Source organism: Dromiciops gliroides, chromosome 3 (genome assembly GCF_019393635.1).
Source record: "Dromiciops gliroides isolate mDroGli1 chromosome 3, mDroGli1.pri, whole genome shotgun sequence".
Classification (NCBI taxonomy): domain Eukaryota; kingdom Metazoa; phylum Chordata; class Mammalia; order Microbiotheria; family Microbiotheriidae; genus Dromiciops; species Dromiciops gliroides.
This window is the reverse complement of record NC_057863.1, coordinates 12562007-12634095: the sequence shown is the minus strand read 5'-3', so window position 1 is coordinate 12634095 and position 72089 is coordinate 12562007. Positions and strand designations below refer to the sequence as shown.

The following is a 72089-nucleotide window of genomic DNA, read 5'->3' as shown; positions in this document are numbered from 1 at the left end:
TTCTTAGATCCTCACCACATGGGGGCAGCTAGGTGGCGCATTGGATAAAGCACTGGGCCTGGATTCAGGAGAAGCTGAGTTCAAATCTAGCCTCAGACACTTGACATTTACTAGCTGTGTGACCCTGGGCAAGTCACTTAACCCTCATTGCCCTGCAAAAAAAAGAAGATCTTCACCACAACTCTGAGGATAGGCACCATTATTGCCCCTGAAAATAGTCCTTTTTAGATATATATTTGTAAATTTGGCTTTTGAACAATGCGGCCAGCCTATCAGAGTTTCACTCTCTGCAGTTGGGTTTGAATGTTTGGCAGTTCAGCTTGAGAAAGGACTTCAGTGCCCATATCTTATCTTGCCAGGTGATCTTCCGAATCTTCCTAAGATGATTCAAATGAAAGCCATTCAATTCAATTTCCTGGCATGGCACTGCTGGACTCTCCAGTATTCACAGGCATACCAACCATGAGATCAGCCCAATGGCTAGACAAATGTTCACATGGGGGTCAGAAGGAGTGATATGAGAACAATCAAGGTCTCTCTGAAGAATTTTGGAATCAATTGTGAGACATGGAGGACACTGGCCCAGGACCACTCAATGTGGCATGTCAGCATCAAAGAAGGAATGGTGCTCTTTGAGCAAAGCAGGATTGTGATAGCTCAAAAAAAAAAATGCAAGATGCACAAATGGAGAGACATCTCCACTGCAAATGTTCATATGGACTATTTGTGCCCGACCTGTGCTAGAGCTTCCTGAGCTCCCATTGATCTGATCATTCACAGTCACTGCGCATTGACCTCTACATAGTCATTTCAATCCTCTTCAATTACTAATGACAACAATCAATCCATTATTGCCTCCAATCTACATTTGAGGAAACTGAGGTTGAGAGCAGTACAATGACTTGCCCAGGGTCATTCAGCTAGAAAGTGCATATGGCAGGATTCAAACTCATCTTCCTCACTCTTTGCACTATGCCACCTAGATGCTTACTAGGAAGCTCTGTTTCTAATACCTAATAACTATGGAAAACCCTCAACAAAAGGAGTGCTAGATTGATTCAACAATTTCCTCCTCAAACACATGAACAAATAAATTATTCAACCAAACTCCAGTTGCCAACAAAATCCTGCTTGGTTAGCTATCAAAAGCCCTACCATATATGGGAGCAGCTAGGTGGCCCAGTGGATAAAGCACTGACCCTGGATTCAAGAGGACCTGAGTTCAAATCCAGCCTCAGACACTTGACACTTACTAGCTATGTGACCCTGGGCAAGTCACTTAACCCTTGTTGCCCCACAAAAAAAAAAAAAGTAGCCTGAAAAGAGTGGGGAAAAAAATCCCTTGTATACTAATTGATTAGCTATCAAAAGCCCTACTATACTAATGCAAGGCCTGGATCATTGCCCAAGAATACACTTAACTTAAGCTTACAGTAAATACCAAGTTGTTACATTATTCAGAGGAAAACATCTTGATTTATAATAGGGCAGGAATGAGCCCCTAAATCAATATTTAGATATAGTTTAAGGACTATTTTCCAAGCAAAGCTCAAGACAGTAGGAGTGGAATTTTTACAGGATTCAGTGGAAAGTCCTACTCACCATGGCAGGGGGCTGACCATGGGCTCTCAAAGGCAAGGCCTGCAAAGAGTAACCTCTGGAAAATTTACCAGGCTGGAAAAAACTTTGAATATGGGCCTGGTGACAGATACTTTGCAATCTCAGACCAGCTTAGCTAAATTATAAGAGGCCACAGAAAGATGGATCATTGGAAACTCTCAAACAAGACCATGGAATGAGTACTGACTCTGCAGTGACAGGCCCAACCTCAATTCCTCAAAATACATGTCTCTGCTACTTACTAACTTTGACCTTGGGTGAGTCACTTAATTTCTCTCAACCTCAGTTTCCCTGATAACTCCCACTACTACCCCCACAGACACGTAATGAGAAAAGCTCTCTGTCACCTCTAGCGTACAATATCAATTTGACCTGTATGAGCAGTCTGTTAATAAGCACCTGTCCAGATTACTGATCCCCTCAAGCAAGAAAAATGGCTTCAAATATAACAGCCAGTCAATACATGCTTGAAATATTTGCTCATTCAACAAAGCCCTGTGATCACTGTGACTGTGTGTACCCACGGAGGCAATTGTTCAGCTATTAATTAGAGGTTATACCAGTTTCATCACAAGGAATTTCCAACATGTCAAGCATCAATTGAAAACCAAAGAGAAATCTTCATTTAGCTCAGCTATAGCCCAGCACCGGTAACCAAGGACAACAAAGACAAAGGTGCTGAAGAGAGAGCAAATACATAAATATCCATGTGTTGTGCATACTGAGCTAGGAGCATGGAGAGGTAAAGTCTACAATTTAAGATGACATAAAAAAGACTAAACTTGGAATCTTGGACCCCATCCCTATATCCCTGAGCTCACATGGGTGAGTTTTCACTTGATCTTGCTGGGACCATGCTGTATCTTCACCATGCATGTCCATACCCCCTTCCCCAACTCTAGTATCCTTGTTATATGCAGTCTTCCTCCATTAAATTATGAACACCCTGGGGGCAGCTAGGTGGTGCAGTGGATTCAGGAGGAACTGAGTTCAAATCCGACCTCCGACACTTGATACTTACTAGCTGTGTGACCCTGAACAAGTCACTTAACCCTCATTGCTCTGCCCCCAAAATAAATATTTTAAAAAATTATAAACTCCATAAGGGTAGTGACTTGTGTCCCTAGAGCTTATTATAGCACCCAGTACACAGTAAATGCTTAATAAATGCATTAACTATCATCTTTTTATTCTCTCTCTCTCTCTCTCTCTCTCTCTCTCTCTCTCTCTCTCTCTCTCTCTCTCTCTCTCTCATTGTTCATATCCTATAACTCAGTGTGATCATGGGTGAAGCATCTATACATCCCAAGGAAGTCAAGAACACAGAAGAAGTTCCCATGTATACTAAAATATTCATAGCATCAATTTTTATTGTCACAGCAAAAATCTAGAAAGAAAGTGTGTTCTTGGGCAGCTAGGTGGATAAAACACCTGTTCTGGATTCAGGAGGACCTGAGTTCAAATCCAGCCACAGATGCTTGACACTTACTAGATGTGTGACCACAGGCAAGTCACTTAACCCTCATTGCCCCATTAAAAAAGTGTGTTCCCACTGATTGAAGAATAACCAACCAAATTGCAGCATATGCATGTTATGGATTATATTCAGGGAACCACAGGAAAACTTGCATGCGCTGATGCAGGGTGAAGAAACCAAAACCAAGAGAAAAATATGCATGACTTCAATAATGGAAATGAAAAGAAACACATGAGCAGACATTCCTGTTCAGAGAAGGGCTGTGAACAATCTTGATTCCAAAGTACTGATAATAAAACAACTTCTCTTCCTCCTTGGGAAGGTGGTATTCTAAGTATGGTGATCGTTTTGTATGGTGCTAGAGATGATTGATGCGTTGTTTTGTTTTGCTTAACTGTTTCTATTTCCTTTGAGGGAGAATTCTATGGGTAAATCCAGAAGGATACTGGACAGTGACGATGATGACCAAAAATGGAAGGCATCAATAAAATAGCCCTATGAAGTTCTTTCTATGAAGACAGCCACTAATGTGGCCCTCCCTTTATCCAAGGCTCCAGATACAGTGATGGTCTGTTCTATTTTTGTATAACAGTGGTAAAGGGCAATGCTATGTCTGTGAAGGCCGTGACTTAGTCACTTAGACAAAACAACATGTTAAATTGACAAATTACATGTCTCTGAAATACCAGAGGTTACATATCTCCAGATGCCAGAGATAGAGCAATTTTGATAAGAGTTATGACTGCATGTAGAAAAAGCTTCTTTCATACAAGCTTACTCCTTAGAAACTCAGTGGTCTGTACAAATCTGGTTGGAATTTCATAATGTTGCTCTCTACACATAAAGGGTTCAGACCTGCTTCAAGTTCAACAGCTTGGGTCCCCAAGATGCCTTTTTTCCATTACAGGTGATGCATTCAATTCGCTATTCATAAAGCATGAATCAAAGTGCTCAGTACTGAGGAGGGGTACAAAAAGAGGGAACATACGGTGCCTCCCTTCAAGAAAGTAAAGCATTTGTTGTTGTTGTTTAGTCACTTTCAGTTTTGTCTGACTGTTCATGACACCATTTGGGTTTTTCTGGGCAAAGATACTGGAGCAGTTTGCCATTTCCTTCTGTAGCTCATTTTACAGATGAGGAAACAGGCAAATAGGGTGAAGTCACTTGCCTAGGGTCACACAGCTAGGAAATGTCTAAAGCTGCATTTGAACTCAGGAAAATAAGTCTTCCTAACTCCAGCGCCGATACTCTATCCACAGCAGCACCTAGCCACCCAAGAAAAATCAATCAGCCTAAAAATATTTATTAAATTCTTAAGTGCCAAGTGTTGGGCTAAACTCTGGTGAGACAAGGAGAGCAAAAAACATGGTGTGAAAATGGAATAACAGAGCAAGATCAGTAATGTCAGAGATGTTAAAAATGAATCGACACTGGGCAGCTAGATGGCGCAGTGGATAAAGCACTGGCTCTGGATTCAGGAGTACCTGAGTTCAAATCCGACTTCAGACACTTAACACTTGCTAGCTGTGTGACCCTGGGCAAGTCACTTAACCCCAATTGCCTCACTAAAAAAAAAAAAAAAAAATGAATCGACACTGACTGACATGGTATAATTAATTGTCAAATGAGGAACAGGGAACATGGTGAGAGTCGAGGCAGGAAAGGATATTTGGGGACGGAACAGTTTGAAAAGGCTTCCTGGAAGGGGCTTTCCATAATCGAGGTTCTCAGGTTCATGTGCAATCTCCTTCGGGTCTTTAAGGTATATGGAAACACTCATTTAAGTGGGTGTTAGGTCCAGAATAAAAAAGAGAAATATTGAAATTTTTTGAAAGCCTTCAAGAATAGAGAGGCACTTTAGCTGAGTCCTGGAAAACAGAGAGAAGTTGGATTCAGTAAAGAGGTACAAAGAAATTGTTAGAGACAAGAAGATATGTGCAAGTTGTATTCGGGGAAACAAAAAGACACAATTTGGGGGACAGTGTGTTGGAGAGTTTGTTCAGGGGTGAGTGGAAGATGAGGTTTGAGAAAATCAAGACCAGATCATGTAGAATTTGAATGCCAGGGTAAAGACTCTGGATTTTGATCCTGTATAAAAGTGAGCCATTATTGTTTTCCCTGAGGGGATGTCACCAATAGGAAAAGCAGCATTTTAAGAAAACAAGAGCTGCAGGACCTTTAGAGGGAAAGCCTGGAGGAAGTGAAACCCATTAGGAAGTTAGTGCAATGAAGTGATAAAGGCCCAGACTAAGGTGGTGGTAGGGAAAAAAAAAAAAAGGAAGGGCCAGGCCTGATAGAGACACTGGAAAAATAGACACACGTTCCCAAATGGGGGAGATTGAGGGAAGAGTCAGAAATGTCCATGTAATTTTAAACTTGAGTGTCTGCTACATTTGTAGTACCATGAACAGAAACAGGGAAATCAGAAGGAGGAACTGGCTTGAAATGGAAAATGCCAAACTGGATCATAGACATGTTGGGTTTGAAGTCATGGTGAGACATCCAGGAGGGAATGTCCAGTCAGCAATTCCTTTGAAGAGGCACTGGGGCTCAAGAGGAAGCTCAGAGTGTGGGGGACCGTGGAGAGCTTGCCACAGAGTCAGGGAGACCTAGGTCCAAATTCCACCTCTGACACTCACTGGTTCTGTGACCCTAGACAGGGTCCAGGCAATGCTCTGAGACAGCCAGTTGTCCAGAAGGCACTTCCCAGAATCAGTAGCAGTAGCCAGAGTTGTCCTCAAGGTCCAGCCCCAATTCTGCTCATTGAGGTGCAGTATAAAGTTGTTCAAATGAACAAGATTAATGAGACTTGTCCTGCTTACTCCCAGAGAGAGTAACAAGGAGTAATGTAGGAAATACACAAAAAAGTGAATTTAGGCTTGGTCTTCCCAATGAGTGCTATCCATAAGTGCAACAGGCTCCGCCAGAAGACATTGGGACTTTTAGACAATGCTATATGAACTGTCCATGGACTTATCACAGAGAAGGTCTTCCAAGCCCAGGCTCTGTTCACAGCAGCAGCAGCAGCAACCACTGAGATATTGATGCTAAGAAGAACTGAACCGAACTGTTATTTACAAATGTCTTTTTAAAGAGAGAGTAATGATACCACTCTAAGCTGGCAGACCAGACTGTACCCGGCCTCCAGGCTAGGAAGAAGTTTCAGGGCTATACTAAGGATCAGTTGTCATGGAGACTCTTCTGCTGGTCCCTTAACAAAGAGCGCATTGAGTAGCTCTGGGATGATCTTCACCCATGCCCTTAAGATTGTGCCTAGAAGTCATTCTGAAACAGGCAGATCAAGGCCTAAATGGCTGGAGGGTGAATGGCCTGGCCCACTTATGCAGGAATAGAACTGACAGATACATTCAAAATAAGGGGTGCTAGGGAAGCTAGGTGGTGCAGTGGATAAAGCATGGGCCCTGGATTCAGGAGGACCTAAGTTCAAATTTGATCTCAGACACTTGACACTTACTAGCTGTGTGACCCTGGGCAAGTCACTTAACCCTCATGGCCTTGCAAAACAAAACAAAATGAAAATAAAAACAAAAAAAAGTAAGGAATGCTGACCCCTTCCCCTTTTTCAAAGAATAAGGCTGAGGCTGGTACTGGGTCAGCAACAGTATTTCAGTATAGGAGTGGTCTTAGTCATGGATGGGGCAGCTAGGTGACACAGTGGATAGAGTGCCAATCCTAGAGTCAGGAAGACCTGAGTTCAAATCCAGCTTCAGATACTTACTAGCTGTGTGACCCTGAGAAAGTCACTTAACCCCAATTGCCTCACCAAAAAAAAAAAAATCTGTTTCAATAGGATTAAAAAGATGAGAATAAATATGGGGGGTGGGGTAGAGTCTTGAAAGAACATCTAGTCCCACCCTTTCATTTTATAGATGAGGAACCTGAAGTCCAGAGAAGTTACAGTGTTGGGTTAAACAGCTGTTAACTGGTAGAACTGGGATTAAAATCTAGCTCCTCTGAATCCAAACCTTGTGCACTTTCCCTGCTTATGCCATATCGCCTCATCTTCTCAACTAATTCACCTTAATATTTCTTGTGAGAATGGATAGCGTGAATAGCTTCTGTCCTCTTCCAGACTGTGTAAAATGTTTTGTTATATTTTATATGACGTATGTTTGTTTATTACATTTATATTATGCATGTACGCACACACACATATATGTGTGTATTTGTGTATTCCTTTTGAGGAAATCCTCCTGTTTCCTCAATTCTTTTTTTTTTTTTTGCAGGGCAATGAGGGTTAAGTGACTTGCCCAGGGTCACACAGCTAGTAAGCGTCAAGTGTCTGAGGCCAAATTTGAACTCAGGTCTTCCTGAATCCAGGGCCGGTGCTTTATCCACTGCACCACCTAGCTGCTCCCCCTCAATTCTTTTTTTTTAGTGAGGCAATTGAGGTTGTGACTTGCCCAGGGTCACATAGCTAGTAAGTGTGAAGGGTCTGAGGCCGGATTTGAACTCAGGTCCTCCTGAATCCAGGACCGGTGCTCTATCCACTGCACCATCTAGCTGCCCCCTCCCCATTCTTAAAGTGCTCAAATTTGCATCCTGTGAGTCAGAAGTTAGGCTTATATATTCATTCATTTACATACTCCATTCATTCCATAAATATTTGTCACAGTACCCATTATAGGCGAGCCACTGCCCTACATACTGAGAAAAACCCAAAGATAACACAGTCACTCTCCAGGAACTTAAAATCTGGCAGAGGACAGAACCCATCCATGCTATCCCTTCTCACAAGAAACACTATGGTGAATTAGAATTATTGAAAAAATATGAAGTATTAGGAACGTTAGTGGAGGGAGAAATAATTCCGAATGGGGAAAATTGCGGGAGACTTCACCAAGAAAAGATTGTTTGAACAGTTTCTTTGAAAAGATTTCTTTGCCCTGTGAAGATGAGTAGTAAAGCTTTCCAGGTCAAATCAATGTTGGAACAAAGACAAAAGAATGAAAAAGCAAAATCCATGTTCTCAAAAACAGTAATTAAGTTAGTTTGGCTAGGATGTAAAAATGAAGGAATAGTGTAAAATCATGCTGGAAAAATAGGTTGGTAGGCCTTGCTTATAAAGCTAGGGGATTAGACATTATTTGATAGGTAATAGGGAGACACTGGTGTTGTTTGAATGGGAGGAATGACGCAATCAGTTTCATCAGAATTGGAAAGAAATAATAGTGGAAGACTTTTTTAAAAGTCATAAGATGGATTGGTGAGGGTGTTGGAGAGGAGGTGGGATTGAAACAAAGCATGGCTGGGACTTTCCTGAAATCATGTTATAGGTGAGGTAATCACATTGCTAAAGGACAATAATAAGGTTAATACCAGTTGGGTTCCTCAGGACTTTCTTGAAAAATCATTAGACTTCAAGAGACTTGGGTTCTGATATGAACTCTCCAGGTTATCTTGGGTAATAGGAATTCTATTGATACTTAAGAGGACAGGGATTTTAAAGAAGGTGACTCCTTTTGAGTAGTGAATAATCTGAGTTGGAAGAGATCTGTTTCATTAGATTGTGAACAAACTCCTTGAGGGCAGTGACTGGGGTTTTTTTGCCACTTTTTGTAGCTGGCACTTATCAAATTGACTGGATCATAGTAGATACTTAATAAATGTTTATTTATTGATAGATTGGTCAAAATCATACAAGCATGATTGAAGAAGAATTCCTTCTGTGCCATTTTCAATGAGTCCACATCAAGAGACGGAATAGCTGCCTGAAGAGGATGGAGACCACCCAGCTCCCACATACCTACTCCAGCAAAATTCTGAATTTCCCCCAATATGGAAAACCAATGAGAAACTGCAGAATGTAACTTTTCCTCCCAAGAACTAAACAAAAAAGTCTTCCAGAAGTCCATGAGCAATAGAAAAAGGGCCCCCCCCCAACAAAGACAGAGCCAGCTTTTCTTGGCACAACCAGAGACAGGACATGTGTTGCCTGAGGCTACAAAACAACAAAAGTGAATGGTTCCACTGAAAAAAGCCTCAGGGTGAAAACCTTGGAAGTGCCAAAGCACAGAAGCAGCAAGAACCTGCCACACTAACACCAGACACTCTGTCCAGAAACACCAGAGAGGACATTGATCCAGCACTCTAAACCTCTAGGGCCACCTAACCCTGGAAAGTGGAGCTCAATGAAAGAACCAAGGAGATCCAGGGCAAGATGAAGAAAAGCCCACTGCTCCACCCAGAAGTCCATGGGGAAACCTGCCTTTCTCTAGCATAAAGTCTTCATTCAGGAAGAAAAGCACAAGAGATGGGTAAATCAAAAAAAAAAAAAACAACACATTATCACCAATATAGAGATTCCCCTAAAAGGAAAGTAAGTAGCTCTAAAAACTAAAAATAGAAGTTTTGAGGAAGAAATGAGTTTTCCATTACCTGAATACTTATGAAAAATGAAACAAGAAATTTTTTTAATTGGGAAAAGGGGACTAGAGGAAAGAACTGGAAAGAGAAGAAATAGATGAGAAGAAAAAATGGTAAAACTTGTCTAAGAAATGGACTCTAGGGGGCAGCTAGGTGGCACAGCGGATAGAGCACCGGCCCTGGAATCAGAAGTACCTGAGTTCAAATCTGGCCACAGACACTTAACACTTACTAGCTTTGTGACCCTGGGCAAGTCACTTAACCCCAATTGCCTCACTAAAAAAAAAAAGAAGAAGAAGAAGAAATGGACTCTAAAAACTAGAATAGACCAATCTAAGTCAATGACTGTATTAGAGAGAAAGAAACATTAGAACAAAATGAAAAGTTTGAAAAAATCAACAAAAATGTAAGATATCTGATAAGAAAAACAACTGGCAGAAAATTGGTCAAGGAGAAATAATTTAAGAATCATTGTGCTCCTTAAAAACCTTGTTGTTGTTTTTAAAGACTGGACACTACATTTAAAAAAATCATAATTAAAAACGGCTCAGATTTATTAGAACCATAGGTCATAATAAATATAGAAAGAATCCACAAATAACTTTCTGAAGATCCCCAAAAGGAAGTGCCAAAAATGTCAGAGCCAAAATCCAGAGCTCCCACATCAAAGGACAAATATTGCAATCCAAAAAAAAAAAGCAGTTCAAGTGTCAAGCCTCTATAATCAGGCTCACAGAAGACTTGAGTCAATTCTACTTAAATGAGAGCTCTTGGAGTGCAATATTCCAAAAGGAAAAAGATAAACTTGCAACCAAGAATAACTTACCTTGAAAGTTGGAGTATAACTGAATGTGTGTGTGTGTGTGGTAAGGTGGGGGGGAGGAGGGACAGAAAAGAAATTTAATGGAATAGAAGAATTTTAAGTATTCTTAATGGTAACAGCAGAGCTGAGTAGGAACTATGAAATACAAACACAAGTCCAAAGAAACCTAGAAAGGAAATGATGAAAGAGATGATTTCAAAGAACCTTGAGTAGTATTAAGCAGAACCAGAAGAATAAATTATACCAGTAACAAAGTAGAACAACTTTGGAAACCTTGAAAACTCTGAACATTGCAATGACCAACTATGTCTCTAAAGGACCTATGATGAAGGACTTCCCACCAGGAAATTAAAATATATAGCTTTGAATACATTAAGGCAAAAAGGCTTTAAACAAACAAAATCAATGCCTTTAGAATGAAAAGGGAAGCAGCTAATGGGGTAGGGAAGGGAATCTTCACAGTAAATTTATCTGATAAAGATCCAATATCTAAGATACATGAAATTGATGCAAATATATAAGAAAAAGAGTCCTTCCCCAAAAACAAATAACTAAGGAAGATGAACATACGTTTTCCAAAAGAAGAGATGTTAGCTACCAAACACCGAGGCATGAATTATGAAAAGCATGGTCTATGGTATTGATGGATGAATTTGGAATTCATTTCCCAAGACTTTCTTCAACATAGCCTAAGAAAGAATAGCCTGGGGCAGCTAGGTGGTGCAGTGGATAAAGCACAGGCCCTGGAGTCAGGAGGACCTGAGTTCAAATCCGGCCACAGACACTTAACACTTACTAGCTGTGTGACCCTGGGCAAGTCACTTAACCCCAATTGCCTCCCCCCCCCCAAAAAAAAAAAGAAAGAAAGAAAGGAAGAAAAAGAAAGAAAGAAAGGAAGGAAGGAAAGAAAGGAAGGAAGGAAAGAAAGAAAGAAAGAAAGAAAGAAAGAAAGAAAGAAAGAAAGAAAGAAAGAAAGAAAGAAAGAAAGAAAGAAAGAAAGAAAGAAAGAAAGAAAGAAAGAAATAGCCCACTAGTTTCAGTAAACATAAAATCACATATTAAGGCCACTTTCCTGACTTTCACAAATGACTCTTTGCTCAGACTTAGTATGTCTAAGGTAAAATAGAATTTTTAGAAGAGAATTCCCCAAGATCATAAGGAGGATCATAAAAATGCATTCTAAATACAGAAAATATCTTCAGGATCTTAGTGTTTGGACAGGATGTTGGCCATGAGACCTCTTGGTTACTTTACCTTCTAATAGACAGATGTTTATCTATGTTCTATATGAACTAAGAAACTATTTCTTCTGGGTAAGGAAATTAAGGATAAAACTGTCTGTAGTTTCAGTTAGACCACAAGAAACCTGAAGCCCCTAGTTAAAAGCAGTACAGAGTTTTTACTTCCCTTCTTTCAAAAACCCAATCTGGATCATATGTTTTTCTGGATGTTTATTAGGCTTAATATAAGGAAAAACTTCCTAACATTTAGAACCATCCAAAAGGGGTCCATGGGACCTAGTGAGTTTCCCTTTACCAGAAATATGCAAGCAAGTACTCAATGACCACATGTCAGGCCTACTATATCTTGCTACAGGACCCATGGCTCTGGAGGACAGAGTGAGGCTGGTGACCTTGAATAGACCTCCTTCACTTCAATCCAATTCACTGAAAGTCATGACATCACCCCAGTGTCATGGTCCTCTTTGAGAATGAAAGACAAGCAACAATAACAACAACAACAAGAAGGTTCTGTGAGTTTATTTTTAAAATTATTAAACATGTTCTAAGTAATCCAACCATTGAGAATTTTCTCCATGTTTGTTTTCCCCTGATTATTTTGGGGGCTTCACTTGAATGAGGAGGGTTGGTCTAAATGGTTTCTGGGGTCCCTTTGGACATGGGAAGGCATTCTACAATTTCACAATTGCAGAAAAACTAGGTGAGCAGGGGTTGTAAAGCAGATCATGCTATCTAGGTGGAAAGGTGTTCAACAAGGGTGTGGCAGCAGCTGCTCAAACTGAAACCAGGAGTGGGAGGTGTGGTCTTCTGGGGTTCCTGAAGTGGAATCCCCTTAAGGCTATGGTGCTGGACAGGCCAAGGAGAGCAAGGGGAGATGACTCAGGCTTCCCCACAGGAGAAATCTTGGATCTCAGGAGATCCATCACCTTGGGGGGAACAGTTACAGTATCTCAGAAGAGCCACCTCTAGTTCTGTGCATATGATACCTACACTAATCCTTACTTCTAGACATGTTGCTGGGCTAACAAATATTTCAAACAATAATTACCATAGTCTAATAGTAATGACAGAATATTTACATTCAGCTTTAATATTTGTAAAGTACTGATATGCCTTATCTCATTTGACCCTCACGACAACCCCTTGAGGGTAGTATTGTGCTCATTTTGCAAATGGGGAAACTGAGGCTCAGGGAGGTTACTTGCCCCGTGTCACATAGCTCGTTAATGCCAGAGACAGGATTCCCACTCATGTCAGCCTGCCATCGAATCTAGCACTTTTTTTCCACTACTGCATTCTCAGTCTCAGACAAGAAAAGGATCATGGCTCAATGGCTGAAGGACCAGCCTGCAGATCAGAAGAACTTGCCTCCAAACCCTGCTTCTGACATTTGTTGACTGCATGACCACGGGGCAGCCATTTAACTTCTGGGCAACTTTCTGCTGATGCTAAGTTATAAAGGGAATTTCCACAAGGGGATTCTCCCCTCCAGAGAAATGTGAAGTCTAGACCAAAAAGTGTCCATATCTTGCATTGTCTCTGTGCCCTGGGAGAGCAAGCTTTCCTTATTCTCATGGGAGCTTTAAATCTGTGCTAATGCATATATACTTTATATGTGTGTGTGAGTACATATTTACACACAATGTCTATATATGCATATACATGTGTGTTAGTTGTAATAACAAAACTACCCAAAGACTTCTGGGACTTTGTAAGTGGGTACATGCACATACATAGACATATACACATTACACGAGTGCATGTATGTTCTACATGTACATTGCTACACATACACGCACAGTACATGTATTTTGTGTATAGACGTAAATGTGTATAATATCCTGTATATCTGGTTTTTGTATGCAATACATATACAAATGCATATAGGTATATATACACACATGTATATATGCATGTATATAGATGTCTGTATATAAATAAAACAAGAGACCTTACAGTTCCAGAATCCTCATTGGGTAGATGAGAAAACTGAATGCAAAAGAGGTGATATGACAAGGTCCCATGGGTGATAAGTGGCAGAGTCAAAACTCAAAGCTTAATCTCACAAGACCAAATCAAGCCCTCTTTCCACTATACCATGTGCCCTGAGTCTATTCTGCATATACATATACATATTTATGGAGCTGATGTCTTTCCTGATAGAATATAAACCTCTTGAGGGTAGGGACAATTTCATTGTTGTCTTTGTATACACAGTAACCAGTACAATAACTGACACATGCTAGGTACTTAATACATGCTTGTTGAATGATCAAGATAGAGACAAACTGTTTACATACAAAATAAATACATGCATATACATACTGATATGTGTGTGTTTCTAGACACACATATATACCTCACAGCACCCACTCAAATAATAACACCATGTTCACCTTTCCTTTGGGGTTATGATCATTTAAAAGACAATCCCAAAGGACTATTCATGAAACATACTATCCACCTCCAAAGAAAGAACTGGTATTGATGGAACAGACTGAAACATGCTATTTCTCACTTTCTTCCATTTTTTTCTTTTAATCAAGTTTTCTTGTACAAAATGACAAATATGGTAATGTTTTACATAATCGAACATGTATAACCCATATCTGATTGTTTTCCACCTCAGGGAGAGGGGAGGGGAGGGAGGGAAAGAGGGATAAAATTGGAACCTAAAACTATAAATAAAAATGCTTATTAAAATTTCCTGGGGCAGCTAGGTGGCGCAGTGGATAAAGCACTGGTCCTGGATTCAGGAGTACCTGAGTTCAAATCTGGCCTCAGACACTTCACACTTACTAACTGTGTGACCCTGGGCAAGTCACTTAACCCCCATTGCCCCGCAAAAAAAAAAAACAAAAACCCAAAAAACAAAACAAAAAACAAAAAAATTTCCTCATAGTTATACTTCCCAGAGGGCAACTGTAGGACCATTAGAAAGAGACTTATATGAGAGAATGTATCTACAGCCTGATCTTTACAGACTTACACTTTACAGATTTCACACCAAGGTTATCAGGATCATTGGTGTTAGTCAGGGTATTATTTACTCCATTAGTGACCTCTTTGCTGGTGAGAGCTACATTTACTTGGAAACCTTTTCATTTATTGTTTTGTGCTACTGATGGCCAGAACACTGTGCCCATGCTAGAATGTCTCTCACCTTCCCAAACCACCCTTTTCCTCAGAAGGGTTCTGTGACTCCTCCCATGCTTTCTGTGAGCTATCAAGAAAAATGCCCTCCAGGCTACCACTTTTCTTTCACAATGTTATTTCAACTCTGTTTTAGAGGCCAGATGTTCTACAACCTCAGGTGCTGCTGTGAGCTATTGAATTGTTTATAGGAGCTGGCCAGGCTTTGCACAGTGTCTGCACACCCAATAAAGACTAAAGAAAATCAGCCATTCATTTATTTTGCAGTTAATCACTGTCCTCTGCTGGCAGCTCTGGGTAAAGTTGTAGAAAAATCATAGACTCAGGTTGTTAGGGCTAGAAGATAGCCTGGAATGTCTCTTGTCTAGCTTCCTCATTTTATAAATGTTGTTCAGTCATGTCTGACTCTGTGATACCATTTGAGGTTTTCTTAGCGAAGACACTGGAGCAGTTTGCCATTTCCTTCTCCAGTTCATTTTACAGATGAGGAAACTTAAGCAAACAGGGTTAAGTGACTTACCCAGGGTCACACAGCTGGTAAGTGCCTGAGGCTGGATTTGAACTCAGGTACTCCTGATTCTAGGTCTGGCACTCTATCCATTGCACCATTTAGCTGCCCCAAGTTACAAATAGGAAAAACTAAGTCCAAGAGAGGCTCAAGGACTTGTCTAAGGTCACATGGCTAGTTAATGGCAGAGCAAACCCTAAAAGGTCAGTCCTTTTACTAGACCTGGCCCACCTCCCTTCTGGCTTTTCACTGACAGTGTTGAGCATTAATTGGACTTTTTCTGAATTTTCCCTTTTTTGGTGAGGAGGAGACATTGAAAATGAGTCAATTAGAAATGTGCATAAAGATTTATCTCTTTGGGATTGTGTGGAGTAAACAGGTTTTATATCATCATGGGCCAAAGGTTTAGAACTGAGAGGGATCTGGGTGAGCATTCATCCAAATCCTTCATTTTACACATGAGAAAACTAATGTTTGGCAGGTAAAAGGGTTTGTAATTAGCAGCCACAGGCAGAGACACAAACCACTGAACTCTGAGGAGAAAAGCCCCAGGTCACAGGAAACACATAATTGCAATAGGTAAGGCATACATTGCAGCACATGCATTTATAGACACAGACAACCACATAGTTTGCAGCACGCATGTGTAACATATGTACATTATACACAAGTGCCAAAGGCAACCCGACTATTCATGTGCACATGCATACACACAGATATACATGTGTGTGCCCACACACGCAGACACAAGCACATCCTTACATGTACCTATTAAACAGTGATATGCATTTATAACACAGCAGCAAGGGAAATGCTGAATGCAAACCAGTGTTCCAACCTTGCCATACTATATAAATATCCGGATTTTTCTATGGACACATGCACAATGTATACATTAACACGTATACAGGAGTGGGTTAAGAGCCACCCAGGCTCTGGTGAGGGATGCTAGGAAGTCTAGATCTAGGAGGAATGTTCTTGCAGTGCACATGCCCACTATCATCTTGTTGGGATCCTTTAATCCTTGATGGAGCCAGCCTTTGCTTTTAACTGGCATCTCTAGCTCTCGAAGCCAGCCACGCAGCTTTTTCAGGGGAGGTCATGGCTCTCCCAGTGGCTCTCCAATAAGCAGCCCCAGCTAGAGATTTTTCAGGAGCTGGACAGCACCCTCTGGTGTTGCCTCACTGGTGAGGCAGAACTCCCTGATCTATGTCATGTTGGAAGAATCAATGGACACTAAAGCTCTAAGGAGCTCGAAGGCACATCAGGAAGGTTGTACTTTCTGGTACAAGCCACTCATCTTATGGATGAGGAAATTGAACTCAGGTAGATGAAGTGATTTGGGAAGGTCACAGTGTCCTCAAAGGCACAATTTGAACTCGAGTCCCTGATTCTAGAGCTGGGGCTTTCCCCCACTCTACCACACTATCTTCTTATAGTAACAATAATAGCCGACATTTGCGTAGGACATTATTGCTTCCAAAATACTTTACACACATTTTCTCATTTGATTTTCCCAGCACCCTTATGATATGGATATTACAATCAGTCAGTCGAGTAATTCCTAGACACATAACAGTACACTAAATGGTTGACTGTTGTACAAATACTTTCAGTAACAAGCATTTATTAGTCACCTACTATGTGTCAGGCACTGTCCTGACACTTGAGATACAGAGAAAGACAAAAAGAGTTCAGCAGTCTAATGGGAGAGGCAACATGAAAACAACTGTGTATAGAAAGCTATAGATAGGAGAAATTGGAGACAACCTGCAGAGGGATGGCACTAGCATTAAGGGTTATCAGGAACGGCTTCTGGTGGAAAACAATCTTTTGGCTGGGACTTGAAGAAATCAGTAAATCCAGGAGGCAGAGATGAAGAGGGAGAGGATTCTACACATGGAGAATGGACAGTAAAAATGCCCAGGGTCTGGACGTGGAGTATCTTATTCAAGCAAGGAGCCCTATGTTACTGGATCAAAGGATATGCAAGGAGAAGTAAGGCATAGGAAGACTGGAGTGTGCCAGATTGTGAGGGACTCTGAATGCCAAAGAGAAAGTTTTATATTTGATCTGAGAGGTGAAAGGAAGCCACTGAATTTTACTGAATATGGGAGAATAACATGGTGAGATCTTTGCTTTAGGAAGATCAGTGACAGCTGAGTGGGTGAAGGACTGCAGTAGAGTAAGTTGAATCAAAGAAACCAACTGGTAGTGCTTTTTCAATTAAAAATTAGAGGCAAAGTTCTCAGCTGTGGGGCAAGAGGGAGCCATGGGATGTTCTGGGAGGGATAAAAAGATTTGGAAGAGTTGCTGTGGAGAATAGGATGGTGAGTTAACTCGGGAGATACAAAAGAATTGCCTTGCCATGGTGAGGTTCAGTTGAAATTATATACCAGAAATTTGTAGTGGACCCAGGAAGGCAGCATAGTTTGGTGGTTTTCTTCAGCTTTGTTCATCAGCACATGTGCTGAAGCAGGCTTCCAGAGAATACAGTGGAAAGAGTGGATGGCTTTGGGCTGAACACTGGGAAAAAGGCTCAGTTAAGGGGAATGACAATAAGGGGTGCTGCAGTGGGGGGACAGACAATGGTGTTTATTATTATTGTTGTTGTTGTTGTTGTTATTATTGGAGAGGCAGTTGGGATTAAGTGACTTGCCCAGGGTCACACAGCTAGTGTCAAGTGTCTGAGGCTGGATTCGAACTCAGGTCCTCCTGAATCCAGGACCAGTGCTCTATCCACTGTGCCACCTAGATGCTCCCAGAAAATGATGCTTAAATACTGTCAGCCAGGGGTTCGGAATCACTGGGATAGAGAGGGTATGACTGGGGGAATTTGTCATTGCTCTTAGAGAATGAGTTCAGACAGTTTTTCATCATTCATAGGGTTTTGGCCTCAGGGTAGAGTCCTCTCATACCTCAGGTGGTTCTGGTGAGGGGATAATTCAATTAAATCTAATTATGCACACCTTTGTTAAGCACCTATTAGTGCCAGGTATTTGTGCTAAGTATTGGGGATACAAAAAAAGAAAAAGAGACTTCCTGCCCTCAAGGATTTTATAATCTAATGGCGGAAGACAACACAAAGTAAATTTGCAAAGGAGAAAAGGGGGTACCCTACTGGGGTGGGTGACATCTTGTCTCATGGAGTTCAAACGAAGCAGAGCTGCAGATAGAAAGTGGAGGGTTCTGGGAGCTGAAGAAATGGTATTGCTCTCCTTTCGCCAAGGAAGGCTACCAAGTTGGAATGTTGGAGACTTGATGGAATGGTCTTTTTCCCTCTCATGAGAGAGGCAAGAGACTTGGCACCATGGAATGATGTTTTCTTCCTTTATCCCAAAGGCAGGGATATACATGATGAAATGGCCTTTCTCTTCTTCCTCCTAGGTATAAGCAAGATAGAGACAGAGTAAGTGGGAGGCAATCTGAGAGGTAAAGGAATCCACAGCACAAGGGACTGGGAAAGACCTCCTTCAGAAGGTAGGACTCCAGCTGAGTCCTGAAGGAAGCTGTGGAAATACAGAAGTGAGCAGGGAACATTTGGGGCATGAGGACAGCCAATGCAAAGGCATGGAGTCGGGAGTTGAAATGTCCTCTTCAAGGTACTGCCAGCAGACCAGGAATGCTGGATCATAGAGTGCATCATGGAGGTGAGTCAAGTGTCAAGAGCTTTAAATGCCAAACAGAGATTATGCTCCAACTGAGGCTCCTTGCGTAGCAGGATGATGTGGTAAGACCTATGCTTTAGAAAAATCACCTTGGCAACTGAGTGGAAGATGGATTGGAACAGAAGACACTTGAGTCAGGGAGGGCAGTTAGGAGGATATTGCCATATTCCAGGTGTCTTTCTTTGTATCCCTGGGGTTTAGCATAGTGCTTGAGGCACAATAAGCACTTTACAAATGTTTGTTGACTGACTGATTAATAGAACTAAGATTATAACTGCATGAGTGGATAGAAGGTCTAGGTGAGTAGAAAGAGCTCTTGGGAAGGGAAAAATGGCAAGATTTGGCAACAGCCATTTTTGAGCTTCATGAGTTCAAATCCAACCTCAGACATTTACGTTCTGTGACCTTGAGCAAGTCACTTAACCCTGCTTGCCTCAGTTTCCTTATCTATAAAATGAGCTGGAGAAGAAAATGGCAATACATCCTAGTATCTTTGCCAAGAAAACCCTAAATGGGGTCACAAAGAGTCAGTCCTGGCTGAAAACAACTGAATAATTTTTGAGCTGAGGAAACATGTCCAGGGAAGTCCAAGTGAATCACCCCTGGCTACACCACTGCCAGAGGAGAGCAGAGGCGGGATTTCAACCTTTGGGTTTGTTTTTCTGATCCAAGGGTCTGAACTCTTTCCCCTTCCCTCATCCTACCTCTCCTGATTCTCTAAAGATGGCTATGGTGTCATAACTATCAAGATATACATTTTATAGTCTGGGTACCTTAAATATAAATGAAGTGAAGAATTTCCACAGCAGAGGAGCAGGAGCCAGGTTTGGAAGGGTGGGCTAGGAAAATCACCCTAAACAGGATCTCTCTAACTTAGTTTCTCCTTTGAAAATGAGGCCACCCCAACTTTGACTAGAAAGCAAGGACACAAGGGCCATTTCTTGGTAGTGTGAATGAATTAAGGTTGGCTTCTGTGCTCAGGGGTAAAGAGAGAGGGGCCCAGTTCATGCCTTGGGAGGAGCTGGAATGTGATCACATTCCTGAGCCAATTCCTGGGAGCAGTTTCTTTATTTGAACTCAATTGAAAGTGGCAGTTCTGATAGAAAAGGGAATGTTATATATTAATGTTAATAATCAAATAATGCATCATTAAAATTAATTTTCCTCAGAAGGCACTGTGGAGGGGTTGTCTAATCCAAGATGCTCATTAGATATTCAAGGTCACAAAATAAGTAACAGAGCTAGCATTCAAAACAAGATCCTCTGACTTCCAATATAGGAGTCTCCCATCTCAGAATAAGGAGATGATTTATTATTAGGGTACCTGGGTTTGAATTCTGGATTTGTTATTTATTGTCTATGTGACCCTGAGTAAATTACTCCCCACTCTGTACCTCAGTTTCTTCAACCAAGAGAAAATGAGCTCCTTAAAGTCAAGTGCTATTGAATTTTTGTCTTAGTATCTGGCACATAAAAGGTGCTTCATAAATTTCCTTAAAATGGTCATGTTGGACTAGATCTCCCTGAAGTACCTTCCAAGTTTAAATTTCCCTGAACTCATGATTACATCTAACTGGGCAAGTTCTAGGGCTGATCACCATTGCCCCCTAACATTCCACTTTCCCCCAATTTCTGTATGACAAAAAGCAGCAGGTGATGGCATTTTCTGAACCACTTGAAAAAAATATTAAAGCATGTTTCATTTTTTTTTTCTTTAGAGAAGGAAGCAAAGCTGTGACTGAAGGAAGTCACACAGATTCCTTTGAATCTTACGTGCAAGGAGCACACAGGCCACTGGGGGGCAGGCAGAGAGCAGGAGCCCCATAGCCTCCTTTATCTGGTGAAGCTTTCTATTCCAAGTAAATGTGACTGGCCCTTTTAACCTTCTTATTGCTGAGTTTAAACAGGTGGTTTTTTCCACAGTTGTGACAAATTTGGGCATTTCTCTACCCAACATCAGCCTTATACCCTATTTAAAGTTCAGTGGGGCATACTACTGTTCCAAACCTCTATCCCATTTCCATCCATGAAATGTGGTTAATGATTCTTTTGAATACAGAAATTGTAAGTTGATAGAAAATAGAATTTATTCCATAAAATAATCAGCAGGCCATAAAACCTCTGGAGCAAATCGCTTCATGTGTGCGTGCCTCAGTTTCCTCATTTGTAAAATGAAAGTATCGGAGTAAATTACTTTTTAGGTCCTTTCCAGCTCTGAATTTGTGATCCTATCAGGTTACTTTTTTATTTTGTAGGATCAAAGGACCAATTTTACAGTTGGAATTCTCCTTAGAGATAAGAAAAATAAGGTTCAGGTTGTTCAAGGGACTTGCTAAGGGACACAATGTTTAGACTTTGTCAGAGTTGGGGGGAGGTGTAATTCTAGATCTTCTTACTTCATCCTTAAGAGAAAAATTCTTTCCTCGGGGACCTGGTTCAGTCACCAGTGTAATAGTGATCAGGGCAATAAGTCTTTAGAATGAACCAAGGAAGAAAGTGCACAATTATAGAATTTCGTTCAGCCCAACCTAGAGCAGGGCAAAAAACTCTTCAAGCAACCCCTTAACAAGAGGACCTGAAGTCCTTGTTCAGGAGACTTCAGCTTCAAGGGGGCTCATTCTCCTTTTAGATTCTCCAATAAATAGGAAGGGTTTTTTCCTTGACATCGACCCCAAATTGAGTCCTTTATAGCTTCCACGGATTGTTCCAAGGAAATCCCCCTGGGGCCAAGCACCACAGTTTTAGTCCCTCTGTCTTGGAGAAACCTTCCAAACACTTGCATACAATTTCCATCTTCCCACCAAGGTTTCCTCTTTCCAAAGTAAACATTCCCAGTTCCTCCATAGTATCTCCATATGATAAGAGTGAACCATTCTTTGTCATACTATTCATGATGTAGAACTGGACAGGCCCTGACAGATAAGCTAGCCAATTCCCTCTTTTAAAAGATGATGAATCTGGGGCATCTAGGTGGCGCAGTGGATAGAGCACCAGCCCTGGATTCAGGAGGACCTGAGTTCAAATATAGCCTCAGACACTTACTAGCTGTGTGACCCTGGGTAAGTCACTTAACCCCAATTGCCCCCCCACACACACACACACACAAAAGATGATGAATCTGAGGCCCAGAGATAGGAAGTTACTTGCCCAAGGCCACAGTTGGTAGTAGCAGAAAACACCGAATTTGAATCCTGATCCCACGTCTGTCATTTCCTATCAACATACCCTTAGGGAAAACACTTTATCTCCCTGGCCCTGAGATTCCACACCTACAATATCCTGGGATTAGATTAAGTGATCTCTGAGATGCCTTCCAGCTCTAACACTCTATGATTTACCACTTTATGATTTAGTCAGTAGATATAAACATCCCCTGGATTTTTAGAAGAATCATGAACAAAAATATCAATCTCAATTTGCACAGAACTCAGGAGAGAAAAAATTCCCTCTTTTACCCCTTTCTGGGCAGATATTATTGGCCATTAGCCAATTCTCTTCAGTTTTAAAATTATAACCATCTTGTAATAACAACCCAGATGAGATTTAGCACAGTCTTTTATTTGATAGATCAAAGTATGCCACACAGGGGAAAGTGACTGTGTTGATACTGTCATTTCACCCTGTTGTCATCTTTAGTATTTAAAGGAAAATTCAAAAGAGCTTCGTTGATAACAAGCCAGTTTCTTGATCTCACATAAATGAAATTAAATCTATTTGTCACTCCATGCCAGTTTTCAATCAATAGTGGTAACCACTGAAATGCAATAACTTAAGGAGAAAGGGTCCTGAAATATATTTGACAATTCAAGTCAAGTCAACAAATAAATACCCATGGTTAATCTACCAGGGGCAGGGCACTGCACTAGGCGTTACGGATATAAAGAAAGATAAAAATGAAAGAAACCCTGCCTACAAGGAGCCTACTTTCCATACAACATAACTATCGTAAATAACAGCTAAGTGGTTTAAAGAAGGAAAGACTTTCAACATGTAGGGGATGAGGGAACACATTACACAGGTAATGTCAAAGATGAACAAAGAAGTAAGGCAAGCATGCTGAGAGCTGAAGAAAAATAAAGATTGGGTTCTACATATTGGGGATAGGTTGGGTGTTTACATGGTGGAAGGCAGGGATGTTCAGGGACAGAAAGTAGTTGAATTTGTTTGGAATGCAAGCATAAAGTGTGGGAAAGAGATATCAAGTCCATATAATAGACAGCCTCGAAAATTAAGGTAATGATTTGATATTTTATCCTAGAAGTCAGAATTTTCAAGAAGGAAATTATGTAGTGAGACTTATATCTTAGAAAGAATATTTTGTCAGCTTTCTAGAGATTTTCGGTACAGGCTGATCCAACCTCTGCTTTTCAGAGATGGGGAAACTGCGGCTCAGGAAATGAAATGATTTGCCAAAAGTTAGAGTCTCTGAATGGCAAGAATTTGAATTCAAGTCCCATCTCTGCCCTCACCAAGCCTACATTCTCCCAGGGAAAGAAGAGAACATACAACAGTAACAGCTGAGTTAACTACAAGGTGATCTGAGCAATGAACAACTTCTAGCAAATGTGGAAATTAGAGAAGGCTTTGTGGAGTTTTTGGAACTGAAACTGAACCAAGAAGGAAGACAAGGAAGCAGACGGCTGAAGATAAGGAGAGAGTATATTCTATATACTGGGGAGGGCCTGGGTCACTACATGGAAATGGGGCTCTCTCAAGGAGACCAATGAGCCCAGTGTGTTTGGGATTGAAGCACAGATAGTGGGAAGGATAGGTCATAGCCAAATGACAGAAAGCATTAAAGATCAGGTTGAGTTACTTTGTCCTAAAAGTACTACAGAGCCAATGAAGGATTCTGAGCAGAGGAATGACACTGGCAACTAATGAGGAGGCTATGCCAGTAGTTCAGGTGAGAAGTGATGAGTGGCTATATGAGCATAGCAAAGAGGACATGTGTGAGACATGCTATGGAAGTGGAATTGGCAAGACTTAGTAAATTATTTTTTAAATTTTTATTCAAATTAAACTTAAATACAAAATGAGAAAAAAAACATTTCCATTTACACAGCAGAACATGAGAGGATTCAATTAAAAAAACCAATAGATTTCCATCAGCCAATAGAAATAGTTTTATCTCCTTTTTTGCCCATCTTTACACCTTTAGTTTTTTTCTTTGTCTTACTGCTATTGCCAGAATTTCTAGAGCAAGATCAAATAAGAATGAATAGAATAAGCACCTTTATTCCTTTATTTATAGAGAAAACTTCTAATGGATTATCAATGCATATAATGCTTCCTTTTGCTTTTAGATACATTCTGCTGTATTTAAAGAAAAGGACTATATTTTGTTGAATTTTAAAAGAAATTAATTTGGTATTTTGTCAAAGATTTTTCTGTATCTGGCAAGATAATCATGTCATTTTATCCGTTTTTCCTTTTAATATGATAAATTATGAGGTTGTTTTCCTAATGTTGAAAATCCTTGCAGCCTTAGTATAAAAACATCTTGTTTATAAAGAGTGACTTCTTGGGTGAGTTGCTAGTTGGTTGGTTGTTGTCCTTTGTGCTTGAAGAGGACCAGAATGACATTACTATGTTGGGGTCAAGATACAAGGTGTCCAACTGTGGTCAATCAGATCAGAGAAGCTGAGAGGGCTCCATCACAGGTTGGGCACAAATAGTTTATCTGAACTAGTTTTGCATCTCATGTTTCTTTTGAGCTACAGTAATTCTGCTTTGTACATAGGGCACAATGCCTTCTTTGATGTGAGCACACCATGTTGGGTGGTCCTACGCCAGTGTCTCCCAATCTGTTGCAAAGTTCTGCAGAGAGACCTTGAGAGTGTCCTTGTATCACTTCTTCTCACCTCCATGTCAGCACTTGCCTTTTGAGAGTTTTATGTAAAATAGTCGTTTAGGCAGATATACATTTGGACAGATAAAATGGTATGGGTGATATCTTTTCACTCATAAATTAGATTTAACTGAAGCAAAGTTGTGCAGTAATCAACCTAACTCCCTCTTCCAAAGTCATTGAAGGCCAGTGGTGAAACAAAAGTCAAGGAGACTGGTGATGGTCTGGGATTCAGTGGATGACCTTGGCATCTTTAATGCCTAACAAAGCTCTAAGTATTCCCCAGTGCTCAACTCATACACCTTTTTGGTCATTGGAACAAACCATTCTCACCTGCCCATTTGGCAGGGGAAGTCTTAATATGCTTGGGTTAGATATCCCACTAACTCCTCAACAGGCTTTAGGCAGGTTGGTCACCCTCAACCTGGTTTAGCCTGTCTGCTAAAATGGTTTACAAAGCCATGGCCACTGCTCAAGCTACTGCTACTTGGACTTATAGGTGAGTTAGGTGATTGTTTGGACAGGAAAGATAGAAAGCAGTCCTAAAAAGGGCTAAGCAGCCCTCACAACAGAGGTACTAGTCTTTCCTTGGACACCTGTACAACCTGGATGAATTGCTATAATCTACTTGACAGAATTTTATTTAAAGTTTTTGAAATAATATTCATTAACTTTTGGTTATTGGTTCTCCCTGATGGTATATCCTTCCCTGGTAATTAATTAATAATAAATATTATTAGATATAGCCTAAATATATTTGTCCCACAAAGGACTCTGATAGAATGATTTTTTCTAATGTTGGTATAAATTGTTCTTCAAAAGTTTGATAGAATTCTCCTACACATATATGAGGACCAGGAGTTTCTTCTTTGATGGTTCCTTTATACCTAATTCTGTTTCCTTTATGAGATTAACTTATTTAAGATCTTTATTCTTCTATTAGTTCGAATATTTTGTATTTTTGAAAACAATCCTATGTTTGGTGTGTTGTCATTTCGTTAGCATATAACTACATAGTAGGTCCCTCTGATTGGTTACTTCCTCTCAGGATCCCCATTTTAAGGAAGTGTTCAGGTCAACCATGTTCATCCCTTCATCTCTTTCATCTGCTTTTGACTCTCTGGACTTCTTTTTCCAACATGCCTCCATATAAATACCTTATTTCTTCAAACCATTACTTGCTTCTCAGTCTCCTTTGATATACTGTCTTCCCTCATTAGAAAGCAAACCTCTTTTGAGCAGGGATTCCCTTCCTTTTGTTTTTATTTTTCCCCAATACTTATCACTGAGCTGCTTATTGATAGCATTTTTCTGGCTTTGTTATTTGCTATTTTGCTGATTTTGTTTTCGGCCCTCTTTATAATTGGGTTAAATGAAAAATCATTTTTCTTAGTCATTTCAAAGAATCTGCTTCTGATTTTATCATTTCTAAACATTTCATTTTTTGGTTTCCAAATATCTATTTCTCCTCTGATTTTCAAAGGAGATCTGAAAAGATCTTTTCATGATTATTTTGAGCTTGTTTTTGTTGAGTTTTTAATTTTTAAAGTTTTTAATCATTCTTTTTTTTTCCAGGGCAAATGAGGGTTAAGTGACTTGCCCAGGGTCACACAGCTAGTAAGCCTCAAGTATATGAGGTCAGGTTTGAATTCAGGTTCTCCTGAAAACAGGGCCAGTGCTTTATCCACTGTGCCACCTAGCTGCCCCCCTAAAGTTTATATTTAGTTCACTAATTTTTACCTTTTCTATTTTATTACTACATGCTTTTTAGCAATATGTCTTTTTTCCTCAAAGGACCATTGCTTTAGCTGCTTCCCAGAAATTTTGAAATGTTGTTTCATCTTTGTCCTACTTCACATAATTATTTATTGTCTCTATGACTTGTTCTTTCACCCATTTGTGATTTAGGATTTTATTATTTATTATTAAATTCCCAATTTTTATTGTATTATGAGTTTTAAATGATGTTTGCTATTTCTACCTTTTTACATTAAATAGGCACATGTTCCTCCTTTCTATACCTCCCTCTTCTCCACTAATAGATGGGCAATGTTAAGGTCTTCTCTTTATTGACAAGATTGGTGGGGTGAGGGTGAGGTCAGGGAATGCTAGTAGAAACTGAAGCAACAACAGAGAAATTCCTGAGAGGATCCCAGGACATAAGCTGGGGGATTCAGTTATGCAACTTGTTAGAGTGTAAGGGTGAGAATAAAGAGGGGGTCCTGAATGAGTGATTTAAGAATGCACATTATTTGCTCTTAATTCATAAGTTGATGCCTTGTTAAGGTTCATGGTATCTTGGCTTGAAGAGACAGCTGGAATTGCTTTTTCTCTGGCTCATAATTCCTCTTGGGAAGAGAGTTTTGAGAGTTAATGAGGACTAGAAAAAATATCTAGTCCTCCAACGTGTTGGTCATGTTGATAATTGCATTTCAATATAATTGGATTCCTTATAATCCTATGTATTTTATTTTATGGATTTAAAAATATCATGCTAAGAAGGGGTTCATCTTAGGCTTTGGCAGACTACCAAAGGTGTCCATGACATAATAAAGGTTAAGGATCCCTTAGATAAAAACAAATATGAAACCACTGAAGGTTTTTGAAAAGGAAAATTACATGGTCCAACTTGTGCTTTCAGAATATCACTTTGGCAGCTCAATTGAAGATGGCTTGGAGAAGGTCCAGGTTTAATGCAGAAAACCTAATTAGGAGGTGATTGCAATATTCCAGAGGTAGAAATGGTACTCAAGAGAATTAAGATGGGAAAAGCAACTGAATTATATTCAATGTACTTAAGAAAAGCCATATTGGTGATGAGATATTTGTGAAGACATTGTGGGGTTGATTCATAACATATATGAAGGGGGGTGAGAGTGAGACAGAGACAAAAACATGGGGAGAGAGAGAGACAGATACAGAAAACATACTGACCATGACTAACATCTGTGCCTACTTCCCTATCATTTACATAACATTTTTTGTAAGACTAATCTATGCAACAATGGAGAGAATATCTCTGACACTGGTATTAATACAAAACAAGCAGATTTTTGTATGTCATTTCCCCCGAATACATCTTTAGCATTACACAATTGACTGAAAAAAACATAGAGAATGTAATATACCCTTAAGCTTGTCTGTTGACTATAAAAACTTTTCTTCTTCTTCTACTACTACTACTACTACTACTACTACTACTACTACTACTACTACTACTACTACAATAATAATTGTAATAAGATGATGATGAAGATGAAAAAGATGAAGAAAACAAAGAAGACGACAAATAAGAAGGAGGAGGAGGAGAGAAGAAGACAAAGACGAAGAAGATGAAGAAGACAAAGACAAAGAAGATGAGGAAGACAAAGACAAAGAAGATGAAGAACAACAAGAACAACAGGAACAAGAACAAAAACAAGAAGAAGAAAAAGAACAAGGGGCAGCTAGGTGGCACTGTAGATTAAGCACCGGCCCTGAATTCAGGAGGACCTGAGTTCAAATCCGGTCTCAGAAACTTGACACTAGCTGTGTGACCCTGGGCAAGTCACTTAACCCCAATTGCCTCCCCCCTCCAAAAAAAGAACAAGAACAAAAACAACAAGAACAAGAACATTGCCACAAAGAGTCCCTTCCAAACAGACAGGTGCCGTGCATCTATCAAAATTATGCAGTGATCCTGGAAACACAACAAAGGAACAGTAGAGAAAACCTGTTTGACAACCCTTTGATCATGAATGCCAATTTTAATAAAACACAATGAGGTTTTTTGGAAACATGGTATGTAGAACCACTTGTGTTATGTGAAGTTGGAGTAAGGTGATGATGATGGCAAAGACGACACTTTTATATTATAAGGTTTATAAAGTGCTTTCCTCACAACAACCCTATGAATTAGCCAGATTCTTTTTACACACGAAAAGGCTCAGGCTCAAAAATTAAGTGACTTGCTTATGATAACATGACTATTTTGTATTTGGGCCAGATTCATACCACAACTTTCTCCTGCCAAATCCCATTCCCTTGGTACTATGTAGTCTCTGTATGCTTCATTTCCTCACTTCTAAATTTGTAAAAGATCTCTCAGGACCTTCCTAACTAAAAAGTTCTATGATTCTCCAAAAATAAAATAAAACAACATTCACTACCTATAAATTCAAGCATGTAATAATTAAGTAAAAAGTTACTGAGTAGACTTTTTCCTTTAATTTTCTTTCTCTATGCAGTTTGTACTATTTGAATGAGAGTTGTAAAAATCGTAATTAAGCAAACTTGAGTGGGAAATACTTTCATCTAAACGATAATAATAAGAAAAATGTATATAGCACTTAACTAATTGTTTGCAGAGTATTATCAAGTTGGAAGAGATCGAATAGATGTGCCCATAGCTAATACTGAATTAATTCACATGAATCAGGCTTCTTTGATGAAGTTCTCATAATGCTGAGAGAGAAATTTACAAGAATAATCTTTGTCATTGTAGTGTATATTTTGCTATTACCAAGGTTCATTATTCTAATGCTTCCAGTACTAGGCCATTGCGGTTGTGGGGCTGTGATATGTGGAACACAAGCTTCTCTAAAGAATCAAAAGTGAATTTCCCACAGAAAGTCATGGAGAGGTAGTGGGAGTTATTAACAGGCTGCAACATGACCACAATTCAAAATTTTGAAGAATAGGAGTAAAAGATGTCATTAGAGAAATGTATGCTAAGAAGGACAGCCTGGCCACTTGACAAGGATAAGGCATGACAGATGGATAGTCCCATTGATCCATTTGTATCCTCTTGATCTCAGGAGAAAATGAAGATGACTTCCAGCAAATGGGGCTGAGCCCATGGCACATTAGGGGAAAGCATGCCCAAGAGCTGAACAGGATTGACAGATATAAGTAATTTTTGATTTGCATTGTTGGAGAGACCAACCAGATTGATGAATTCCCATTTCCATTTAATGTGACCCTGACACTATGCTAAGTTCTGAAAAGACAAAGACAGAATAAAACCATCCTAGCCCTTGGAGAGCTTATGCCTTGTCAGTAGAAACAAGACATGTACATATAAGTGTAATCAAATATTTCTATCTATAGCCCTTTCTTAGCTCTAACCTGGGGAGGAAGGGAAGAGAATAAGCATTTCTAGTGTCAGGCACTGTGCTAAGTGCTTTTTACAAACATTTCATCAGATGCTCCTCACTGAGCACAGTGCTCGTCACTGTAGAAATGCTTCTTCTCTTCCCTTCCCTTCTCTCTAGATCTTCAGACCATCCCTCTCTCCTGGTTCCCCTCCCACCCCTCTGCCCATGTGCTTCCAGTCTTCTTTGCTGGATCTTCATCCAGATCCCACTGGCTAAAGCGGAGGGCCTTCTCTTCTCCCTTTAGACTACTTCCCTTGCTGACCTAATCAGCTCCCATGGAATCAGTGACCATCTGGATGCTGATCACTCTCAAATCTACATGTCCTAAGCCTAACTCTAACCCTTTCTGCTGACTTCCAATTACATTTCCATCTGCCTTTAGACATCTTCAACAGGATGGTCAGTAGACATCTTAAACTCAGCGTGTCCAAAACAGAACACAGTATCTTACCCCCTGAACCCTTTCCCCTCCAAACTTTGTTATTACTATCAAGGGCAACACCATCCTCTCAGACTCCCCACCATGAGTCATCTTGGACTCTTCAATCTCTCTCACCCTCCATATCCAAACCGTAGCCAAGGCCTGGTGATTTCACCTCTGCAACATTTCTCCGATACATCCCCTTTGCTTCTCTAACACTGTCACCCCCTTTCTGCAGGCCCTCATCACCTCATACCTGGAACTATTGAAAGATTCTGCTGGGGGAAGGTGGGGAGTCTGCCTGCCTCAAGTGTCTCCCTGCTCCAATACATCCTTCATTCAACTACCAAAGTGATGTTCCTAAAGTACAGGTGTGATGTCACCTCCCTCACTCAGTAAATTTCAGTGGCTCCCTATTGCCTCCAGGAGCAAATAATAAAATTCTCTGTTTAGCATTCAAACCCTTCCTAATTATGAATTATTTAGCTTACTTCTCTTTATTAAATTCCTATTAAGTGCAGCATATATCTTATTGTAGACAGGAAAAACCACAAGTACTTGGGAAAGAGGTTGGTGGATATTAGAATCTCATAATTGCATCCTTTCATTTATTCATTAATTCACCAAGAATTCATTCAGCATCTAATCTCTGCCAAGAACTATGCCCCACACACACTTTTCCAGTGTTCTTACACATTACTTCCCAAAAGATACTCTTTGGTCCAGTGACACTGTTTTCCTGGCTGTTCCAAGAACAAGATACTCTCTTTCTAGACCCCAGGTCTATCCTGTTCCCTCTCTGTCCCCTATGCCTGGAATCTTTTCCCCTGGCTTCCATTAAGTTCCAACTGAAATCCCATCTTCTACAGGAAGTCTTTCCCTCTTTTAATAATTTCCTATTTATCGTGCATGTAGCCTGTTTATATATATTTGCTTGCATATTGACTCCTCCATTAGATTGTAAGAGCCTTGAGGGTAGGAACTATCTCTTTTTGTATGCCCAGTGCTTAGTACTATGTCTAACACATAGTAGGTGCTTGAGAGATGTTTATAGACTCACTGAGTGTGCTTTGAAGGAAGCTAGGGATTCTGAAGACTGCCAGGTGGGTACCTGCCAGGTCTAGGAAACTGTCTATTGTACTTAGAGTTTGTACCATAAGATTAGATTGTTTTTCCCGTCCCTCAAGTTTTCAGTTTTCTGAATCTTTGACCATGTCTTGTAGCCATTGCTGCTTTCAGCGTTCTCCGAGACTGTCACCCATAATGTAATTTCACTTTCTCCCCTTCCTGACCTTGATTCAGTCTGACTTTCCATGGTTCTCTCTTGAGTCCTCTCACTGCTCAGGTCTCACCAAATGCCAGCCCTGGGTGACTTTGATCATTGACCTTTTCTGCTCCTCAACAGCTACCAAAAAGTGATGGGGGACACCACACACATGTGCTGATGGGGTACAAATTTATGTTCTTTAATCGCAACCAGCCTCTCCCTATCCCTAGTGTGCCCCCCCCATTACTGTGGGTTTGGCTTGGTATATACTTTGTCACTGTACACTTGCTTTACCATAATATACTCTAAGCTGCTTGAGGGCAAAGAATGACTCATTTTCACCTTTGCATCCTGAGCACCTAGAATGGCTCTTGGCAGGGAGTAGGTGCTGACTGAATTCTTGGCGAATTAATGAATACATGAACGAATGCAATCATGAGCTTCTAACTCCACCAAACTCTCCGCAATATTTGTGGTTGTTCCTGTCTACAGCAAGAAATATGCTGTACTTAATAGGAGTTTAATAAAGAGAAGTGAGTTAAATAATTACATTAAAAGGAAATGCTGACTTTTGAGGATTTCTCTCTCTTCTACCTCAAGCAATCTTTCCTTCCACTTCACAGAAGGAAGCAATGTGGTGCCACAGCACACAGAAAGCTGGACCTGCAGTCAGGAACCCTCGAGTTCAAAATTGAACTTAGACACTTATTATCTGTGTGCTCTTTGAGAAGTCACTTTCTGCCTCAGTTTCCTCCACTATAAAATGAGAATAACAATAACCCCTAATTCCCAGGTGGATGGTGAGGGTGAGAGAAGATAATATTTGAAAAACACTTAACAGTGCCTGGCACATAGTAGGCACTTGATACATTCTTATTGCTTCCTGCTTACCACATGGTCACTTTCTTTCCCATCGATTAGTTTCCTCTTTGGGTCTATTCCTCTTCACTCTTGTAAGGATCAAATGAGATAAAACAGGGAAAGTACTTCTCACACATTAAAGCTCTATACAAATGCTAACTATTATTATGTCTGTAGCCTATCATTAAACAGGGAGAAAGTGAGCTTTGTGACAAAGGAGTGGGACAAGGGAAGGCCTTTCTGCCCAAGCATCCAGCTATTGAGCACCTACTCTGGGCCACTTGCTGAGGGGCTGGATCAAAGGATCTAAAGACATCAGGCAGACAAAGTTCATTAAACAGTCACTCTGAGGATGAGGGGTATTTAAATCAGGAACTATTGAGTTTCAGCAGATCAGAAAAACATGAGTTCTTCAGGTTGGTGGGGCCAATGGAGGAGGACCAGGGTCAGGAAAAACCAGACCTCACAAGAACAGCAGCTAAGCTCAGTGATAAAAAGAAAGAAAAATCAATGCTCCTGGAAAATCACTGGGCATTTGATAATATAGGATGGGCTGAAAGTCACAAAGGGATTTGGTGTTTTAATAACTTCTTGAAAATTATTTTCAAATCATTTATACCATTTATGAGATTTGATTTTTTACACATAATGTAAATTCATTTCCTATTTATACTGTATATGATGCTATGGTATTTAAAACAAAAAATAAAGGCGTTATTAAACATTGAAACCCCTTCATGACTTTTGGCCCAACTGGTACTGTGATTGCTAATACTATACTAACTCAAAAGAAATGTGAGTTACACAAATTTAGAGAATCCACCCTAAATGTTCATATGGATGATTTATGCCCAACAGGTGGTAGAGCCTTCTTAGCTCATATTGGTTTGATCAGCCACAATCAGCCACTGTAACTTCACTCTAACATACTGATGTCATTTTGGTCCTCTGTGTGCTTTCCCTCTCACCTTTCTTAGACCAAATTCACCCTTGTTTCAATCTCTAATGAATAATTTCTACAACAGGAATTCTTTTCTTTCTCTTTAAGCCTCAGAGGGATTAAATGGAAATGTAATTACTGTGCATGCCATGAAATAAGATTTTTTTCTTTTAAAATAAAAATCTCCTCTGTCAAACTGTACAACGCTGAGAGTGTTTCTAAGGTAAACAATAACCCAGACCAGCTGGGAATTCCCCTGTACTTTGAGTAAAAGGGTGAGTTGGCAGAAACATTTCCTAAGGAAGTCTATTTCAATTTTTTCGACAGTGCCCCAAGGAGATTGCCCATCTCCACAAGAAACTGCACATCCCCTTTCTAAAGACACAGTCTACATGGCCCTACATAAGATGTTCTTCTTAAGTAACTTCAACATTTCAAAGGATTCATGATTTTGCTGGGCTGGTTACTCCATCCACCAAAACAGATCAACACCTCCAGATACAGAGATGGTGTTCATGAGTTGCTGTGCCTCCTTCTCTATCAACCAAATTTACCTTCTGGTAATTAATGAATTCTCTCTCTCTCTCTGTCTGTCTGTCTCTTTCTCTCTGTTTGTTTGTCTGTCTGTCTATCTATCATCTATCTCTTCCTTTTACTGGGAATTAATGAAGTCTCTGTGTCTTTCTGTCTTCCCTTCACTTTTCTTTCCCTCGCTCCTTTCTCCCCATCCCATTGCTCTCTGCTTCCTCTCCTTCTGTGTCTCAGTATCTCTTTCTTCCTTCATCCATTCATCCATCCTTCCTTAACTCTTTCCTTTTCTTTCTCTATCTTTTTCTTCTTTTCCTTTCTTCTCCTTCTCCTTCTCTCTCTCCCCCCTTATTTCCTTTCTTGTACAGATCTGAAATTTCACAGCCTTTCACAATTGTAGATCAACAACTCTCCAGTTATCTTCAGCCTTATAAAAATTCCTAATGACAGTGAGAGGTTATATGACTTGTCATTAGCCCACTAATATAAAATAATTGTCTGTGGTCTATGGGGTCACAAACAATCAGATGGGACTGCACAAAAATAAGATTATGAGAGAGATTATTCCTAAGCAAAACAAAATCTTAGTATGTACAAAAATATTTATAATTCTTTTAGAGTAATGGGAATCAGAGAGGATGCCCATAAGTCGGTCAATGGATTAACAAGTTATTTCATATAAATATAATGGAATGCTATCATGTTAAATTTACCAGCATAAAGACCAACTGAGATTCTGATGCTGAAAGAGGAAACATACTATTTTCCTCCTGATAGAGAGTTGAATGACTTGGTGCAAAATGAGACAACGTTTTTGGATGTGGCCAAAGTGGAAATGTGTTTTGATTGGATGTTCGTAATGGGGGGAAAAAGAAAATAACTTACATCTTTCTTGCAAAAGAAAGAACAAGAAAGATATAGCAGCAGTAAGTGGAACCCTAAGGAGACAATGAATATGCCCTTTCCAGAAGTTATGCTAGAATTTATTTGATTGTGGCATAAGAACTGGAAGGAGGAGCAGGGATGAGTGTTGTGAAGGAGACTGGCAAGGGATGTTCAAGGTGGAAGGGAGCTCTAATAGGCTCCTTTTACAAATGAGGAAACAAAGGACTAGATTGGTTGAGGGACTTGCCAAGAGTCAAGGAGATTAGGATCTATCAGAGTAGAAGATTTGTTTTCCAGGTCTTTTGATTTTATCTTGTTTCCTGAATACTCTTTCATCACCAGGCTGATATTATTCAGGGCAGTGGGGTTTTAGAACAAATCTGGATAAAGAATACTTACATCACAGCATTTCATCCAGCCCAACCTGCATCAGGACAAAAATTCTTTTAAGGTCTGCCAGCCTTTGTTATGTCGGGGCCAAATTTAATATGGGGAGAGTTAATTGGGTGGCTCACCATAATATTGGGGTTCGGAAAATAATGAGGGACCTCTAGGTCCAATTTTTCTCCCTTCTAAACTGCCCTTTTAGTTATTTCTCCCAGGCCAATAAGAAAGGAGATTAACAGCCTCTTTTCCACAAACAAAGCAGGTTTTATTAATGGGAATAAAATACACAGTAATAAAGTCAAAGACAAGGGAATAGGGAAAAAGAAAAATGGATAAGCTCCCTGGATCTAGCAAAAGACCAACAAAATCCCCAAACTTGCTTCCAGCTCAGCAAATTCAAAGAGCTGGACTCATTTTTATTAACTCACCACCTGGGGTCCGCAGTTTCAATAGGAAGCAGCTGTGCAGCCTCTTAGCAGTCTGCTCCCAGAAAGTCACCAACAGGAAAGATGACCTCCCCTCAGCAAGTGTTCCTTTTTCTACTTTTACTCTCCCTCCCCCAAAAGGGAGGTCCTTCAAGCTGGATGTGAAGAACGGTTCCCCTGCTGACATCAGCAGCATATGCCACTCAGGACAGGACAGGTGTGGCCCATATCCAATCATCCCTAACCGGTTTCCCAAACAGTACTAGGTCATTCAGGTAGGACTCCTGGGAGTCTGCCAAATTCCATTATTTTGTCACAGTTAGGAGGCTCGTTCCACTTTTAGATGAGCTCCAATTAAGAGGAGGCTTTTTTGTAGCCTAAACTGGCCTCTGAAGCATCTACTCTTTGCTTCTAGTTCTGCTCCTGGAGGACAAACACTATGAGTGTATTCCCCTCTCCATGGAACAACCCTTCAAATACTCGCATAAACTCTCATGCTTTGTTTGTGTTCACTGTCTTCTCTTCACCAAGGTAAGCATTCCCACTTCTTCTAAGTGATCCCCATAGGACAAGGGTGAATGGCCCTTCACTATCCTGGTCACTCACCTTGGGATGCTGTTCTCCTTGTCTGTGTCCTTGCTCCAATGTGGAACCCAGAAATGAGAACAATCCTGCAGTTATCATCTGAGCAGGGAAAGAATCCTCTGAAAGATCGCACCCCCTCTCCTGGATTCTCTGCCTCCTTGAATGTAGCTAAAGTATAACCTCCTTTGTTTCCTTGGTTGCCAAAGCACATTGGAAAGTGAAGTGATTCAGTCATCACTTTTCTGGTCCTCTCTTTTCCTTATGTACTGCATTTTCCTCTGAATTTCTCACCTTGCCAAGCACACGTTCTCCAGAGAGTGCTAGGAGGGCACAGCAAAGAAGGGCCTGAAGTTGCAACCATTAGTGGATGTGATATGGAGCTAGAAGAAACTTCAGAGATTCACTAATCAGACAGAATTCCATCAATTTATAACTGAAAGAGATTTTAGGTAAAGGCTGATCCAACCTCTGCTTTTCAGAGATGGGGAAAATGAGGCTCAGGAAATGAAGTGATTTGCCTAAGGTTAGAGTCACTAAATGGCAAGCAATGGAATTCAAGTCCCATCTCTGCCCTCACCAAGCCCACATTCTCCTGGGGGAAGAAGAGAAGATACAACAGTAACAGCTGAGTTAACTACAAGGTGATCTGAGCAATGAACAAATTCTAGCAAATGTGGGAATTAGAGAAGGCTTTGTGGAGTTTTTGGAACTGAAACTGAACCAAGAAGGAAGACAAGGAAGCAGATGTCTGAAGATGAGGAGAGAGTATATTCTATACACAGGGGAGGGCCTGGGTCACTACATGAAAATGGGGCTCTCTCAAGGAGACCAATGAGCCCAGTGTGTTTGGGATTGAAGCACAGATAGTGGGAAGGATGGGTCATAGTATTAAAGATCAGGTTGAACTACTTTGTACTAAAGGTACTAGGGAGCCCATGAAGGATTCTGAGCAGAGGAGTGACACTATGAGATGTGTGTCTTCAGAAAATAATTTTGTCAGCTCTATGGAGCATTGATTGGAGAGGGGGATGGGGAACCAAAAGGAGGGCAACTAATGAGGAGGCTATGTCAGTAGTGCAGGTGAGAAATGATGAGTGCCTGAGCCAGGGTGGTAGCTATGGGGGTAGAGACAAGAGGACACGTAGGAGCTGTGCTAGGGAAGTAGAACTGGCAAGACTTAGTAGCTGATTGTGAGAGGTCAACATAGACAAAGTGTCAGAGGTGACAACTATAGAATGGGACTCACTTTTAGTGGAGGGAGATGAGAGTTCAGCTTTGGGCACATTGAAGTGCTGAGAGGACACCCAAGGGGATATTTCCAGCAGGCAGCAGCAGAAAAAACAGATCTGGAATTCTGGAGAGAAATTAAGGTTGGACTAAAGAATTTGGTGCCATTGGTATAGTGGTGATACCAAATGAATACAAGACAGAGGAAAGGAGGGAAAAGGGAGGTGAGAAGAGAGGAGAGGAGGAGAGGAGAGGTGGTGAGGGAAAGGGAGGAGAACAGAGAGGAGGAGAGGGGAAGAGGGAAGGGACAAGACAGGAGAGGGAGAGGGAGAGGGAGAGGGAGAGGGAGAGGGAGAGGGAGAGGGAGAGGGAGAGGGAGAGGGAGAGGGAGAGGGAGAGGGAGAGGGAGAGGGAGAGGGAGAGGAGGGGAAAAGAAAGTAATGAGGGTCAACCATGATTACAAGAAATCCTGGAATCAGCTCAAACCTGAGACAGTTGTGAAATTTTCATTGTGAGCATTTGCACCTCAGAAATTGGCAAACACTGCAAACCAAGATGTGATTCATTGTTTTGTTGATTTTCTAGATTTAAGAAAGTCCAGTTGGATGTTGATAATGCAGATTATATTTTAAAATATGCCAGCTGTATTTTCAGAGTTAGTTATTAAATGTTTACCAGCACAGCCCTGGTTAGAAGGTAGCAAAATGGATGAAGAATTAGCAAAGCAAACAGAGTAGTGATCAAAAAGTCAAGAGAATCAAAGTCCAATTATAACCAAAAGGCAATTTGATCAGCACAGTCTCCAGTCTATAAGCCTGAGGTTTGGATGATGCAAATCTGTTTTGGAAAGTCTTAATAAATGTATAATAGGGTGGCAAAGTTACCTCTTCCCCTTAAAAGGAAAATGTTAGCCTCTTTGAAAAAGAGAATAACATCATCATTCAGGTACATTAAGAAAATAAGTTTGGCAGCATCAGGAAGGCTATATTGGAGAAAGGAGAGATTGAAGGCAGAGAAATTAGAAGGAAGGTATAACAATAGTCCAGATAGAAGTCAATGAAAGGCTAGGCTAGAGTGGTGGTTGTGAATTAATGGAGATGGGGCTGGGTGGGAAAGATGAGGAGGAAGAACCAGCAGAACAGGGCAACTGCTTGGATAGGGGCTGGGGATTTGGGGGATGAAGGAGAAAAAAAAAGAGTTAAACCTGACTTCAAAGTCAAAGCTGCTGGGCATTCACAGCTGATGGAAAGTCTGGCAGACTCAGAGGAGAAAATGATCATTTCAGTTTCTGACATGTTGGACTGAAGGTGCTGGTAATAATAAAAACCACCACTACAGCAATAACCAATTACATTTATACAGTGCTTTAAGGTGGGAGAGGGCAAGGTCCTTTTACATTTTCTTCCTTGGACATCCAGGTTGGCCTGTGCAGTATGCAGCTGGGATTTAGGGCGGGTGCTCAGGGCAGAGAAAGGAGTTTCACTGATCATCCTCTAGACCTCCAACCCACATGGTTTGACTTCTAAGTAATTGGGACACTTGAATTGGTAATATGTCAGTGCATATGTTTTCTCCCCTTCACTTCATTTGTATTGCAGCTATTTGTGCACAAATCTTCTCTCCGGGGCAATCAGAACCTTGTCTTATTCCATTTTCTAACCCCCATTCCCACCCCCACCCCACCCCTGCCAGCAACCAATACCATGACTTGTACTCAGGAAGATCTGGCTCTTGGTAGATTGGAACAGCTGGATTATCACTAGAGATTCTCCTCTAGCCACTTCAGATATTTGTTCAGTGCCCTAAGGCCGACTTTAAATTTCATTAGTTCACTAGTCATTGTCAGGATTCCATGGAACCCATTTTCCACATGTTCATGGACTACCTGGACCCCTGCAGCCCTAAGGCGGGAGGCATACATGATCCCATCATCTCTTAAGACATCATGCTGACAGGTGAGAATATGGGTCAAGGGTAAATGCTGTAACTTAGAATCATCAGCTAATAGCGGGGATGCTCTGACATCTAGAAAACCAGGGTACTTTTTGGCAAGGTCAGAGTGTCCATGAGTTGGGTTGGCATAAACATGTCCTTTTTTAAACCTCTCAGGAAGCAAGGTACTCCAGTTAACAAACTTGAAGAGATGGCTGGATTCCACAGGTGTATGTTGGTTGACAAGCATGGCTTCCTTCAGTGCCTTGTCTAAAGTGAAATATGTGCTCCAATACCTAACCATATCATGTTTTGTCAGGAAGACCATATGGGCGTTTTCTCGATGTGATGGCAAATCCATATCAAGAGTCTGAAGAGCAGGATAAATTAAAGACTGAATCTTGACTTTTGTTTTGACTTCAGGGTCATCCAGGAGCTGGGGGGAAAACCCATAATTTATTGCTCAGTTAGAATTCATAGCATATTTAGACCTGGAATGTACCAGAGACACCATCTAGTCCAACCTTATCATTTAAAAGATGGAAACATTAAGGTCCAAAGATGGAAAATGGCTTGCTCAGTGTTACAATATCCCATCTCCTCCCTGCAAGCCTTGGCATAGGTGGTCCTCTCTGCCTGCCAGACACTCGCCCAAGATTCCTTTCAGTCCCAGTTTAAATTTCCCTTCCTTTGATAGACCTTTCATCATCTGCCAAGCTCCCCTCCATTCCAGCCATCAGTGTTTTCTCCCTCTTGCAATTACTGTGTATCTTTTTTGCATAGAAGTCTCTTGTTCCCCCATCTCCTAGTGCATCCCCTTTCAGGATACCTTCCACCTCCTCTGCATATGGCTTGTGTGCACTTATATTGTCTCCCTCCTTTAGAGTACATACTTCTTGAAGGCAAGAACTCTATCTTTTTTATCTCCAGAACATAGTATGGTATCTAGGACTTAATAAATGCTTGTTGACTGATGATCTCTCAGGTCTCTTGAGGCTTTAAGTCTGTGATCCAATGTGATACACCATGATTTGGTTTGGGGAGATTAGCCCACAAAATCCTTATTAGTCCACCATGTGTGTAGAATGCTCATAGTACTAAAACTGTATAAAAGGGACTTGGTGGGTTGACTGGGGAGACTGCAAGGGGTGTAGGGCTCAGACAATATCATAAGCAGTGGTTAGATTCCTCAGACCACCCACCATTGTCTGAGCGCATTGTGTCTGGGTATATTCTTTCCTTGGTTTTTAAAGCCCTGCCCCCTCTAAGTCCCTTCCTCTCTTTCCATTTTACTTATACTTTACTCTCTACCAGGTAAATACTTTGGCATTCAGTGACACTGGTCTTCTGGCTGTCTCTCTCCTAACGTCTACCTTTGTACTGGCTGTCCCCATGCCTGGAGTACTCCCTTCTCAACTCCACTTTTGGATTGCCTTGGCTTCCTGTAAGACTTAGCTCATGTACCTCCTCTGTAGGAGGTCCTTCCCTGGCACCTTCCCCACGCTAATCCCAGACTCTCTGAAGTTACCCTCCATTTGCATTCTAGATGCCTTGCGTGTGCCTTGTTATTGATGCGCCCCCCTCCCCCCATTGGAATATGAGGTCCTTGGTGACAGGGACTGTTCTACCCATTGATTGAATCACCAGAGCTTAGTGTAATGCCTGGTATACAAAAGGTGCTTAATAAACAAACAATGACTGAATGACTAATTCTACCTTTATTATTAGGATCAAATGAAGTAATATATAAAAAATTCCTTGCAAACTTTAAAGCACTATAGAAATTGTTATTATTATTAATAATAATAACTAGCATTTAGCACTTTAAAATGTATGACCCACTTTATATGTGTTAAATTGTTATCAATAATAATAATAACTAGGGGGCAGCTAGGTGGTGCAGTGAATAGAACACCGGCCCTGGAGTCAGGAGTACCTGAGTTCAAATCTGGCCTCAGACACATAACACTTACTAGCTGTGTGACTCTGGCCAAGTCACTTAACCCCAATTGCCTCACTAAAAAAAAAATAACAACAACAATAATAATAATAATAATAACAACTAACATTTAGCACTTTAAAGTTTATAACACACTTTATGAATGTCATCCCATTTGACCACACAGAACAGTCCTGGGAGGTAAGCACTATTATTTTATCCATTTTACAGATGAAGAAACTAAGGCTGAGAAATGTGACCTGACTTGTCCAGTAAGTATCTGAGGTATTCCCAATGAACCCCAAGTCCAGCATTCTATCCACAGTTAGTTGTGTATGATCAATAAAGACTACTTGAAGACTTAACGTTAACTGGTGCAGAGCGGAGTAAACAGAATCAGGAAAACATTATACATAGTAACAGCAATATTGTGTGACAAACAACTGTGAATGACAGCTATTCTCAGAAATACAATGATCCAAGACAATCAAAGGGCTCATAATGAAAAATGCTACCCACCTCCAGAGAAAGAACTGATGAAGTCTGAATCCAAATTAAATCATACTGTTTTCTACTTTCTTTTTTATTTTCTCTTTCTCTTTTTTCTTTCTTTCTTTCTTTCTTTCTTTCTTTCTTTCTTTCTTTCTTTCTTTCTTTCTTTCTTTCTTTCTTTCTTTCTCCTTTTTCCCCCTTTCTTTCTTTCAAGTTTTATTCCACAAAATGACTAATATGGAAATATATTTCACATGATTGCACATATACAGCCTGTATCAGATGGCATGCCATCTCAGGGAATGGAAAAGGGAGAAGGGGAAACCTAATTTTAAAAAAATGAATGTTAAAATTACTTTTCCATGTAATTGAGAGAAAAATATTATTTTTTTAAAAAAGAAAGAAAGAAAAGAAAGGCTAGTTAGGACATGCCTCTTCCCATCCTTACTGTACTGATTCTGTATCAATCACTGCTTTCCTTACTAAATATTCATAAACCTTCCATTTCATAATCTCTTCCAGAATTTTTCTGAGGGTTGATGTCGACTATCTGGCTTTTAGTTTTTGGAATTCACTATTTCCTACTTTTCTGCCTTTGGAAAATTGGGATATTCACGGCTGCCCTCCCCCTTCCCTGTGGTGTCTAACACTTCTCTCATTCACTGAGAGCCGTTCAGCAATCACATCTTCACATGCTTTCTCCACTGCATGGGAAAATTTGGCAAAGAAATAAGAATGCCTGTTTGATTGATTGTTTATTAACTTCAGAAAAAAGTATACTACTACTACTAATAAAAGAAACTTGGGCTCATTTGAAGCAGCTAGATACTCTTTGACTATTTTTCCTGTTCCATCTTGAAGCTCAGTTTTCTCCTAGTACCTTCTTTCCTTTTTGTCCTAATGTCATTTTCCTTCATAAGGAAAACAGAAAGAATATAAAAGTTGTTGGTTATCTTCCTGTCATACAGGGCTGTGCACATCTTTGTCTCTCTCTATCTCTCTGTTCCTCTATCTTTCTGTCTACCTCTCTGTCTCTGTCTGTCTGTCTATCCCTCTGTGTGTATCTCCTTGTCTAGTAATCATCTGGCTTAATTTAAGGAGGTCCCCACAAGGACAATGTATTAGACCAGCATAGACACATTCCTTGTGACAAGAGTAACAGGTTCCATATGCAAGGCAAAGTATGGCTGTCATGAAAAGAGATAATCTGAGCAGAGTTCACATAAGAATTCATCAAGCATTATCACTGATGGAGGCAAAGAACCCTGATATAGGAAAAAAGTACGGAATACATGAGTGGAATCCAATGAGAAGAGGAAAATAGTGAGTCTCCATTCCTGAACATCTAAGGAACCAATTCCCTGCAGAATTCACGGGTTTGCTAAGCTCATAAAATGCTTTTTTACATGTCAATATTCCAATCTGAACTCCCTCTTTTAAAAGTAATCCATAAATTCATAAATATAAAGCTAGAAAATAGATCAGATAGATGAGGAAACTAGGGCCCAGGATATTAAAGTGATTCATGAAGGTCACACAGGTAGTATACATCAGAGCTCACTTTGAACCAAGGTGGTCCTATGACTGCATAGAGTGCAATACCTCACCACCCCAATGTCTCCTTTGCTTGGGATCAATAATGGATTTGCCCTCACCTTACTGCAGCTTCTGGATCCTCATTTTTCCATGGGGCAGAAGCATTACTTCTTCCTTAGAATGGCCATTGCTCAAGGTTCCATTGTTCTCATTCTCTGTCATGTCTATTTCTCAACCACCTGACTTTGATTATGGCTCCCTCCCAACTCCTTACAATATTTCTTTCTTTCTGAGTTTCTTCTTGGATATCCCCCCTTACTGTCACATGTAGGAACTCATCATTTCTAATAAGGTATGGAGCCACATTTCTGTGGCTTTTCCAATTTATTTACCAAGAAAATCGGCTTTCATTTGACCAAACTCATAGTAAGTCTCTAGGACAGAGCTTCTTAAACTTTTTCCACTTGCAACCCCTTTTCACCCCCAAAATTTTTATGTGACCCTGGGTATATAGGTATATAAAATAGATGTACATAGTCTTTTCCTATTGCCAAATTTTTCATGACCCCTACATTCAGTTACACGACCCCATATGGGGTTGAGACCCATAGTTTAATAGATTTTGCTCTAGCAGGACAAATATAACACAGCCTTGGAAGTCAATGAACTGGTTCCAGGAGATTTCATACCTTTGGGGATGAAAGAGTTTGGGTTTAGGGTTTCAAGTATAATGAGGAATTCTTTTTATCATCCAGTTGGTTGTGCCACTGAACTAAAAGCTCATTCCTATTATGCTGCATGGATAGAACATTCTAAAGCCACTGCCCTCTGTGGCATTACTATATCATTTTAGCTAGAGGAAAAGTAAATCTAGCAGGAAGAAGGAATACATTTTTTAAAAAATAGATTCATTCTATTTGACCATTCCTGTAACATTCTTAAGGAGAAATTATCACTATATTTTTAAAAATTATGACATAAACATGATATTGAAAAAGACATTAATAATAGGAAACATACAAATATTTATCGAATACCTTCTGGGTGACAGCTGCAGCTAAATTCCCCCCAGCACTATCTCCAGCAACACAGATTCGGGAGGGGTCCACCCCATACTCTGCAAGGACTTTCTTCCTCAAGAACCACCTTAATGCATCATATACATCTTCAAACTGAGTTGGAAAGTGATACTCAGGTGATAGTCTGTAGCTTTTTTGGAGAAAAACATAATATTTATTGAATTATATGATGAGTTTTAGATAAATATTAAAGGTATATGTTATGTGAGATTTCATATTTTTTTACTTAAAAGCAACACTATGTATATGTGTTTTTAATGGCCTTTTGAATTATTCATATAAGGGAAAAACTTAGCTTTCATAGTGATCTTTGAAAGCTGAGTTTTTGCAATCATTACCCATCATAACACCTCAGAGCACAGAACATGCAGGGTATGAATACCATTTACCAGGTGTGATGGTGATGGTGCATCTAGTTTGGAAACAAGCCAGATAAAGAATGGTGCTTCCATGATGCTTGGCCACTTTTGATGGGTGTCTTTCTCACTCACCTATTCGCTGGTCCCCTTGACTTTGCTATCTCTTTTCCCCCTCTCTGTAAAGGCCACTGTGGGTTCTGCTTTCTGCAGCTTTGGTGGAGTACTTGGGTTTCTGGACTATATAATTCAGATCTCAATTACTTTGTCTCTTGTGTTGTAGGTTTGTATTGGTGTGAACAAGTTTTTTCTCCCCATGTAAGCATGACCACGTCTTCTACTTCCCCATTCCCACCTGTTGTGCTAGCTCCACCCAGAACACATAGCCAGTGTTTAATATAACATTTGATCATAAATTGATTGAGGAATAATGGCTTTTTATGTGTTAAGTTCAAATACTTACACCCTGCTACAGTCTTATCAAAGGTTTCTAAAAGGTGGCCAAGGCAGTGGTTGAAAAGTTAGAAGACGTGAGCTCAAGTGCGATCTCTAACACATACTGGCTGTGACCCTGGACTGTTTTGGTAAACAGTTTTCTGACTGAAATTACAAGCCTGGGGCAGGGGTTAGGGGGTGGAGAGGAATGAATTGTCCATTAACATTTTTTATGAAAGCTCTAAATAAACCACCTTTTCACCACATAAAGTTTATCATATAAATAATATTCAGGATTTTTTTAACCATTGAACACATATCATAGAAAGCAAGTAAATTTGATTATGCATCTATGCACATGAAGCAATTTGGCTATTTTGCTAGGACCTGTCCAATAAAAAAATAAAGCCCAGTTGATTTAATTTTTAAAACTTTGTCTGTTATTTTAGGCCAATTTCATTTGCTTCCATCATCATAAGACCCACTTAAAACGTTTTTGTTTTGTCATCATTTTAGTCATAGGTTTCAAAAAAGGAGTCATTCCAAAGCCCAGCAGGTCTCTGGTCACCTCTTCATCATCCAGCAACCAGCTCTTGGATTGTGAAGAGAATATAGGACCTGGAGGAAGCTCCAGAAATCCTTTCTAGCCCAAACTTCTCATTTGATAGTTCAGGAAACCGAGCCTCAGAGAATGGAAAGGATTTGTTCAGTGTATACCTTAAGGATTCATTGAAATCATCCAATAAATATTGAAAAGTCTCCTTCCAGCTCATAGGTCTGTCAAGTCATGGTGGATAAAAGGCTTTTGGTTATTGCAGGGGGTGTATCTGCTCCCTACATATACTCTCCCTTCCCCCTCTTCCCTGAATGACAGCAGAGGCTCTAAGGATATCTAACAGTGTCCATTGGTATTCCTTCTACCCTCTGAGCCACCAGATGTTGAGTTAAATTAGATTGGGTTAGTTAGATTGAGTTAAATTAGATTGGAGCCACTTGGTGGCTCTTGGCCCTTTAGCATGACCTTTCTCAAACTGGTTGATCTCTTCCCTGCTGAAACATCCAATAAATGATTTACCTTATCTAGCAGTCTAGTCCCTATCTATGGCCATTAAGTGGCTTGCCCAAGGTAAGTGACTGACATCTAGGTCTTCCTGACTCCAAGGCTACACCCCCATCCACACACCATGCTGCCTTAAATGCAGCTGAGAGGTATTAAAAACAAAGCACAACGATTGAAGGTGATGGACCCATTGTCCTAACACATCTGGCCCAAAGTCCTTCTTACTTAGTTGACACGATCACTGCATCAAGCTTGTCCATCATTTGTCTTGCCAACTCATCATAAAGCTTCCAAGCTAAAATATAAAAAATCAAATTAAAGTGATTAGGACTGACAAGGAAAAAGATACCTGCTTCTCCCATAGAAATGCTACCATTATTTCTTGATAGTCAGAGATTGCTCCAGAGTGAATTACAAGGACTATCAATATTGACCTGTCTAGTGAGAAAAATGAAACCCATCAATCCCATGGAGCAGGCTCTCCTTACATGTGCATTAAGAAAGTTCTTTCTGGGACAGCAAGATGGCACAGTGGATAAAGCACCAGCCCTGGATTCAGGAAGACCTTAGTTCAAATCTGGCCTCAGACACTTGACACTTACTAGCTGTGTGACCCTAAGCAAGTCACTTAACCCTCATTGTCCCACAAAAAGAAAGAAAGAAAGAAAGAAAGAAAGAAAGAAAGAAAGAAAGAAAGAAAGAAAGAAAGAAAGAAAGAAAGAAAGGAAGAAAGAAAGAAAGTCCTTTTCACAACACAGGAAGCTGGTTGCCTGAAATGTTAAAGGGACAGGGTTGATGAAGGAGAATCTTTGAACTTGGAATAGGCTTCTAAAGAGCTAAAGGAGGGGGTGAATGCAGGTGAAATGGTCAGTGTTCTGGGATGTAGGAGAAGAAGAGTGGAGGCACAAGGTCAGGAAAAAGCCATGATAATAAGAGAGCTGTCCCAAGTGCTGGTCTGCCCTGGAGGGGCTGGGGCCAGGGGCTGGGTCTCCAGCAAAAGGGTAGACAACCACAGGTCAGGAATGCTCATGGTCACATAGAGGTTGGCCTACATGATCACTAGGACCCTTCCAGCTCTCTGACTCCGTCATTCCTTGGAGAAAACCAACAGAGAAGCCAGGTCTGAAAGGAACCTTCCTGCTGAGGCCACAGACCTGGGAATGATTCACTGTGGGCCCCCAGGAGGCTTCAGGGACTCTGTTGCAAGAGATACACAGTTTGTCACTCTCTCTTTCCTTCTGGTCTAGCAGGATCCTTGCAATGCAAGTTGGTACCTGGCAGCTGGGCTGCAACATATGTCAGGTTTTTGGAGGAGGGCTTCAACTGAGAGTGATGGGATGCACTGGAAACACAGCAGGCTGTTTTGTGATGTCAGGGTTCTAGAAGACATGGCAGAAACAGACTTTGAACCAAGGCCTTCTAATTTAATCTATCCCTTCAGCACCAAGGGGGCCACATATCTCCTGGGCAGCAGAATATGTTGTAAAGGGGATAAGCCTTAGAGTCAGCAAGAACTACTTTCATTCAATCTCTCCAGAGCCCCTAGGTCACTTTCTACTGTGACATGTTACACAAGAGTTGGTAATTTACATCTTTATTTCCAGAACAGGGATTCCCCGCTGAGATTAATCCACAGCTATCTCAGGTATACCCCTAGAAGAGGAGGAAGGGAGGGAAAAGGGAGGAGAATAAGCATTTGTTAGGGTTTATTCTAACACCTACTATGTTCCAGACAGTGTATTGAGTCCTTTACAAAGATTATATCTTTTGATCTTCACAACAACCCTGGGAGGTAGTTGCTATTATCACCCCCATTTTACAGTTGAGGAAACTGAGGCAGACAGAGGTTAAGTGACTTGCCCAGGGTTACAGAGTTAATACGTGCCAGAGAGAGCATTCTTGACTCCAGGCCCAGTGTTCTATCCACTGTGCCACCAGCTACTTCTAAAGATCTAAAAGACAATGTCTTTGTTCTAACTGTTTAGTCACCAAAGAAACATTATCAGTTATTTGGTATACTCGGTGTACCTACCTGTTAGAAGCTAATGTCCTCTGCAAATGACCAACACTGGTCATCTTAACCTTGTAAATTAATGAAACAGCATTCTGCTTAAACCCCCTCAAAGCCCAGCAAACTGTGAGTGGTTAGGTATGTCCCCTTCTCCCCTTTCCTCCCCAGCCCTCCCCTTCTTTCTTCTCTCCTCCCTTGTTCTCCTCTCCCTTTCTTCCCCTGTCCTCTCCACTGTCCCCCATTCTTCTTCCCTCTCCTCCCATCTTCCCCTTCTTTCCTCTCTCCTCCCCTCTCCTTCCCTTCTTTCTCCTCTCTGTTTGGCTCTGTTCTGTTCTATTACCTACCAAACACTCTGGCTGATGTCTAAGACAGCCTGAAATATGTTGGCCACTCTAAGATTCAGCTCCCCGAGAAAAGTACTTACTGGCATCTCCTATGGCCCAGCCACCACCATGAATATAAAACACGGCCCTTCTCGTCGTAGATGGCTTCTGCTTTGGCACAAAGACTCGGACCGGGACATTATTGAACAGAGTATCTGTTACGGTGGCCTTTTCATTTGACGTCGGTGGGACTTTCAAGATGGACAAGACTACAAGTGGTCTAAACCCCAGCATTTCCAAAAGCGCCGACTGACAGCCAAGAAACACAGTGAAAAGTAGACTTGTGAATTCCATACACACAAAGATGATGCCTCCCCATCACCAATGTACCCCCAGAACCACTGACAATAGCTCCTGTAACAGAATTTCCACACATTCAGACTGTTTCATATACATTCTTTCATCTGGCCCTCACAATGATGATGGGCGGTCCGTGCTATTATTACTCTTCATTTAACAGACGAGACTGAGGCTCATTGAGGTTACATGACTTGCCTGGGGGACACAGAAAACATTAAGTCTCAGAGGTGAGATTTGAACCCATGTCTTTCTGATGCTGAGGCCAGCACTGTAGCCGTAACCAACTGCAGCAGCAGGATTTGAGCTGGGCAGCAGCATCTGCCTTGGCACTTCCAGAAGGGTTACAGTTCTTTGAGCCAAAATGCTTGGCAGACCATAATAAAAGACAAGCATGATGATGGCAGGGCTGCTCAAGATCAGCAGCAATTAAATTGTTTATGAGAGGGGCAGCTAGGTGGCGCAGTGGATAGAGCACCGGCCCTGGAGTCAGGAGGACCTGAGTTCAAATCCAGCCTCAGACACTTGACACTTACTAGCTGTGTGACCCTGGGCAAGTCACTTAACCCCCACTGCCTCACTTTAAAAAAAAAAATGTTTACGAGAACAAAACAGAAAGGAAGCCCAACCAGGTCCTCCAATGCTTTTCACTATGAGACTACCTCCCATCAGTCCACTTGGCTTGTATCTTGTTTGTATCTACCTCTTTACGTGGAGTCCCCACCATTAAAATAGAGGAATCCTTGAGAACAAAGACTAGTCTAGCCTTTCCTCATATTCTCAGCATTTAGCACACAGTAGATGCTTAATGAAGGAAATTTTACTGATGATTGATCATCTACAATAGCACTCTGGAACTGCTATAGCTGAAGTTCTACTTGTCCATGTAGCTTCTGGAACTACCACGGCCCCTTGAGCTGTTAGCCTTGGTTCTGTTTACCTGTCAAATCTATGGAGGAGGGAAGAATTTATGACCAAACAAGAGATAGAGAATATTATGCAATACAAAATGTATCAACTTGATTACATTAAATTAAAAAGGGGTTGCATAAAGAAGCACACCAACACAACGAAGATGAGAGGGAAAGCAGAAAGACAGGAAACAGTTTCCACAGCAAGTGTTTCTGATAAAGGCCTCGTTCCTCAAATATATAGAGAACTGAATCAAATTTATAAGAATACAAGTCATTCCCCAATTGATAATTGGTCAAAATAGATGACCAGGGGCAGCTAGGTGGCACTGTGGATAAAGCACCTTTTTGTTCCATTTCTTCTTTCACAATATGACTAATGTGGAAATATGATTAACATGATCGCACATGACCTATAGTATATAACCTGTATTAGATTACTTCTTATCTTGGAGAGGAGGAATGGGAGAAAAAAATGAAACTCAAAATCTTATAAAAAATGAATGTTGAAAATTGTCTTTACATGTAATTGGAAATAAATCAAATACTATTTACACATTTTTAAAAAGAATTCACTAAAAACATGAAGGATAGTATCTGCCAAAGGAATGTCCCAGATGAAATATCAGGTATGAGGAACATCCAATGGTAATTCAGGTTGACTGGAATCAAGAGTGCCTAAAGGCAAGGCTTGTGAGACAAGGATGAAAGGATCTAGTGAAGTCAGACTGTGGGTGACCTCAAAAAGCTTCTTTATATTTTATCTTGGAGAAACAAAGAAAACACTGAAAGTTTTTGAGCAGAGGGAAGACATGACTAAGCCTGTGCTTTGGAAAGACTATTTCAACCTTAATGAGGAAGGAAGAAAGAAGAGAGTCAAACGGGGAACCCCTGACAACCATCTGGAGGTGAGGAAGGTTTGGACATCAACAGTGATCCCATGAGTGGGGAAAAGATGTCGTTGAGGTACAATCAACAAGGTTTGATTGAGGAAGAAGAAAGAGCCAATGATGTCTCGTGTGTTAGAAGGAAAAATAGATGGGTTTAATTTTGAGAATGTTATGTTTGGAGTATAAAATGAACATTGATGAGAGGCATCCAGGTGGAGATAAGTAGCAAGAAAGGCAGAATAAAGTCAGGTGAAGGATTGGGTGAGAAATATAAATTTGGGAGTTATTTTCCATCCTGACCTCTGGCACCTCTTTCCAGATTCATGCCTTGGTTGACTCCTATATAGCCTAACAACTAGTAACTGCAGACAGCCCAACTTCTGAATGAGGCTTCTGGCTTCATTCTCTGACTTCCTGACCCTGTCTTGTTAATAATCTAAGATGCTGGTACCGACCCTTGCTCTTTTTCCTTCTATTATCTGGATTCCTGACCTCTAAACATACTTGCCATAAATCTCTGCTTAGTGATATGAATGCAGCAGATGCTACCTGTTTGCCTGGTTGTAGCCCACCCACAGCCACCAAAATCTGTTTTGAAAATGAAAAATAAAGTGGTGGAAAGGGTGATGGATTGACTATTAAAATGTCTAAAATTCAGTCTCAGCCATTATCAAATCTCTCAACTTCAAAATTTCATTCTCTTCTTTAAAGCAAACTGCCAACTGGATTGATGTTTGTTCTTTTTTCCAAGTTCTTTTGTGTGTAACCTATTGAGTTACAGTTAGAGATGATTTACAGGTGACTCTAGGTTGTGTCTAACCTGAATGTACAGTGTTTTTTGGCATCTGATGTTTTTTTTCTTTGTCTTGGTCCTTATGTATGAGACTGACCAAATCTCTCAAATCCTTTAGTGACTTATTGTGAAGTACTTGAAAAAGTCCAAAATCCTCAGGCTGGCATTTAAGGTCTTCCACAAATTTTCCATCCTTCCTGAGTTCTGTCCTTTTTCATTCCACTCACTTTTATATGACTGGCTTGAGGGTTTGTCACTGAGTTAATGAAGAAAAAGAAGCCCTTTGTTCCCAATCCTAGGATAGAAAGTCACTCTAAGTTTTTAGATAAGTCAGGAGATCCAGGGGGTAGAAGGAGGCTAGAAAGGCTATTATTATTGCTGTTATTCATGATGTTATTCTATTAATTTTATTGATTATATTAAAGATAACCCACATTTCTTTTCTTTTTTTGTTTTTTTTTTCAAGACAATGGGGTTTAAGTGACTTGCCCAGGGTCACACAGCTAGTAAGTGTTAAGTGTTTGAGGCCAGATTTGAACCCTGAAATGTTGGTTATTGGGGGCAGCTAGGTGGCACAGTGGATAGAGCACTGGCCCTGGAGTCAGGAGGACCTGAGTTCAAATCTGGCCTCAAACACTTAACACTTACTAGTTGTGTGACCCTGGGCAAGTCACTTAACCCCAATTGCCTCACTAAAAACCAAAAACAAAACAAAACAAAAAAACAACCAAACCAATAACCCACATTTCAATATGCTGGAAAGGTTACAAAGTAATTTTCCTCTTATCAAAGTCTGTGGAGAGAAGCTTTTATTATCCCCATTTTATAGGACAAAATAACAAGGTCCAGGAACTTGTGTGTAGTGCCATGCTGGGGACCATTGCTGTTTATGAGCAACCAAGTAGCAGAGTCACAATTCAAGGTCATCCCTGACTGGGAATCCAACACTTTTCCCACAAAACTACATTGACTATCATTATTTTTTCAAGGGATGCCATCTATAGTTGCCCGCGAGTCCTGTGTAATCAAGAAAGTCATCTCTTTGCAGATATGACTCCTCAGCTAAATGCCTTGAAAAACTCATCTGTATACAAAAAACAAGAACAAAAAATAAACTTTTGACAAAACCCAATACCAGTTTCTGTTAAAAATACTATAAAGTATAGCAATATATAAAATTGACCTTTCTTTACTATGGTAAATATATCTATTTAAAATGAAAAGCTTGGGGCAGCTAGGTGGCACAGTGGCTAAAGCCCTGGCCCTGGATTCAGGAGGACCTGAGTTCAAATCCAGCCTCAGACACTTGACACTTACTAGCTGTGTGAGCCTGGGCAAGTCACTTAACCCTCATTGCCCAACCAAAAAAAAAAAAAGAAAGAAAGAAAAGAAAAAGAAAAGCTAACATTTTATGGAAAGGGAAAAATGAACAGCCTTCCCATTACAATCAGGGAGAAAGCAAGCATATTTATAATCATCGTCATTATTTAACACAGTGTTAGAAATTCTAGCTTTACAAGCAATATGACAAGAAAAAAATCAAGAGAATAAACACAGTAATAGAGGAAAGAAAACTATCTTTTTGTAGATGATGTGATGATCTGATTAAAGAACTCTAAAGAGTTAAGTCAAAGATAATTGAAATAATTAATTTAGCAAAGTTTTAAGATATCAAATAATCCCACACAGATAATTAGCATCCCTGTATATCATTAGAAGGGAGAGGGAGAGAAAAAGAAATTCCATTTATAATAACCCCAGAATAGAAAAAGTATTTGGAAGTGTATCAGCAAGACACGCAAAAACTATTTGAATATAACTACAAAACACACCACAGAAATAAAGTCAGACCTAAATAGTTGGAGAAATATTAATTCTGCATGTTGGGTCATGCCAATATAATAAAAGTGACAATGCTACCTAAATTAATTTGCTGGTTCAACATCTACTCAAACTACCAAATACTTTATAAAGCTATTAAAATAATGACAAAATTCATCTGGATGGCCAGAATATTAAGGAAAATAATGGGGAAAATAGAAAGGAAGAGGGCCAGAACTCACACTATACTACAAAGTTGAAATCCCCAGAATGATTTGGTACCAGTTAAAAAAAGAGAGATAGGTTGATCAGTGGAACAGATTAGGTATACAACACAGAGAAGCAAATGAATCTGGTTGTTTAGTATTGGATAACCACAAAAACCTTAGTTACTGGGATAAGAACTCACTAATCAACAGAAACTATGAGGAACAAATCAAATATCCTCAACATGGAGGTAAGAATAAAAGAAAAGAATTAGAAGGTTAGGACGTGTCCATCAATGGGGGGGGTGGCTGAAGAAATTATGGCATATGAATGGAATGGAATATTCTTCATGAAATGATGAAAGGGATGGCTTAAAGGAAACCTGGGAAGACTTCTATGAACTGATGCAGAATGAAGTGTGCAGAAGCTAGAGAACATGTATTCAAAGACAATGCCTCTCTAAAGAACAACAACTTGGAGAGACTTGAAGATTTTAATTTCAGAAGACCACAATTTAAGCATGCTGCATATTGCTAAGAGAAAAAGAGGGAAGGAGTCCTGATTCAGAATAAGACAGACATTTCGAGAAATGGCCACTGGAGGAATTTGTTTTGCTTGACTATTCCTATTTGATTTTTTTTTCAAATTAGGGTTTGTTGGGAAGCAGAAGTGGGGATAGGGAGAACTGGATACTTAAAAAGAAAAACAAGAGGTACATAATAAATATTTATGGTTTTACATACAGTCCTTCGTATCTAATCTACTTTGGTATATGGAAATTCCATTTTATTTGTCAGTGTTTCGATTTTTTAAAGAAAAAAGAAAAAAACTTCATCCTTACTCATTTTTTCTTCTTCCTGTCCTCTCCCTCTCTTCTAAACCTTCAGCAAATTAGCTTCTATCTTCATCATTCAAATGAAATTGCCCTTTCTGAACTTAGCAATGATCTTTAAGCTGCCAAACCCTCCTGGCCTTTTCTCAGTGCTCATCCTTCTTGACATCTCTTTAGTATTTGAGATTGATCAGAGGTTCCTGGATGCTATCTCCTGTAGAGGTTTTCATGAATAATTCTCTCCTGTTGTCCCTCTACCAAGCTAATTATCGTCAGCCTCCTTTGCTGGTTCTTCATCCCAGTCATAGCTTGGTGTATTTTGAGGTTCTCCCTTCTTCCCTCTTCACATTTCTCTGGATACTCCCTCACTTGATGATCACATCAGTCTCAATGGGTTCAATAATCATCTCTGGGAAGATAATTCCCAGATGTCTATATCCAGTCCTAGTTTCTCAGGTGAGCTACAGTCACTTATCACCAATTGCATATTGGATATCTCAATCTTGGTATACCATAGGTGTCTCAAACACAACTTGTCCAGAACAGGACACATAATATCCCCCCCAAAAAAAATAAAATAAAAAACTACCCTCTTCTGGAATTCTCTATTACTGAATGATTGTCCTGCCAGTCACTTAGGCTTATAATTTCCATGGTGTCCTCAATTCCTCATTCTCACTCACCCCATTTATACAAACCATTGCCAAATCTTGCTGTTTCTACCTTTAAAACCTCTCTAACTGACAGACATATCCTTCTCTTCCTGCCTCCAATCTCTCCTCTAGTCAATCTACCCTCTACTGTTGCTAAATTTTCATAAATTAAGCAAACTTCCCAAGAATGCAATTTCCTGAACACATCCTCTCCCTTGCTCAACAAACTTCAACAACTCCCTATTACTTACAGGATCAAATATAAAGGCTCTTTGCAAACAGACCCCTATCTCCTTTTCAGTCTTCTTAGACTTTAACCCAGAGTCCAGCTTTGCTGATCTTCTCTCTGTTCCTCTCCCACAACACTCCATCCATCCATCACATTTATGCTTTCGCACAGGCTGCTCCCCATTCACACAATGTTCTCCCCATCTCCTCTGCTTCCCTGAGGCCCTGGTCACTTGAAGATTTAACCCAAATGCCAGCTTCTTCAGGAGGCCCTCTCTCTCCTCTCTTCCTTACTCCTCCATAGAGGAGGCTTCCCCTTTGAATGATCTTCCTTTGACTGTCTTCTTATATGAACAGAATTCAGAGCATCTTGTCTCCCCCTTTGGGTTATAAGCTTCTTCAGGGCATGGAGTGTTATTACCTTCCCTTGCTTCCCTAGAGCATAGCATCAGGCCTCCAAACTTATTAAGCAGTTAATAATTACTTGTTGAATGACTGTTCTGCTCTTGAGCCAAGGTTATTGTTTAAAGTGTGCTGTGGGTATGGCACAGCCCCACCCAGATCACTAAATCCAGTATGTGATAAGAAGTGTTCAATCATTTCCATCATGTCTCACTCTCCATGACCCCATTTGGGGTTTTATTGGCAAAAACATTGGAGTGGTTGGCCATTTCCTTCTCCAGCTCATTTTATAGATGAAGAAACTGAGGCCAAAAGGGTCAAGTGATTTGCCCTGGGCTCACCCAGCTAGTGCCTGAGACCAGATTTAAAGTCAGGTATTTTTGATTCCAGGTCCCACGCTCTTTCCACTGAGCCACCCAGCTGCCCTGGATCAGCTTGAGGTGACACCTAAGACCTGAAAAAGGCATCTGCCATCAAGTATAATCTACTCCACCAACATTTTCTCAACCCAACAAGCTGGTGCTCAGTGCCCATTATGGCAGGACAAGCTGCCAGGCACCAGGGGATCTACAGACAAAAACTAATCAGCTCTTGCTCTAAGGAACTAAAAGATTTTAATTGGGAGAGAACAATGCATGCACAGCCAGGTGTGAATGGGAAAGTTTGAGGCAAGAAAGACCACAAGCAATAAAAGGGATCATGAAAGGCTTCCTCTCATAGATAAGTGATAGATAGACAGATAAAGGAGATAGAGTGGATGAATGAGTGGATGGATGGATAGACAGACAGACAGATAGACAGATAGATAGATACATAGATAGAATAGATGGTTGGATGGATAGATAAAATAAATGGGTGGATAGATAGACTAGCAGATAGACAGAGATAGAAAAACAGATAGACCAGCCGGCAAGCAGAAAGATGGACAGACAATATCAATTGCTTACTATGTTCCAGGATCTGTGCTAAGCACTGGGGATTTAATTGCAAGAAATTGAGACAATTCTTACCTTCAAAAAGCTTACCACTCTAATAAAGAAAGAAAACATAAAAAGTAGCTGGCAAAGGGAAGATCAGAGAGGAGGGAAGGTATGCTTGGCAGCATGGTTGGAGTTGGTAGCCCAGAAGAGAGGTAGAGGCTTGGTTCTGGGCAAGAGAAGAAAATCATTCATAATTATATAATTACACAGAAAGAGAGAGACAGAGACACAGAGAGATAGAGACACAGACAGACACAGAGAGACAGAGATGGACAGAGACAGACAGACACAGAGACAGGGAGAGACAGAGACAGGGAGAGACAGAGAGAGAAAGGGAGACCTAAACTGTCTATATTGAATGAGATCACTACGAAATATTCTACTCTAAAAAAGAAAAAACTATTTTAACATTGCCAAACATAAACCCCCAGGTCCCTGGGAAATGTCCCCAATCTTCCTGCCCGGCAGCATCGCTTTGACACCCAGAGCCAACCAAATTCTGCACTTACCAGGTGTATATTAGCCCTAAGGAAAGCATTAGTTATCATCAGTTTCCATGGTTCTTCGATATTATCTGGGAGAGGTATGTACACAAAGTAGGCAAGAAGGGCAAAAGAAATCAGGAGGCACAGAGATTTCTTTCCCATTGTGCTGCTGCTGCTGCTGCTGCTGCTGTTGCTGCTCCCCAGAAGTTCCCTTACTGGGCGGCCAAGGCTACCAGGCTAAGTCCCCGCCCAGCAGAAGGGTTATTTGAGCTGCCCCCAGGGAGAGTCCAAGGCCAGTGTGAGATTGACAAAAAGAGAAAAGAAGAGCTGTCCCAGCCTCTCAGTAGAGAATCTTTCCCATTACGAGCCCAGCATGCAAGCGAGCCCTAAGAATATTGACCCCCGGCTAGCTCTAGCTCTCCCCTTGGTTCTTTCAGGGCCAGTGTGGACCAGAGCACAGCGGGAGCCAGCCCACCACCAGGCCCCCACTGAGAAACTGCAGTGCACAGAGTGCTACATAAAAACAAGGAGAGGGAACAAGTGGGAGGGCTGGCCTGGGCCCCCATAGGGCTTCAGATAAAGTGAGGAAGCAGGGTCAGGAAGGTCCAGAAGCTCAGAGTGGGGAGGGGTCTTGGAGAGGCTGTAGGGCACAATCTAGATCTGGCCAGAAATCTCCTCTAGAATATTCCAGGGAGCAGCCATGCAGCCCCGGGCTAAAGACCTCTGCTCATGGGGAGCCGCTGCCTGCCTTCTGGGGCAGCCCAAGGGAGAGCAGAAACTGCTAGGAAGCCTTTTCTGGGATCAAGCTGCAATCTGCTCATTCGATTGCCCACCACAGTAACAGCAAAATCAGCGTTAGTTGACATTTATATAGTACTTGGTGCTTTCAGATTCACGAAGCACTCAATGTATGTTATTTCATTTGCTGCTGCTCAACAACCTTGGGAGGTGGGTGCGATTATGTCCTCATTTGAGACAGAATGAAGTGATTTGCCCAGGATCAGCCAGCTAGGAAAGGTCTGAAGTCAGATTTGAACTCAGGTCTTCCTGACTCCAGGTATATGTTCTGTAATGTAATAAATATAATAATAATATAGTATATAAATATAGTATAATAATATAATAAAAATCCTGGTAATAATATGAATAGCATTTATAAAGTGTTTTATGTTTTAAAATACTCTCTATACACTAACTCATTTGATCCTCATGAAAATGCACTGAGGTAGGTATTCTATGTAATACGATCTCCATTTTTCGGTTGAGATGAGACTGAGAAGTTCAATTGACCTACATCATATATGGAAAAGGTGTCAGGTGTGAGACCCAAACCCAGGTCTTTCCTAACTCCAAGGCTCTGCGCATTCCTCTCTAAAAGGTAGCCTTTGCGTGCTACACTCGTCTCAATCCAGGCTAAAATCTCACGTTTCAACATGTCATTGTGCCGGCTCTCTCAGCAATGTGGGCAACCTATTCCAGGCTTATCATTCTCTGTGACCTTGAGGCCTAAGCTATACCCATCTCATTGGTGAATGAGCTGGGGAGATGAATGAATGGGGAAGCCCGGGTGTTCAAGGGGACATTAGTGTACATGCTAAAGTCTGCAAGCTTACAGAAAAGATGGGCAGTGGAGAAGAGCACTATGGGCCAGGTACTGAATGCCCTGAGAAGAGGGAGGAGGAATGATTCTAAGTTCTGATAGCAAGCCTCAGAGAAGTGACTTGTGGACTCTACTATCACTTGCTTAATCATAGGAAGCTTGCTAGAGGAGCTCTATCCTTGTTTTGTCTTGTTGTGGTGACCGAGCCCAGTGTGACAGAGGTGAAACAATTACATGGAAAGCTTCTGGTTGCCCCTCCATCTCTTGTCATCCCTCTATTGCCCAATGTGGGGAGATGGTCATGAGCACTTAGCCAATGAGTGACCTGGTTGCTGGCCTGCAGTCTGCCCTTTTACCAGACTGTTGGTCCATGTAGAAATTTTGATATCCAATTATCAGCCCAACCCATGAGTATCCTCATCGGCTTGTAGGACCTCCTGAAAGGTTAGGATGGGTGTATTATGGTATGCATGCTCACTAGCCTGTTTGTCAACCAGTGGGATTCTGTATTTTGTGTAGACCCTCCTAGAAGGCCAAAGGCAAGGTCTAACAACCAATGAGGTTCTGTGTGTTTGGTGTGGTTCACCTGTATCGCCCAGGTATCAAGCAGTATAAAACCAAAGCTCTGGAGGAAGGGGGCATCTCAGACTATAATAAAGTGCCATTGGCACAGAGCTCTGCCTTGGTGGGTTTTCTTGCAGATTGGGCAGTCATCATCCCCATGAACCTTGACTGGAGAATCTGGAAAGGCTTAAAGTTAGACATGACTTTGGCCTATTAGGAGACAGGTCTTTCAGGGATTTCAAAAAATAGAGATGGGAGAGATGGAATCTTCCAAGGATAAGAATCATCGGGAAAGGCTGGGTTGAATTTGGGGCAAAGCAAGCAGTACATTTTGTCTGGAATCTGTGAAAGGATTCCAATCAGCTTGGGAAATACTCAAGTTGTAGCCAATTTCAGAAGGTCTTATAGGTCAAGCTTAGAAGGTTTGAGGTTTTGTTCATTGGGCAACAGGGAGTTAGCCAATACTTCTGAGCAGGGGAATCAACTGACTGAGGCATTAGGAGCCTTACCCTTCCAGATGTGGAGAATAGACAGAAAGAAAGAGAGAGAAAAGCAGTGATCCAGGACATCGTAATGGTCCTGGCAAGAAAAGAAGCATTTATGTGGCACCTACTGTGTGCCAGCGACCTTAGGTGTCCCCAATTACCTGATAAAGGAGTTCAACAAGAAAGATGAAAAATTCCTGAACTAGAAATAAGTGGTATAGTGAATGGAATATCATATTGGGACTTTGGAAACCTAGGTTCAAATCTGCCACTTACTAGGTTTGAAGCTTTGCATAAGAAACTCAACCCCTCTAAGTTTCACTGTCAAGAGCAACTGGTGGCTTGGTGGGTAGAACTCTGGAGAAGTCCTGCCTGCTTGCTGGGTGACACTGGGCAAGTCAGTCTCTGCTTGCCTCAGTTTCCCCAACTGCAAAGTGGGGCTGACAAACCTCCTTGAGTGGTTGTGAGGATCAAATTTGTAAAGTATATGGTTGTTGTTGAGTTGTTTCAGTCATGTCTGGCCTTTGGTGACCCCACTTAGCAGTTTCTTGGAAAAGATACTGAAGTGGTTTGCCATTTCCTGTTCTGGGTCATTTTACGCATGAGAAAACTCACTACATTCATGTAAAAATAATATACACATGGTCCTTCTAAGGAGGACTAGCGGCTCTCAGGGAACTTTCAATCAGAGACTGCAGGGCCAAGTTCTGGGGAATAGAGGCATGCCCCATTGCTGGAATGAAGCCAGGCAGCTCTTGTGCCTGCCTATCCCACAGGCCTTCTCTCTTGGAGCAACCTTTGCCCCAAGCCTCCACAAGCATAGAAGGCTGGCTTGAGGTGACCTTTGTGTTGACTGACCCAGGTAGAATCAAGGCAAGTCAGAATGAGTTTATTAAACTCCTACCATGAGCAAGCATGGTTGGAGAAAGAAAAACAAAAGAGGTGGGTATCAAACCCTGGTCTCAAGGAACACCCATTCCAGTGGGAGAGACGAGATGCAAGCTAGCATGTCCTTAGAGCACTTTGTGGTTGGGAGCTCTCGTTATCACAGAGTGTTTGACTCCACTTCATTCACCTGGATGGCAGTTTCCCTGTTGATTAAATGAAGGGATAAGATGAGATGATTTCTGAAGCCCCTTCTAAGTTTAACTGCTATGGGACGACGCTCAGACAAAGGAAGATAATCAACAGAGGGAGCACACTAGAATCAAAGACTAGGGAAGGCTTCCTGGAAGAGATGGAATTTCAGCTGGGACTTCAAGGAAGGCAGGAGGAGGTGATGGGGAGGAGCATTCCAGGCCTGGGGGACAGCCAGGGAAACTGCTAAAAGGCCACTGGATTTGGCTATTAAGTAACCACTGGTAACCTTGGAGAGAACAGTCCGTTGGATGAGAAGTCTTAAGCCAGACTGTAGAGATCTCAGAAGAGAGTGAGAGGGAAGTACGGGCTCCCACTGTAGACTTCTCAATGGGTCTAGCCAGAAATGGAAGGCAGTTATGGGACAATAGACTCATAGGTCCACAATGAATGCAACACGTACATGTATATACACACACATAGACATCTAGAGAGGCCTTATAAATTACTCCTACTTGTCTATGAGGACGCAGGTACTCGATCTTTCTTCTTCTTATGTCTGCAGCCCTTTAATATTCAAGGGCAGAAATAGCAAGGGTACTCTAGGCACAATTGTCAGATTCAGAGCCAATCATCAACTAGCATTAATTAAGCACTGGCTGTGTACTCAAGCCCAGGGATACAAATGAACTCAAAACAGTCTGTATCCTTAAGGATCTCACAGCCTAATGGTGGAGACGACAAACGGACAACCACGTTCAAACAAGACGGAGATGATGAACTGGAGATGATAATCAAGACCCGGTATTGAGGGGATCCAGAAAGGCTTCTCATAGAAAACGAGATTTTAGCTGGTACTGGAAGGAGGCCAGGAGGCAGAGCTGATGAGGAAGAGCGTCCCAGCCATGAGAGGGTTCCCAAGTCAGAGGAGTTTGTAATTTATCCTGGAAGGGAAAGTGATCCACAGGAGTTTAGGGGTATGACATGGTTCATAGATTCAGATCTGGAAGGCATCTCAGAGGCCATAGATGAGGAAACTGAGAGACAGAGATGGTAAATGACTTACTGAGGGTCATGCTGCTAGTAAATGTCATAGGAGGGATTTGAACCTAAGTCTTCCTGACTCCAGGGTAGCTAGGTGGCACCATAATGCACAAAGTGCCAGGCCTGGAGCCAAGAAGACTTATCTTCCCAAGTTCAAATCTGGCCTCAGACACTTACTAGCTTTGTGACCCTGGGTAAGTCACTTCACCCTGTTTGCCTCAGTTTCCTCATCTGTAAAATAAGTTGGAGAAGGAAATGGCAAAAATAATCCAGTATCTCTGCCAAGAAAACACCAATGGGGGTCATGAAGAGTCAGACATGGCTAAACAACACAACAACTTTCTGACTCCCAGTTCAGTGCCTATCCCCTATGCCATACTTCTTAGATCCCCTAGAGATCTTTTTATTCAACTTTTTGAATGGACAGATAAGTGAACTGAAACTCAGATTGACTGACTTGCCCAAAGTCACAGAAGGCATGAGGAACAGAGCTGGGATGTGACCTTCAAACCTAGTGTTCTTTCTATTACACAATCCTGCCTCCACTCCAAAAAAAAAATCCCAAACCTGGGTTTGAATCTCAGCTTTCCCAATTACAATCGTGTGACCTTGGGGAAGCTACTCAACCCATCTTAGTATTCATTTCCTCATCTGTAAATGAAGGGTTAGAGTAGATGAGTCCTAAACTTCTCTGCAGCTCAAGTCTTCACATCCCTAAACCTGTGGTGCTCTAAGGATGATATGCAAGAAGCTCACACTCAGTGGGTCTCTCCCTATCACTTCTCAGGTCACAGAACGTAGGGAAAGCATTTCCCCTTTAAGCCTCAGTATTTGCTGCCCATGATGTGGTTACACAATCCTATCAAACATTAACACTCTTCAGGAACCTAAGCCATTATCTCTTGCCAGACCTTATGAAAGATATATAAACAGGCAGGGTGGAGCAGGGTGATTGAGGTGATTCCTGAAGCACCACTCTGGAAATTGATGTGGTTCCACAGAGGCCCACCTCCTCATTTCTAGAGGAGGAAACTAAAGCACAGAGGTTCAGTGATTTGTCTGGGGTTACACAGCTAGTATCTGAGACAGGATTTGAATCCAGGTCTTCCTGACTATAATTTCAGAAATCTATTGACCCCTTGAGGGAGGGAAACCGCCCTCTGGAACACCTCATACTTTTCCTTCCAGTTCTTAGAGCTTAATATTTTGTTTCTGCTTCCATGAATTCACACAAACTACCACCTATAACTGGAATCTATCCTTTTTGTCTCTAATGTTTATAATCCGTGTGTGTGTGTGTGTGTGTGTGTGTGTGTGTGTGTGTGTTTTCAAGATTCAGCTTGAGGTTGCAAAAACAAAACCAATGCAGGCAGGATTACAAGGAAAGCAGAAAACCAGCAGGGGAGTTTGTTGGTTTTTACAGCAATTGTCTCTGATAAAAGATTCATTTTTCAAATATAGAGAGAACAGAGGCAAATTTATAAGAATACAAGTCATTCCTCAATTGATAAATGGTCAAAAGATATGAACAAGCAGTTTTCAAACAAAGAAATCAAAGCCATCTATAATCATGAAAAAAATACTCTAAAGCATTATTGATCAGAGAAATGCAAATTAAAACAACTCTGAGGTACCACCTCACACTATCAGATTAGTTAATATGATAGAAAAGAAAAAAGATAAATGTTGGAGGGGATGTGGGAAAATTGGGACACTCATGCACTGTTGGTGGGGTTGTGAATCTTCATTCACATAATGAAGAGTAATTTGGAATTTTGCCCAAAGGGCTATAAAACCATGCATACACTTTGACCCAGTAATACCTCTACAAGGTCTATATCATGTAAGGTCTAAAATTATAGCTGTGATGTCTAAAATATAATGAGTAGTCACCTTAAATTAGAAGCTTTAGCAAGAGTTTAGCCGTTTAAGTATTTATTAAAGTGCATTAGAAGTTAATGAAGAGAGGCAGCTAGGTGGCGCAGTGGATAGAGCACCGGCCCTGGAGTCAGGAGGACCTGAGTTCAAATCCGCCCTCAGACACTTAACACTTACTAGCTGTGTGACCCTGGGCAAGTCACTTAACCCCAATTGCCTCACAAAAAAAACAAACCAAAAAAAAAAAAAACAGAAAAGAAGTTAGTGAAGAGAGTGAGAGAGGAAAACCCTAGTTTGGATCTATTCAGTATAGCCATAGAGAAAAACTTGCCTTTCCCTAACAGCCTACATGAAGTTCTCCCTATTCTGCCTCCCCTGCTGCCAAGCCAAAGGCAGGAAACCAAAAAGGACCCACTTCTCATCGACTTCTCCCAGAAGCCCTGTCTGACACCGGAAGCTGGGCTGTCCTCACACTCAGCTCCAAGCTAATTGGTTGGTAGCACTGGTTGACACAACTAACAGGTAATAACTTCTAGACACCAATCTGACCTTCCGGACACTAAGTTACATGCTTTCTCCTCAGGGCGGAGCTGCCATGGTTCCCACAATGTCTTTCTCAGCAGGGGTAGTGCTCCAATTCTCACAATCACAAAGAGATTTATTTTTGTAAAGGGAAAAGGACCCACATGTACAAAAACATGTATAGCAGCTCTTTTTGTGGTGGCAAAAAATTGGAAGTTAAAGGTATGTCCATCAATTGGGGAATGGCTAAACAAATTGTGGGATATGATTATAATTGAATACTATTATTCTATAAGAAATTATGAGCAGACTGGTGCATAGTGACGTGAGCAGAACTGGGAGGACATTGTGCATAGTGACAGCAGTATTGTTTAATGAGCGATTGTGAATGACTTAACTACTCTCAGCAATATGATGATCCAAGACAATCCCAAGGCACTTATGGCAAAGCTTACTATCCAGTCCCATAGAAGGAACTGATTAAAAGAACACTTGTGGATTGTACATATATAACCTGGCTGCCATCTTGTGGAGGGGGGAGGAAAGGGAGGGAGGGAGAAAAATTTGTACCTCTAAATTTTATGAAAATGAATGTTGAAAACTACCCTTACATGTAACTGGAAAAAATAAAATAAATGTTTGTTGCAAAGAAAAAAAAAAGGGAAATTATGAGCAGGAAGATTTCAGAAAAACCTGAAAAGGCTGACACGAACTGCTGAAAAGTGAATAGAACCAGGAAAACACTGTACATAGTAACAGCAATATTGTACAATAATTAACTGTGAATGATTTAGCTATTCTCAGCAATACAGTGATCTATGAAAATGGAAAAGAATTCATGATGAAAAAGCCTTCTATCTTCAGAGAAAAAACTATTATAGTCTGAAGGCAAATCAAAGAATACTATTTTTCACTTTATTTTTTCATGGTGTTTTTTAATCTTTATTTTCTTTCACAACATGACTAATATGGAAATATGTTTTGCATGATTGTACATGTAAGCCTCTAACACATTATTTCCCATCTCAGGAAAAGTGGAGGGGAGAAAGAGAATTTGGAACTCAAAATTTTAAAAAATGTTAAAAATTGTTTTTACATGTAATTGGAAAAAATAATAAAGTATTTTTTAAAAGATTCAGCTTGATGATTATCTCCTCTAAGAAACATTCCCTCATCCTCCCACGTGTTAGTACTTACTTCCTCCTCTACCTCCCATGTCTTTATTTATCAACATTGATGGTTGGATATCCACAGTTGAATGTCAGTTCCTTAAAGGTGGGGACTGTTTCATCCTTTGTTTTTGTATCTTCCAGACCTACTATGGAATCTGTCACATAGTAGGCACAGGCATTGGTTGAGTTCATTTAAACCATTTTTTCCCATTGCAAAGTAATATCCCAGGGCTACTAGAAACTGGGCCACTATGGTTCTAGAAAAATGTACAGTGGCTATAGATATAAGATCAATTTTCCATTCATGCTATAGATATATAGATATATATTATCTATAGGTATATTATCAGTTCTCTACTCATGCTTCTGGACACCATCTCTCAGGATGGCCTCGCCCTGCCTCAGAGCCTGGAACCTCTCACAAAATGGAGGCCATGATCTCTCACCAGAAGCTATCATGTCATAATTAAGAACAACTAATCCAAATAGGTTTATTTCCTTCTTATACAGGGTTGCTAGATTGACAGAGGAGAAGATGCAATAGAACCAGGGCCAAAAGAAATAGGGTTCTTCTGCTTTATTGTGTCATGGACCACTTGGGTGAATCTGGTGAAGCCTATTAACCCCTTCACAGAATGATATGCTGTTGCCTGATCTCATAATTGAAGGAGATGCTAGACTTTAGCTAGAGGTTAGTAGAAATAAAGATGTGAGATTTTTCTTCATCCAATTTCACAGACCCCCTGAAATCTGCCCATGGATACCCCCAGGGCCCAGGGCCCAAGGTTCAGAATCCCTGAGCTAGAGCATCATTATTGTATGAAGACATTAAGCAGAGAATACCTCCAACAGGCAATTGGTGATGCAAGAGTATAGCTGAGGAGAGAGATAAAGGAGGAGTATATAGACTGGTAGTTATCTACAGAAAGGTCACAATTGGGCCCATGGGGACAGATGAGAACACAGAGGGGTAAGAATATTAATGAAATAATTGTAAGAGGCATTCATGCTTAAGGGGATAGAAAATAGAGAACGATGACTTCAAATCTAGGAGGGAGGAGATATAGGCAGTAGCCACAATAATGTGAACTAGGAGAAGGCCAATACGTTTGGCCTTCAGAGATCACCAGTAACCTTTGAAAGAGTACCTTCTGGAGATTGAATGGGACTTAAAAGTGAACTGGAGGAGAAGATAGGGACAGCATGGACAGGTAATTGTTTCTACAAGTTTGTCAGTGAACTCGAGGCTAGATATAGAATGGTAACTAGAAAAAGTATTGAGGTCAAGTATAACTTTTTTAAAGATGGGAGCCACCTGGGCATGTTTGTAGGTAGCATGGAAGAAGTAGGTAAAAAGGAAAAGGTAGAAGATGAGAGTGGAGTGATTATTGGGGTTGAGTCTCCTAAAGAATACAGGAGAGGAGAGAACCAAAGAAAATGTACAAGAGTCTTCAGGTTTTGGTTACATGAAATGAATTAGTTGCTATTATTATCCCCATTTTGCAGTTGAGTAAACTGAGGCAGACAGAGGTTAAGTGATTGGCTCAGGGTCACACTGCTAGTAAGTGTCTCCAGCTAGATTTGAACTTGGGTCTTCTTGACACTGGGTACAGCATTCTATCTACTGCCTATAATTATATTGTTACATATAATTATATATAATATTAATAACATAATAATAATATAATTGCATATTACTATAATATTGTTCTAGTCATGTTAGGAAATTGTCCTAACCTCACAAGCCAAAGCAATGTTTGGTTCTTCTCCATGTCTTCAAAGCATGGAATCCAGTGATATCACAGCACCTGGAACATCATTTTACACATGGAAGTCACTCGGTAATCTTCACTGAATTGAAATGAATTTGTTCAAAATTAGGAAGAGGCTTAGTCGTGTGAGCAGACTTCTTTGAAAGACGTTCCATTTTATTTTAGGGACTAAGGCAGAATTCTCTTCTTTATCTATCCCACCTACATGCCAGTTAGGGAACATTTTAAAATGGGTACCAAGAGGACAAACATTGTACCATACATAGTGGTGAGGTCTCACTAGATATATTGCTGGTCTCCTGCTCAACTCCAAAGATTCCCTTCTGCCTCTAGGAGCAAATACACACTCTTCTCTTAAGTTTTTAAAAACTTTCTCAACCTGGCCTCAACTTTCCAGTATTCTTGCACAATTCCCCTTCATGCATGCTATAGTTCAGTTCATCTGACCTTCTTACTGTCCCTCTTACATCTTATTCCATTTCCCATCTCTTTACTTTTGCGCTGGTTATTGACCATGACTGCCATGAACTCTGCTGGGTGGTGGAGATATTGTCAAAGGGTGTGTGGATTTGTGGACTGGGCTCCTACTCATTGGCTAACGTCAGTTTCTTTTTCTACTTGTTATAGTTCACTGAGCCCTACTCACTCAACCCTGGCATAGTGGCACTGTTGCTATTGTTCATCCTTTGTTTTCAAAGAGGATCAATGACATCATAGGGTGATGTCTTGACTTGGGAGTGAATTGGATTCAAGTAAGACAGAGTTTCCCAAAGTAATCAACCTCATTCACTCTTCCAGAGTCATTGAAGTCTTGTAGCAGGACAAAAGGACCCTGGGCAAGTCACTTAACCCTGTTCACCTCAGTTTCCTCATTGTAAAATGAGTTGGAGAAGGAAATGGCAAAACCACTCCAGTATCTTTGCCAAGAAAACCTTAAATGGAGTCATGAAGAGTAAGACATGATTGAATAACAACAAGATCCGATCCTCAAATGTCTCAAATTCCAAATGTCTCGGGACCTAGCTAGTCTGCCTCCCAGGACCTAGCTAGTCTGCCTCCCAAATGTCACAGAACTCAATTTGTCTGGCATTCAAAGGTCTCAGACCTACTGGGGCAGGTCTGGCCTTCTGACTTACCCACGAACGTCATACCCTCTGCCATGGTGCCTGGCAGCAACAGCTGCCTGTGGGAAGAAAAGCAGCACATTCATCTAGAGAGAGTGCGTTGGTTTTTTTCTTGGTACCACATTCACATAGGAATTTATCACATGTACCTACATAAGAGATATTATGTTCAAAATATTTCTATTGTGAGCCTGGATTTCAGCGAGGCACTCCCCTGAGGAGGGGAGGACACCACTAATGACTAGTTATCCATTTGACAGCAAAGAATGGTGGGAGTAGAGTCACTCAGCAGCTGAGTGAGCTAAAGGTATCCATCCTTCATTGGTCCATAGAGGTCTGTATATAATAACCTCAGTCCATCTAATTAGCTAGGAGCACTGTATCAGCCACTTCTCAAGAACACTTTTAGTTATAGATAACTGTCCATATTGTCAGCACCAAGAAGAATTCTTGCTGCTTGTTGGACATGCTCATATTTCATGAAAGAACTCTGTCAAGTTACTTAAACATGAGTCAAATTGAAATGAATCTCAGACAAAGCCTTGCTTGAGCATTTAATCACTCAGACCATATGATTGCTCCCACACACTTTAATTTGAATTGTTTGTCCTTCATTCCCAAAGAGGACTATGACATCAGGATGATGTCATGACTTGCAGTGAATTAGGTTTTAGTGAGGGAGGGCTGTGCAAGGTCAACCTTACTCTTTCCTCCAGAGCCATCTGGGTCCAGTGGCAGGATGACTGGAGATGGCCCCAGATGTTTAAGACAATTGGGGTTAATTGACTTTCCCTGGCTCACAAAGCTAGTTACTGTCTAAGATGAAATTTGAACTCAGGTCCTCTTGACTCCAAGGCCAGTGCTCTATCCACTGCACCCCGGCTTCTGACTCACATCAATGATCATTTGGATACATCTTGAGCTGATACAATTTTCATCCCTGGGAATTGCTTATGGAGTCAAGTTGTCCATGGAAAGGTCTGAAGAAAATGGACATTTAGTGAGCCAGAGGAGCCTCTCACCATGGCCTCTACTTTCGACCAAACAGGCCTTTCCCAAATCATTGCCATCTGGTCACCTATCTCAATCGCCCTTCACCGCCACATCTTCTTGAAAGGTTACCTGAATCAAGTCTTAAATAACAAAAGCAGTGACCCCTTTTCAGTCCTTGTTCCCAGCTTCCCAGTCATCACCATGACAGACTCAGACCTTCTTCATCTCTATCTCCTCACTATCAGAACCTGGCTGTCTGCCCACAGGTTTGCCTTATCTTACCTCTGCTGCCTCCATCTCCACACGCCATATTTCATGTCTTCATGTTGCCCCTACTTACCATTCTTCTTTCCAGTCCCCCTTTATGCATCATCTTCCCCCCATTAGAACGTAAGTTCCTTGAAGAAAGGGACTGTCTTTTTCACTTGTATTTGTAATGCCAGTGTTTAGCACAGTGCTCTTCATATTAATGGATATTAATATTAATCCTAATGATATCTCAAACCCAAGATATACAAAACAGAACTCATTCTCTTTCCTTCAACAGACCCTTCCCTTCTGCTTCTTTTTTTTTTTTTTTTTGGTGAGGCAATTGGGGTTAAGTGACTTGCCCAGGGTCACACAGCTAGTACGTGTCAATGTTCTGAGGCTGGATTTGAACTCAGGTCCTCCTGACTCCAGGGCCAGTGCTCTATCCACTGCACCACCAAGCTGCCCCACCTCCTTCTCCTTCTAACGAGGGCACTACCATCCTTATAGTTACTCAAGTTTATAACCTTGGTGTCACCCTTGACTACTTGCTCTTCCTCTCCTCCTCACCCCAGTATCTAATCATTTACCAAATCTTGTGGTTCTAGCTCCTTGACATCTCCCATCTATCTCTTCTCTCCCCTCATGAGGCCACATCCTAGTTCATGTCTACATCACCACCCATCAGAAGATTTCACTAGTCTCCTCATTGGAGTCCCTGCTTCCAAATTCTCCACTCTCCAAGCTATACTGCCTACACTTAAAGTGATATCTATTCCTAAAGCACAGGGTTCCCCATATGACCACCCCCATCCCACCCCTGCTCACAAAGCTCTAGTGGTCATTTATCACCTTCAGATCAAATACAAAATATAGTTTGCCTTTGGCCCTCTACAATCTGGCACCTGCCAATCTGTCCATATTGTCACACATTGTTCCCCTTGAATTATTCTTTGGTGCTGCCAAAGTAGCCTGTTGGCTGCCTCTCACACACAATATTTTCTGTGCCTTTATACTACACTTACTCTTCTTTTTTTTTCTTTTCAGGGCAATGAGGGTTAAGTGACTTGCCCAGGGTCACACAGTAAATATCAAGTGTCTGAGGCCGTGTTTGAACTTAGTTCCTCTGAATCCAGGGCTGGTGCTTTATCCACTGCGCCACCTAGCTGCCCCCTGTGCCTTTGTACTAGCTGTCCCCCCAAATCTCTGGAACTCACATTGTCCTCAGTCAATAAACATTCATTAGACACCTACTATGTGGCAGGAATTGTGTTGAATGCTGGGGATACAAAAAGAGGCAAAAGACATTCTCTGTCCTGAAAGAGCTTACAATCCAATGGGGGAAACAACAGATAAACAAATAGAGACAACATAAGCTATATACAGAATTAATAGGAAAACCTTTTAAAAGAGAGGATGCTGGGGGCAGCTGGGTGGCACAGTGGATGGAGCACCAGCCCTGGATTCAGGAGTACCTGAGTTCAAATCCAGCCTCAGACACTTGACACTTACTAGCTGTGTGACCCTGGGCAAGTCACTTGACCCCCATTGCCCCACAAAGAGAGAGAGAGAGAGAGAGAGAGAGAGAGAGAGAGAGAGAGAGAGAGAAAGGATGCTAACCCTAAGGGGGCTTGGGAAGAGCTCCCTGTAGAAGATGGGATTTTATCTGGGACTCAAAGGTAACAAGGGAAGCCGGGATGAGGAGGGAGAGCAATCCAGGCATGGGGGACAGAGAGAATGCCCAGTGTTGGGAGATGGCCTGGCTCATTCATAGAATAATGCAGAGGCCCAGGGATCACAGAGCACCTTTCCAGGAGGAAGGTGTAAGAAGATGAAAGGGGGAGGGGACCATGTTATGAAGGGCTTTGAATGCCAAACAGAGCATTTAGTATTTGATCCTTGAGGCAACAGAGAATCACTGGAATTTATTGAATAGAAAGGTGACTGTGTTCCACCTATGTTTGAGGAGAATCGCTTTAGTCACTGCATGGAGGATACACTGGAGTGGGGAGAGACTTGGGGCAGGGAGACCCACCAGCAGATACTGCAATGGTCCAGGTATGAGGGGATGAGGGCATGCATTGTAGTGAGGGAGGACACTATCAGAGGAGAGAAGAGGGGAGCATTTGAGAGATGCTGAAGAGGTGGAATCTACAAATTTTGGCAACACTTTGGGTAGTAGGGGAAAGACAGTGAGTGAGGAATCTAGGATGACTTCTGGAATGTGAGCCTGGGAACTGGGAGAAGGGTGTTGGACTTCAGAGTAACAGGGAAGGTAGGAGGAGGGGAAGGTTTTGGGGAAAGATAATGAGTTCCATTTTGGAGATGGTGAGTTTAAGACATCTCCTGAACATCCCATTCTAGGTGTTTCCAAGACAGTGGAAGATGCAAGATTGGAGGTCAGCAGAGATTTGGGGGGGGGGGGAATATATAAGTATTATCAGCATAGAGATGGTTGTTAAATCCTTGGAAGCTGATGGGATGATCAAGTGAAGAAG

The 72089-nt window shown here is 41.1% G+C and overlaps 1 protein-coding gene across 1 annotated transcript; it reads right to left on the bottom strand.

The window, feature by feature from the left end:
- Positions 1-38722: 38722 nt before the first annotated feature.
- LOC122748686 (arylacetamide deacetylase-like) lies at positions 38723-57333 on the bottom strand. The gene is made up of 5 exons (XM_043994528.1): positions 57136-57333; positions 48654-48861; positions 46444-46513; positions 44326-44497; positions 38723-39757 (listed from the first exon to the last, which is right to left on the bottom strand). Exons 1-5 carry the CDS (start codon positions 57271-57273, stop codon positions 39149-39151), a joined length of 1197 nt encoding a protein of 398 aa, XP_043850463.1. The 5' UTR covers positions 57274-57333; the 3' UTR covers positions 38723-39148.
- Between the last annotated feature and the right edge of the window lie 14756 nt (positions 57334-72089).

What these genes read in the sequence shown, in the direction of transcription:
- LOC122748686 (XM_043994528.1), bottom strand. Translation starts at nt 57,273, where the DNA reads ATGGGAAAGAAATCTCTGTGCCTCCTGATTTCTTTTGCCCTTCTTGCC. An exon ending in TTAGGGCTAATATACACCTG is followed by an intron (nt 48,862 to 57,135) that starts GTAAGTGCAGAA and finishes CTTGGCTGTCAG; the next exon opens with TCGGCGCTTTTGGAAATGCT. An exon ending in GCAGTGATCGTGTCAACTAA is followed by an intron (nt 44,498 to 46,443) that starts GTAAGAAGGACT and finishes TCTCCAAAAAAG; the next exon opens with CTACAGACTATCACCTGAGT.